The sequence below is a fragment of the Oryza glaberrima genome, chromosome 5 (assembly GCF_000147395.1).
Source record: "Oryza glaberrima chromosome 5, OglaRS2, whole genome shotgun sequence".
Lineage (NCBI taxonomy): Eukaryota > Viridiplantae > Streptophyta > Magnoliopsida > Poales > Poaceae > Oryza > Oryza glaberrima.
Genome location: NC_068330.1, coordinates 14,209,001 through 14,275,671, shown reverse-complemented (window position 1 = coordinate 14,275,671; position 66,671 = coordinate 14,209,001). Strand labels below are relative to the sequence as shown.

At 40.2% G+C, this 66,671-nt stretch overlaps 2 protein-coding genes and 1 pseudogene across 2 annotated transcripts; 1 reads left to right on the top strand and 2 right to left on the bottom strand.

Annotated features, from left to right (window-relative positions):
• The first annotated feature begins 12,513 nt into the window (after window positions 1-12,513).
• LOC127773774 (xylan O-acetyltransferase 5) lies at window positions 12,514-17,306 on the top strand. Its single transcript, XM_052299948.1, has 6 exons — window positions 12,514-12,976; window positions 13,071-13,483; window positions 15,105-15,276; window positions 15,526-15,725; window positions 16,096-16,257; window positions 16,499-17,306. The coding sequence occupies exons 1-6, from the start codon at window positions 12,731-12,733 to the stop codon at window positions 16,890-16,892; spliced, it is 1,587 nt and encodes a 528-aa protein (XP_052155908.1). The 5' UTR covers window positions 12,514-12,730; the 3' UTR covers window positions 16,893-17,306.
• Window positions 17,307-24,514: 7,208 nt separating this feature from the next.
• On the bottom strand, window positions 24,515-46,656 carry LOC127773159 (anaphase-promoting complex subunit 1). The gene is made up of 37 exons (XM_052299190.1): window positions 46,279-46,656; window positions 44,682-44,745; window positions 44,152-44,236; window positions 43,789-44,060; window positions 43,065-43,170; window positions 42,826-42,983; window positions 41,982-42,169; window positions 41,841-41,910; window positions 40,712-40,882; window positions 38,859-39,334; window positions 37,612-38,071; window positions 37,206-37,538; window positions 36,283-36,366; window positions 35,852-35,944; window positions 35,670-35,729; window positions 35,015-35,113; window positions 34,725-34,865; window positions 34,408-34,488; window positions 33,731-33,802; window positions 32,466-32,537; window positions 31,520-31,613; window positions 31,357-31,439; window positions 30,726-30,782; window positions 30,564-30,641; window positions 30,340-30,461; window positions 30,074-30,234; window positions 29,205-29,281; window positions 29,017-29,130; window positions 28,742-28,843; window positions 28,123-28,263; window positions 27,591-27,764; window positions 26,637-26,700; window positions 26,424-26,563; window positions 26,183-26,331; window positions 25,976-26,054; window positions 25,789-25,887; window positions 24,515-25,291 (listed from the first exon to the last, which is right to left on the bottom strand). Exons 1-37 carry the CDS (start codon window positions 46,515-46,517, stop codon window positions 24,896-24,898), a joined length of 5,454 nt encoding a protein of 1,817 aa, XP_052155150.1. The 5' UTR covers window positions 46,518-46,656; the 3' UTR covers window positions 24,515-24,895.
• Window positions 46,657-56,985: 10,329 nt separating this feature from the next.
• On the bottom strand, window positions 56,986-57,971 carry LOC127773200 (L10-interacting MYB domain-containing protein-like; annotated as a pseudogene).
• Between the last annotated feature and the right edge of the window lie 8,700 nt (window positions 57,972-66,671).

Sequence of the window (66,671 nt, the reverse complement as noted above, 5' to 3'; positions counted from 1 at the left end):
TTTAATCTTGTTTATGTAATTCGTCGAGTTATCATATATCTTATATACTCTTTGATAATATTGTTATTTAACCTTCAATCGGCCAACATCTATCATTGGAAGGTAGCCGATTAGGTTAAATATCAATGTTGACTTAGATTATATAGGATATCCACCACCCTATGAAACATTCAAAGGCTTGATTATCTAGATATTGCTCTTCTTTTCATACTTATAGCTGCATCAGTTAGGTTTGATCTTATAAGTCGTGATTAGAATCTCAATCTCTAGCCTGCTTTTTGGTTGCCGATTAGGGTAGTATCGGGGTTTCAGCCGATCTTACCTGATTTAACTCTTTTATATTTTATATGCTTTATTGACATGTTAAATCTGCCCTTTATGTTAAGATCTTGTCGCATTTAGGTATATTAAGCTTCCTGTTTGATATATTTTGCTTACTTTAATATCTTAATATAGAGTGGTATCGGAGTATTAGACGATACATGCTAGATCTATCTGATCGGCAATGCTATGAATGCTTATAATCTCTTTGTTAATATATATTTCGATCCAAGTGATTTATACTGTCTCGGCATGGTGACCGATCTATCCCAATTACTTGATTTAAGTATATATCGACAGAAGCATTATATACCATTAATATCTACAGCCGATCGAATAGATTTAGTTCTTTCTTACCTGTTTATGACTGCCGATCGATTCAAATATGACATCGGCTCAAAGATAAATGATATGTCATTGGTGACTGGCCGATCTGCTATCGTTTATAGATTTAACCGCTATTTTCCTGTCTTTGTTCCTTGTTGATTGCAGAATCAAATCAACTGGCACGCTCACGAACCTAAAGGCAAGATTTTGGACCTGCACTGAAGTTAAGCAGATCATCCAGGCCTCGTGTTTTTCGCATCAACAATGTGTTTTCAAATATTTTGTGTTAAAGGTTTTTAAACCATGACATGAAAATTTTCAAATTTTAACTTAAAATCAAATCTTGAGTAGAAAGTTTTCAAATCCGAGTAGAAAGTTTTCAAATCTTGAGTTGAAAGTTTTCAAAGTTGAGTTGAAAGTTTTTCAAATTTGAGATGAAAAGTTGAAAGTTTTGAAAATTTGAGTTAAAAAAAATTAAATTTTGAGTTGAAAGTTTTCAAATCTGGGTTTAAAATTTTGAAACTGTGACTTCATATGTAGATTTCTTTTTAATTTGTTAGTTAAAAAATCTCAAAAAAAATAAAATCTTATCTACTACCGTCATTATCCTAAACTGTTATTATCTAATAGATTAGTATAACTACTGAGGCCGAAAAAACGAGCGCCGGCGGCGCATACACGCCAGCTAGCGATGCCCTGAAAAGATTGGGACTGTGCGATTTGTCCTAGGGTAGGGCCCTCTGCTGGAATCCTGGAAAAACATCGATCTTCTTCTAGACTCTACTGGGGGGTTTACGTGAGGGAATCTCTCCAAAAACCTGGAAAAACGCCTAGCTCTAAGCAAGGCCTGAAATTAGTGATTTAGGTGTGTCTGTGCTCTAAAGTTGGTGCAAAGTGGTGCTCTAAGGCCTCTCACAGTGCGGTGAGCTGGACCAGTGCTACACCATGCCAGCTGGGATTTTCGCATGCGTGGCAGATGGATGCGCGGCCTAGCTGAGCTCTTCGCCCCCAAGCAGAGCCGCGCAGAACCTGGTCCAAACGAGGCCCATAACTCCTAGCGAAATCTTCGAATCGCCCTCCAAAATCCTCTCCCGCCGCACCTATTTCCTTTTTCCCGCCACCGAAACACCCTAAGCAAGAACTCCCAAGCAAGAACTCGATCCATCCCAAGAACACAAGAGGAATCACCAAGAAGCAAAAAAAAACAAAGAAATCTCGATCCATCCCAAGAACACGAGGAATCCAGGCCCCAGATCTCATATTAACCAATGAACAACACATCTCACATGCACAAAAACAACAATCAATAACCGGAGTTGGAGCCAATCCATCATCAGATCAAGCCGCGCGCCAACCGCTCCCGCCGGGGACGTCTCCCGCTGCCAGGCCAGCCACCGCCACCGCCCGGGCCGGCAACCGCGGCTGCCGGCGCCAGAGGGAGGAGATCCGGCGCTGGCCACCGGGGACGCCGCCCGCTTCCGTCCTTCTCCCACGCCCACTTCCTCCTCACCGTGCCAGTCGCTCCCGCTGGGGACGTCTTCTGCCGCCGGGCCAGCCACCGCCACCGCCACCGCGCGAGCCGGCAAACGCGGCTGTCGGCGCCAGAGGGAGGAGATCCGGCGCCGGCCACCGGGGACGCCGCCCACTTCCGCCCTTCTCCCGGACCCGCTTCCTCCTCGCCGCACCAGCCACCACCGCCGAGGACGCCTCCCGCCGGCGCGCCAGCCACCGCCGCCGGGGACACCTCCTCGCCGCGGCTTCCTGTCGGCGTCGCGTCGAGGGAGAAGGTGGAGGGGCGGAGTAGTACTCGACTCGAGGATGGAGAGGAGAAGTAGTAATCGATGCCATCGAGGAGAGGAGGTGAGGGCTGGAACGGAAAGCCGAGGAAATAAATTTTCGTGGGGTCCACCGGCTTGGGCGCTAGGGTCATGCCCCACTGTGGGCTTGGTACCCTGACTTGGGTGCCTCCATCCAATTAATCTTGACAACTATGGGTGCTTGCACTGTTGGGTGGGTGTCTTTGGGCCAAGTTTTGAGGCTAGGGGTATAGGCCCCATAGCTTGCACTGTGAATACCCTAATGGTGTGTTTGGATAATGGGAAATGGGGAGTGGGATTGGGATTGGGAAATAAATGAAGAGTCAGGGTTAAATGGAAAAGGAGAATGAATAGTTAGGATTTAAGGGCTCGTTCGGTTCATAGGATTTTCAAAATGTAGGAATAGGAAAAACGTAGGAATACTACAGGAATACATGTGCAAACCTATAGATTGAAAAACACAGGAATTTTTTCTATGTTGTTGAGCAAGCTAACCAAATGAATACAAACATTAGGTTGGAGTGGATTATTTTTTTCCTATGCTTTTCCTTCGAAAATGGAGGAATGATTCCTATGAAACGAATGGTAGTTTAAAATCCATTCCTATTTCTATGCTTTTTTTTGCAATTCCTTTAAAACGAATAAGGCCTAAAAATGAGTGGAAAATTATTTCCCTTTCCCATTTACCAAACATTGACTAAAAGTTGATTCTCTCCAAAATCTGCCGAGAATGAATGCATATCATCCATCCGCGTATATCCCGGCCACTCCAAAGCAGGGAAACAGTCCCGTACATCCGGGCGGAGATCACGTACGTACGTACGTAGCTGCACGCGCGACACGACCAATCCAGACCACGATTCATCCGCCCGCTGCGTAGGACAAGTTAAATGGGGGTAGTGGTGGTGGTGGTGGGCACCACCCGCTCTTACTTCTCGTTAAGTCTGGGCGTTGGATTGGGACCCCCTGTGCCCTGTGCCGCTGTGTGCGAGCGCTAGACGGGTGAACCCATTGAATGAACCGGAGTGAGGCGCGCCTTAAAAGCACCCACAATAGAAAGTAAGATGCTATTTATAAAATATAAAATATGTACATATCAGAAATAAACTAGATTAATAGTAAACCACTTCAATGGTATGTCTACATGGGTATCTATATTTCTCTAATCCATCGTCTCGTTTTTCTCTATAGACTATCTCTATGTTAGTAGATAGCTCTGCTCTCTCTCTTCATTTAATCTCTTCCAAGTAGAAAAATATGCTGATATGGATCTCTTATAGAGAGTTTATACATAACCATTATGGGTGCCCTTACCGTTACCGGCAGTAGGATGAAAACGGTCGGAATAATCAGTAATGCCAAGTTCAAAAACGATGCTCGGTCTATCAGTAATGGATCATATTTATCAATTTAACTACTTACCCCTTTATATTAATATGATGCTTAAAAAAATTGAAAAATCAGGATATGTATATATTTCTGAAAACAAGAGAGGTTAGAAATAGTACCACTTCTACGAAAACAGCGATCGGTCAGGAATTTCTGCGACAATTTTCATCCCTAACGTCAGTGTACAATAATACTAAGGACTCGGTAACTTCATCAGGGTTAAACGAAAATTAAAATTGTAGTAAGTTTGTTTTAGAAAAGTAGTAGGTTTTGTTCAGTTTTCTCACAATTCACCGCGGTTATCATAAGATTATATTACCACGGTTACCGAGCTTACTGCAAGATAGGATATAATGCTAGCACGGGAAAAGTATAAGGTGAAAACCATATATGTAGTGGAAATCTATAAACTACAATTGGATTAAAAAATGGATGCATGCGTGATCAATAGTTAAAATTTTACTCCCGGTAAATGTTTTACTCATAATTGAATCTGTGAGTAAAATTTTTACTCACGGGGAACAAATGTTAGACGTTCATTTTTTTTAATTTTACAATAGTTTCTAGATTTTCAATATATTTTCTCCCCTAACACCATTCCACCATCCGTGGTAATTGGCATTGAAAAACCTTTAGGCATGTGCCCGTTTTCTCTCCGGCGCGGCGCGGGGCGAGCGAGAGAGGCTGAGAGCATAGCGGTGCAGCGTACTTAGAGCAAGGCTAATAATACAGCCGAGAGGCTGAGAGCATAGCGGTGCAGCGTACTTAGAGCAAGGCTAATAATACAGCCGACCTGTTGGCTATAAAGTTTTTTTAGCCTTCTCTCAGCCTACCCATATAATAGTTAGCTCTTTACAGTTAATACAGGGCCACTCTCACGGAGTTTCTTGGTTCTTGTGTCCAAGCCGGCTATAAACTTACAGCCCGCTTCTCCTCTCTCTCCTCTCTTCTCTTCTCCACCTTAACATTTAGCCGGCTTATAGCCTACTATTATACTTGCTATTAGGTAGGTGTCGCATTCATCATTCCGAGAGAGGACTCCGTTTTTAGTGGATTTGGCCGTTCTGGCAGCTGGTTGCACGCGCCACACGGCTGCAGCGTACATAAAAAGGTTTCTGCCCAATTAAAATCCATCGATGTGTGAGGCGCTGGAATCGATCGTATCATGTCCCTACCCCCAGTGCGCCACTGTGCCAGGCAAGGCATGCATACTTGCATAGTAGCTGTACTAGTATAACAGTATAGGACCATGAGATGAGGCCATGGCCACTGGAATCAACAAGAAACCGGCACTACGAAAGTTGAAGGGTTTTCAAAGGAAACAAACAATGCGATCCTGGGGCCATACCGACCCGCGGACCCGGGTGGTGCTGGTGCTGCTGCATCAACTTGTCCCACGTATTGGATCGTCGCCGACAGGTACGCTAGACAAGAGGGACGGCCGAGGTATTACTTCTTCCGTTTTATCCTATATATACTAATATAGTTCGTCCTCATTAAATATAGTTATTGCTATTTCTCTCTTCTCTTATTAAACCACATCATCCCAATTATTTTTAGCCATTGGATAATAGATCTATGGTTTAAATTGTCTATTCTTTATTCTCTCATAACATAATGCAATCTCAATTATTTATATGCTCAAAATCATAAGTATCAATTTGTTTTAGTTTTAATAATCATATTGCATCATATTTGTACGTATTATATAACTTAATTTCCCACAGCAACGCGGCGGGGTGTTTATCTAGTATTATACGATGATGATGTATTATTCATCTTATTGAAATTATTAACAAATAAAATGGGTTATACAACATCGTAAACACGTTCTACTATTCGAACGGATTATGTTAAATAATAGAACGAATGACAATCCTAATATTTGAATAGCTACATATACAAAGATATGCCAATACAGGAAAATGAGCCTCCATATATTGGGATGCCCCTCATACAATGCGAGCAGACAAGCGCAACCACAAAGTTGATCGTCTCAGTCACGCGTAAAAACATATGAACGAGTATCGGCTACCGTCTTTGGTTTTTTATTAAAATTAGTTTTGACTCAAAAGTAAATTTAGTCTTGTGAGGAATGGCACAACAGTCGCCAAAAACGAATTACGAATGGGACTTATAATTTATCCATATTTTCTTTGAGTTTCACAAAAATTATTGTTCTATTATGTATACACACTGGTGGAGAAACCATCTTTGGTCGGTCGACCAAATTCCACAATAGTCCCGATTCCATTAAAAACCGGGACTAAAAACGACTTTTAGTCCCGGTTAAAAAAATTTTGATCAGAACTAAAGATGATCTTTAGTCGAGGCATGTCAGGGGACCGAGAATCTTTAGTCCCGGTTAGTAGTACCAACAGGGAGTAAAGATCATTTAGATATTTAGTCACGGTTGTTATTACCAACTGGGGCTAAAAATATATATTTAGTCCCGATTGGAGTTATAAATTGGGAATAATATTTCTTTCCCACATCTAATCAGTCCAAATATTTAGATAAGATTGGATCCCTCTCTTCCTCTGCTCAGATCCAATCCCCTTCCTCCTCCCCTGGTTGGTGTTATTAAATGGGACTAAAGATAGCGATCCCGGTTGAAAAACTGGGACTACAAAGGGTTCTAAACCGGAAGTAAAGAGCATTTCTCCACCAGTGACATTATGTTAAAAAAAATAAAGCCTACAAAGTTTCTTTTTTGAAATTTGAACTAAAAAATTTTACCAAAAATATATTTCATAATTTAGTACAAACACTCATTAATATTTTTTTAAAAGAATATATTGTCAGCAAAAATTTTTATATGCGTGTTCGTAGCGGCTTAAATGCTAATGGTGAAAATGAAATTATGATCAAAACAAAAATTAACTCTAAACTTAAGTTTTAAATTTAGATCTTAACTACATCTAGTAAGCTAAAAAGCTAAAGAGTAAACGACAGAACTACTATGATTCATGCAGTTAAACCCATTTAGGGTCTTTTTTTTCTGCAACTTTAAACCACAACTTTCTCGTTCTTGGTTAACATGATTTTCAAATTGTTAAATGTTGCATTTGTTTAAAATTCATATAAAAGTTTATTTTAAAAAAATAAATTTATTTTCTAAATTGTGCAATAATTAATATTCAATCAATCATGTGTTAATGATTCATCTCATTTTGTGTACCAATAGAAACGAAGTTAGAACTAAATGAAGAAGAATGTCACTCGTTTGCTCTTCTCTAGTTTAAACTTAACCCGATTCGAGTGTATGAACTTAGACAAAAGTTAATAAACTATAGCTAAAATATTTGGTAGACCGAGTTCCTGGACATCCATCTTCTACGTAGCTCGGCCTCTACGTGCCAAAAAACTAACCTCTAACTTAAAGGATCAATATCAGCCTTACAACCCGCTCTATTATTGTACGGATTGCTAACCGCTGTGCAAACAAGCAAGCAAAGCTTAGCTTTACCCAGGCCCTACCTCCCTCTGACGGTGTGGGCCCACCTGTCACACCACGTACGAACGGCGACCGTGTGTCCGGTCGCCGGCTCGCCGCTGATGGTGTGGACGGCTCAGCGATATGGCGCCGTCCGCCCACCGCGCTATCATCTTTGCCCATTTTTTTTGTGCTGGTGTGCAAGCAACGCTAAAGCTAAGCTTAAGTCCAAACTAAATCATTGTCATTAGCGACTCACAAACGACCACGCGATGATGATGATGACAATAACGATGATTCCAAGAATACGTGATATACGCCCTTATAATTAGTTAGCTTGTCTCGGGACATTAGGCATCTTCTTGCTTGCATTTTTTTTTTTTGCATATATATGCTCCCAAAATGCCACGAGCTAGGTAGTTAGGCAGTTAGTTACTACTGTGTAGTACTTATAGTGTACTATATCATGATTCTTCAAGTATCATCAATATAATTGATCATGTTAGAGGTAGAGCATATACGGCCTCTGTTTTAATTTTGCTGTGTCCGTGTTCATGTAGATGTAGTATTAAACCTAGCTAGGGACACAAAAAGAAAACACTAATTAATCATGCATACTGAGATTCTTCCTTGTGAATCCATGCATTTGAAGCCTCCAACTGTAAGATTAATTTGTCCGTATCCATAGATATTATATCCATATATATGAGGATTGAGTTGTACTGGGTACTCTTACGAAATTATTTCTGTGTTTAAAGGAGTACTCTGGATTGGGGACATTTTCCTATTCTGTGTTAGATGGTAAATGATACTTCCTCTTATATGATGTTGGCTAGGTAAAAATGAACAAACCAACATCAAACAAATAAAACCAGAGGAAGCATATAAACTGAAAGAAGAAGGTTTAATCCAAATGTCGCCTAGACCTGTGGATTTCGTGGTCAAGCTCTTTGGCTATTTGGATTGAAAAAAATTCATAGGATTTTTGGAGGTTTAAGATATTTGGGAAAAATTTCCTATGACATCCTTTCCGACAAAGGAAAAGGATTGCTAAAACGCATATTTGAGAAACCGAAAATGCTCTAGTTAACAAGCGACCAACATGAGGCGATATTATCAGGCGTTGCTGACCACTCATTTCCTCATCCCCCTCTCTCTCCCTTCTTCACTCTTTGCTCTCTCTCTCTCTCTATTGCGCATCAGCATCTGGCACTCGCATCTGGCACCGCCGCCGCCCGTCTTCCTCTCCTCCCTTTGCGTCATTGCCCCATCACCGCATCCGGCGCCGCCGCCCGTCATCCTCTCCTCCCTCCATGTTGCTGCCTCGTCACCTGAAGCTTGGGAGCTTGGGAGCTGTGGACGACGGCGACCGAGCTCCGTGCGGCATTGACAACAGCGGATATGCGGACATGGCTGAGCTCTGTGATGTCGACAAAAGTGGCCGAGCTCCGCGGCGTCGACGACGGTGGCTCTGTGGATGCGGTGGAGCTCGGCGCGACGTCGATGCGGATGTAGTTGCAAAACCGGAGTGGAGGAAGATGTAGATCTAGGTTTTCATCTTGAATTTTGTGACATTTCAGTCCATGTACCATGATGTTTCATCAGTTAGATTAGAAATGTTACGGTGGGTATTCAATGGTGTTTCATTCTATTTCTTGATGTATTTGGATTTGTTTCATGTTTCAATACATTCGAAACCGTTGTTTCACATGTTGTAGTAAAATGTTTCATTGTGTGATTTGATTGTGTTTCACTATATTCAGAACTGAAACATTTTTATGTAAGGTGTTTCAATTTTTGTCTTTGATTCTTTGTGGAGTTGTTAATATTTCAGTAATTGAACTTTGATGTTTCATGTTTTAGAACAAATTGTTTCAGTCCATGATTCAACCATGTTTCATCATTTGAATTTATCTGAAACGTACAAGTGCTAAGCTAGTGGTGAAACATTTTTCTTACACGTATTGAAACATTGCCCAATTTTTACAACAAAAATCGGGCGCCCAATTTGTAGGTGCTTCGTTTAGAAACACATGAAAAATTAAAGACATAGTTGAAATGCCATGTACAAATAAATCCCATGTATAGGAATTCAGAACACGCAAGTTAAAAAGACGACATGTTAATTTGGATGGTTCCCAGGAAAAAAAAAATCACAGGTATTTGATAGTTTTTTAGAGAGAAGATATGCTTATGGTTAGATTGTATCATGAGAGAAATTCCATGAGGATCATTTAGATTGGTAAAGTAGTACTTTACATATATTTATATTTATATTTATAGTAGATTAAAAACGCTAGAAATACTTATAATTTATGACCGAAAGGAATACATCAATACTATGCTTGAGGCTAGGGTAAATGAAAAAGAATCAATAGAGATGTTGAATGCATTATTGAGCCTAAATTAAATGCGCCAATATACTACTTAGGCTTTATTCGAAGATGAAAGATGGCGGAACTTTTTCATGACACCTAAAACAAGAAAAACTATTAGCGTATGACTAATTGAGTATTAACTAATGCAAACTTAAAAAATATTTATTTTATTTTATTTAGAAACTTCTATTGATATAGTATTTTTTAAAAGAACACCATTAATAATTCAGGAAGCACCTAGAAAAATAGACCATATTATTGATATTGTATTTTTCTAGGTGCGATGTCTGTACTGAGTGCGTGCGTATGTTTCATGCAATTAAAAAAACAAACTCTCACAAACATAGCTAGTTGAAAATTCCCTACAAGTTGAACAAAAACACACGAATAACGCGCGGTAGAAAAGATAAGAGACAGTAAGCAACAGTACACTACCATACAAGAAGCTAAAATCCCGGAGCATTGTCATAGAACTTCTTCTCTACTTGTCAGCTTATAATGGCGCATATACTGCCATTGGAGGAGTACGAGTAGTATCATTATTTTCAGACTACGGCCTATTTAGTTCCAAACAAAAACTTTTCACCCGGTCGCATCAAATATTTAGACACATGTATAGAGTATTCAATATAGAAAAAACTAATTATACAGATTACATTTAAATTGCGAAACAAATCATTTAAGTCTAATTACACTATGATTTAATAATATGGTATTACAGTAAATATTCGCTAATGATAGATTAATTAGGTTTAATAAATTTCTCTCGCAGTTTTCAGATGAAATCTATAATTTATTTTATTATTAGTTTATGTTTAATACTTCAAACGTGTATTCATATATTCTATATTCTATGTGACATGTAAAACAATTTTTTTTTCGAACCAAACAGGCCCAGGATTCTATTGCAGTGCAGTAAAGTAACGCGTGGCCGGCCACAGGGAGGGCCGTCCTGCCAGTTTGTGGGGTCTTGAGGTGTTGTGGAGGCACATGAGGAGGTGGCCGATGATAGGTCAAAACCTTTTTACCCCCACATGCCACTGTCTGGGAGGTAATCACCTCACCTCACATTGATCTTGCCAACTTTTACTTTTAACTGGCCGGATTATTATTATTCAACTCCTCTGGGTCACAGGATCACGGCGACCTAGCTAAATAATGTCCTTTTGACACTTGACAGCAACACTGCCTCCCAAATATTCTTAAAAAAATGAGTAACTTGGTGAAGTTACCAGACTATTGTCACAAATTTACTTTTGAAGACAAATGTATACACTGCACATGGCATCTAATATAAATATTTTAAAATATATTGCTCCAAGTAATGTTTAAAGTAGTAATAATTATTTTTTAAAACACAAAACAAATATAAATGCTCATAACGTACACACACTTACTCCTATGAATGCATACATGTACATCCTACATATATGAACACCTTCGAAATACTAGAATCGGTATGTTTTGAGATTGATAAAGTCACCATGGACATCTCGTTTTCGACGAAATGACAAATATGTTGCCTATCACTGAAAGAATAATTAGCCGTGAATACGAGTACATGTATCGAGTTTAGGACTTAGGTGGGCTAGTTCCATAATAAGGAACGAAAGACATGATCATGCCTCATATCATTTTATGTTTTAATGATCGTTATTTCAATTTGATAATATCGCAAAATGGAAATAAAAGGGCTTTTTTTACTGTTGTGACTTGTGACGGTATACGGTTTGTAACCTTAATTAGTACTTATTATGGGTTCTTTTTCTCAAATCTAAACATCAACTTATTCGTTTTCTGTTATCATGCTTTTCAACCTATTAAAATGGTGCATTTTTGACAAAAAGTTTCTATATATAGAAGTTGTTTTAAAAAAATCAAATAATCTATTTTTAATTTTATAATATTAATACTTAATTAATCTAATGAGTTTTCTCGCTTTGTGTGCGCCGAAAATATCTCTACCAACTAAGAGAACGAGTCGGCCTAAGGGTTGATGGTAATGCCATTGTTATAGAAACATATTTAAATTTGAATTAATTGGCTCATCGTCTTTTACTTTTCACTAATAGTTATATATGTCATGAATTTGTAATCTAAATCTATCGTGGTTTGCTTCTTTTTAAAAGAATATTATGATTTGCTTGTTATTGTGCGGTGTTTTCGAGGTTCCATTTCAACCTTTTTTTTATATATTCCGGTAGTTGATGATATTGTATTCAGTTTCTCTTCAAGTTATTACATTTGGCTCATAATATAACAACGTAACCTATGTTTAAAATATAGTAACGTATTACTAATTGATTGGACATCTATGAATTTAGATATGGCACGCCTAGATTGTTATATCATGGACCTATGAAGTACATTCATAAGGAGTCCTCTAGCAAAGACAACCTATTCTCTTAAAAGTCGGAACTTCCTAGACAGCTTTTACATACGTTCAATCTTACAAGTATGTACCCACTTTCAATTCTTATACAAATTTTGATATCTCCAAGGAAAGAAAAGTTTAAATATTCTTCCTACGGCCGTTTTCCCCTTTCCCTGGAAAAAAGGATATGTTTCCGGTTACCTGCGGGAGAAGTAACTGTTACCACATGACACACCCAAAACCCCGGGCAAAAGTAACCCCACACAAACACAAAAGCTGAACCCTCTCGCTTCCCTTCCCTCCCCTATTACATCTCTTTTTTGCTTTTTCCTTTTCTTTTTTTCTCGAGGGGTTAAAACTTTGCCATCCACAATTGAGACTCGGTGGGACCCAGACCCAGGTGGGCCCACCCTCGAGTCCTCTTGTCATCTCCCCCCCCCCCCCCCCCGCCTCTAAGTGCGTGCCCCCCGCCGCGTGTGCCCCCCATCCGCTCCTCCTCTCCTCTCGCTCCGCTTCCCCAAAAAAAAAAAGACGAGAGAGAGAAAAAAAAAGTTCTCCACGAGGAAGTAGTAGTAGCGAGACGAGAGGAGAGGAGGGAGCTTGAGGAGGAAGTAGGCGGCGGCGAGGTCTCGAGCTGCGGCCTGCGGCGCGGGTGGTAGCTTCGCGGCGGCGGCGGAGGAGGGGGAGGATGCGGATCCCGCGGAGGAAGGGCGGGGCGGGGCCGCTGGTGGGGGCGCCGAGCAGGAGGGCGCAGGTGGCGGCGGTGTTCGCGCTCGCGCTGCTGCTCGGTGTCTCCGTGCTCTACGACAGCGCCCACATCGCCGCCTCGCTCCGCCGCCACGGCGTCGGCGGCGGCGGGAGTAGCGGCGGCGGAGGAGGAGGAGGAGGAGACGGCGCCCGCGCCTACACCAACGCCAAGCTCTCCGCCACGACGGTAAGCAAGCAAGCACCACGCCGCGCGCTCTGCGCTGCTCCTCGCTGTTCTCTCTCCATGTACTGACGGTTTCGGGAACAACCACTCCCCGCAGGAGGAGGCGGAGGCGGCCGAGGTGCGCTCCCCACCGGCGCAGGGGGTCGAATCGGCGGTGGAGGCGACGGATCGGGGCGAGGCTCCACCGGAGCAGCCGGTGGCCGCGGACTCCGGAGCGTCGTCAGCCGAGACCCCGCCGTCTCTGCTGGAGCAGGTGACGGAGACGCCGCCGCCGTCGCCGTCGTCGTCGTCGGCGGCGGCGGCGGCGGAGGCGCAGGTGGGAGGGGATCACGGTGGCGAGAGCTGTGACGTGTACAAGGGGAGGTGGGTGTACGACGAGGCGAACGCGCCGCTGTACAAGGAGTCCGCCTGCGAGTTCCTCACCGAGCAGGTCACCTGCATGCGCAACGGCCGCCGCGACGACGACTACCAGAAATGGCGGTGGCAGCCCGACGGCTGCGACCTCCCCAGGTACGCCGCCGCCGTACTACTCCCCCCCCCCCCCCCCCACCATTCCCTTCCCCTGCATATCCGCTCGCTCTACGGATGTATACCGTACACGTATACGTGTACGTGTACGGTGTACGTACGTATCTACGCTCGCCAAGTACGTACAATTGGGGTTGGCGGGCGTGCGCTTTCGTTTCGTGAACTGGAAAGCGCGGGTGTACGCGTGCTGCGTGTGGGCGGCTGGCTGCTGCGGAGATCATGTGTGGTCTGTGGCGTGGTGAGGTGTTCGACCGCAGATGCGATTGCGAGCGATGAGATCATGTCGTCTCTTCTCTCTCTCTCTCTCTCTCTCTCTCTCTCTCTCTTTTTTGGGCTGCTTTGTCTGTTCTACCGAATTTTTTGTTGACGTGGGTGGTAAGCTCGAAGGTCTCCGGCTGCTGCTGCTGGTGCCGCAATTTGCGTATGTGGGTGTACACGACAATGGCAATGGTCGTTGATACTACAGTACTACTTGCTCTCTCGCCTGATGTCATTCCATGTGTGCCGTCAGCCCGTCACTGGTTTTGGGCACGATTAGGCTATAAAATAGTGGACCGGGAACTAGTTTAAGTGGGGGAAAGCAGCATGGTGATGTTGATTCTGTTAACAGCTAACTACTCCGGGGAGGGGTTTCTGACATGTTTGTACTGTTGCTCGATATTATTCTAGGATGCCATTGCCAATTTGCTATAGTTCTTAGGGGATCATTGCATCGTAGCAACTTGTGTATTTTACATTTACACCAGCTGGTTAGTACTTGCAAATTAAGAAGGATGGTTTTTTGTTTTACTTTAACATTAGGAGTTGCGGAGATTTTTTTTTTTCTAATTCTTGCAAGGGTTTTGTCCTAATTGTTGTTTGTAGTCCAAAGTTCCATTAAGGCAAGTGGTTGTGCAGCATCACACTGCATTATGACCACAAAGTAGATCTGGTGTGCTTGATTCATTGAAACCTGTACTCATGAGCTATGTTTCTTTGCAACCAAGATTGGTATATATTGTACTTTAATTGGTTAGGTGCTATAATTAACGAGAAAAGAGACTGCACCTATTGATCAGTGTAGTCTTCAAATGTATTAATCAATTCAATGGTTGATAGAGAAGTTCTGTTTGTTACAGAAAGTTGTTAGGAGGGGAACCTGAGTGGTTTGAAACCTGAGTAGTTGCTGGATGACAGCGTTTGAACTAACTTTAACATATCTATATTGGGATATATTAGAGTTTATGCATGTCTATCATACAATTCTAACAGGTAAAGTCTTTATGAGACCCTGGACCGTATTTTCAAGTTGCAAACAAGTTTTATGAGCTGATAAATCATGAAATCTTGATATAGTTTTTTCTGGTTAGGAAACTCAAGTGTATGAATGTTGAACTGTTCTTGGTTGGATAGGAAAAGGCTAAACCAAATTCCATGGGATGAGCAGGGATTTTGATTCAATTTTTTGGGCCTAATCTCTCTTGATCAAAATGAGCCCTAAGTATTGGTCTAAGAAAAACATCCAACCAAATCCATATTCTATAATCTATACTATGCAGTTTTTGTTACATGTTTTTTTTTTTTAAAAAAAAACTGATTTTGTGGCTTGACAAAAAATTCCCAGATTTGACGCTAAGTTGCTCCTGGAGAAACTGAGGAACAAACGACTGATGTTTGTGGGGGATTCGCTGAATCGGAACCAATGGGAGTCCATGGTGTGCCTTGTCCAATCTGAGGCTCCCTGGGAGAAGAAATCACTTGTCAAGAATGACTCTCTAAATGTCTTCCACCTTGAGGTAATTAGCTACTGCACTGTTCCCTAACATGACAAATAATGGAATAGTTTAATGGTTTACAAAACAGAGTCACAGACAATTACTAACAGTATGGCTATAACTGGTTTTTATAAAATATCACTATAATTAATAAAAATTCTAATAGATTCCAAAGCTATATGTCTTTGTACATTTCTATTTTTGCCGACCAAAGAATAATGGCTAATGTCTTACATTTCTAACTTGGAACATTTACATGGAATATTTCAGGAGTACAATGCTACTATCGAGTTCTATTGGTCACCTTTTCTAGTTGAGTCAAACTCAGATGATCCAAACATGCATAGCATCGTTGACCGCATAATCAAGCCAACATCAATTGCAAAACATGCAGCGAATTGGGAAGGGGTGGACTACTTGATTTTCAACACTTATATTTGGTGGATGAATACACCAGAGATGAAAATTTTGTGAGTAACTTCTAAAACCTAATTTTTTATCCTTGTGGACATTGAGACATGCTGGAAAAAATCTTTGGGATTGCCTGGAATATTATTATGTCCTACTCCCTCCATTTTTTAATAGATGACGATGTTGACTTTTTCTCACATGTTTGACCATTCGTCTTATTCAAAAATTTTATGCAAATGTATAAGATATTAATCACACTTAAAGTACTATGAGTGATAAAACAACTCATAACAAAATAAATTATAATTACGTAAATTTTTTGAATAAGACGAATGGTCAAACATGTGAGAAAAAATCAACGGCGTCATCTATGAAAAAACGGAGGTAGTATATTGCTAGACTAAGCTTGTAAATGCACCTTGATTGCAGACATGGTGGGTCCTTTTCAAAGAAACCAGTGAAATACGATGAAATGGAACGTGTAGCTGCATACCGGAAGGTCCTCAAGACATGGTCTAGATGGGTAGAAAAGCATGTAGATCCGAAAAGAAGTACAGTCTTCTTCATGAGTGTCTCACCGGTGCATATGCAGTAAGTCCTCCCTCCTCTGTGTGTGTGGGTCGTGTGTCCGTGTGTCAATTGATTTCTCAGAGGGATCCACAAAAAACACACAGTTAAATCCTTTACATAGCTAGGAAATTAAAATGGTGCTGTTAGCTTGAAAGTTCAGATAGTGGTAATGTTATTCTGTTGTCATATCTTGTGCGATTCTTCTAGTGAAAATGGCTGGGTGTGCTCATGGATTGTATGATAACTATTATCTTTTATACAGGAGCGAGGGCTGGGGAAAACCAGATGCCATAAAATGCTTCTCTGAGACGCAGCCAGCTATCAATTACACAAAGAAATTGGAGGTGGGCACGGACTGGGATCTGTTCTCGACAGCTCATCACGTAACGAAGGCTATGAAGAGGGTGCCAGTGCACTTCATCAACATAACGGCGTTGTCAGAGATCCGCAAGGACGCGCACACATCGGTGAACACCCTGCGGCAGGGGAAGCTCCTGACGAAGGAGCAGAAGGCGAACCCCCGCAAGTTCGCGGACTGCATCCACTGGTGCCTACCTGGGTTGCCAGACACATGGAACGAGTTCATTTACGGTCACATCGTCTCGAGCCCTCAAAGGAGGCCGGTTGAGCCGATTGAGAATCAACCTCAGAGATAACAGTGAGGAATTTGTCTATTTGGAATCCATTAGATCGTTTAGCGAGGAAGTGGCGGCCGAGGCCATAAATTATTTTCTAGTTTTAGGAATCTATGCTGTTGATTCACCTAGGGTTTAAACAGAATGGTGGCCATGGGGTAGAGAAATGTAGCTGTAAGCAACCAAGATAGCCCTAGACGAGAGCTCTGATGCTGTCTGAGAGTTTGAATGCGGTTGTTTCTGAGGAGAATGCTTTCTCTGCTTCCCGTCCAAAAAAGGTGAGTGTATTTCCATGGATGCATGTATATAATCTTACTAAATTCTTTTGGGGAATTGTTTTCGGTTTGTCCCGTGGACAATTTTCTTGAACTGTCGCAAACGTTCCAGTAAAGCTGCAACAGTCAATATACAAATTGGCTGTTGCCTTGTGATTCATTTCCTTTTCATTGTGTCCTTCCAAGTCTATCATTTTCCTAATTTCCTTTTTGGCAAAACAGTTATCTCACAAGATCATTATAAGGTTCTCTGCCAAACCACCAAACCCAATGTAATTTTTTTTATTGCATTCTCCAATGTAATGCGTTGGCGGTTGGTCCACCCAACTCAATTTGTTAGACCTTGTTAGATCATACCTTCACGGTTATGGACACATGCTTAAATTCAACTCAATTTCTTATACCAACCAATACATGAGAAATCCATGGCTGCCTATACAAAAGGATCAAATAGAAGTAATGATTTCATAATTGCAATTGGCTCACTTGATGATCAGTTCATACTTGAAGATGAGCACAAGGTGACTGCCAACCCTTTTGATCAGACCGTGTCATGGAGTTGTCGATTGTTTGAGAGAATAGGTCAACTGTGTAGACATGCCTTGAATGTTGCCAGAAAAAACCGTGTCATGGAGTTGTCGATTGTTTGAGAGAATAGGTCAACTGTGTAGACATGCCTTGAATGTTGCCAGAAAAAATATGTATTGAAGTGTTGGACTCGATAAGCAAAATGTGGAACTATTCAAGATATCCATGGGAAACAGATAGTGGAAAACATCCATGGGAAACAGATAGTGGAAAACCTCAAGCTGCATGCTACTCTTAGGTATATCTGTACCAGGAATTTCTTCCTTTGGCTTCCAGAGCTGCAGACTTTGAAGAATGTTACTCCCCTCCGTTTCAGGTTACAAGACGTTTTGACTTTGGTCAAAGTAAAACTACTCTAAGTTTGACTAAGTTTATAGACAAATATAGTAATATTTATAATATCAAATTAGTTTTATTAAATCAATAATTGAATATATTTTCATAATAAATTTGTCTTGAGTTGAAAATGTTATTGTTTTTTCCTACAAACTTAGTCAAACTTAAAGCAGTTTGACTTTAAACAAAGTCAAGACGTCTTATAACTTTAAACGGATGTAGTACTTGCTTGTGGAAGAAGCACTTCATGCCGTTAGTAAAAAAGTTGAGGACAAAATAAAACAAATTTACAATGATGGCATAGTTGCAAAGTCAGCATCCCAGTTATCTCAGAACTTGGCACATATGTCTCTGGTCTGAAGAAAAAGGAGAGCCAGAAAAAAAAAGAGAGCCGGAAACGTGTAACATAACGGAAAACAAATTGGATTGATAAACTGCAAAAACACAAAAAAAAAATAGAAAGGTAAATATATTTGTACCCTACTATGTAACAAGTTAAAATGGGACTATATATTGAGCCCCTTCTCAAATCTATTATGCAGCATAAAGAAAAGGCAAAGGAGAAAAACTTGCAAACTGATGTGGAAGAACATCAAGAATATGAAGCAATTAGCAGCTATGCCCAACTTCTACTAGTACGCTGACCAGTTTCTTCAAAGATAAATATATGTGCTAACAAATTATTCTAATTTGGATATTATCTTTTTTTCCTAGGGTTCTATTGATGTTGAAGATGTCATCTTATCTTAAAAGTTCATTCGAAGAGGTCAACAGAACTTAGAAGGCATCATGCTGATTTTGGAAGCAAATGATGATCTACTTTTGGACCGTGAAAGCTTTTCTAATTGGGTTAATCTAGCAATAGCTTAGCTAGTTGATTTTCAAAGCTTTTGTCTCAGTGGATGCATGACACCCAATTCCAGAGAAAATAGTTAAACTCTAGCTCATTTTGTCAATTCTATGTGCAAGATATTATGAAGTTCAATATAATGAAATGAAGTATGTGTCTATTTTGTTTTTTTAACTATATTTGGATTTTCTTGAAGTTCAAGAAAATTCAGATCAAAAGGAGTGAAATTGCAGGCAAAATCTGAACTGAAGCTGTTCTGTGCTTGATCAAATTGCTAAAATGATGCATGACACAGGCACACAGTAAAATCTGGACCATCCCTTGTGTGCTGGATGGTTGGATGATTGGGTACTGCCAAAGTTGTAGTCACTATTGTGACTGCACCTGATCGGAATCCGGAGGGGGACGAGTAGAAAGAGTTGATTAGGAAATTAAAAGGAGAAATCATGTGGATTTTTTAATGTGTATAATTTGTGCCATTATATATAGAAGTCACTATTTACTATTCCTTGTAAGAGTAAATTGCACCCACGATACAACAACTTAGCGGATGGGTGCGATATAGTGCAAGAACTTGAGAATTGACCGTTCGAGTGCAACAACTTGACAAGTGGGTGCGTTCTAGTACAAGAACTTGACAATTTTACATCCAATTACCTTTAAGAATTTTTGTTTTCTTCACCTTCCCAAATCTCAATTGAAATATAATAATTTCTACATCCAGTTTAATTGACTTTCATTTATTAGTTATTAGAATAAAAATATAAATATGCTTATATATAAATCCACGCTAGTATATTGTCAAAATAAGTACTTAAAAATTGAATATGTATAAAAAAAGTGCTCCAAATAATTAAGTTGTCGGATAACTTCTTAACTTATTGTATTAAAATCGTACGTATCTTGCAAGTTGTTGCATGTATGCAATCACTTATAAATTTTTTATACTAAATTGCACTTACATGTCAAGTTGTTGTACTAGAACACTCATTTTTCAAGTTCTTGCACCAAATTATACCCACCTACTATACCCACCTACCAAGTTAATGCACCGTGGGTGCAATTTACTCTTCTTATAGATACAACACATAACCTAACCTACACAATGTTCCCCTATTTAAATCTGAAATAAAATGCGATCACAAGTCACTCTCGACCAACGTAAGAACAAGGAATTTTTTCCCACATGTTCGATTACCTTTATTATTAGACAACTATTCAAAATTCAAAATTTTGAATTTTAAAAATTACCAGCGATTACTGATAAAACAGGTATTTAAAACACATTTATTTTTCATAAACCTAACTTACAAAAATCCCTACTACTTAAAAAATTGAAAACGTTTCCGTCGTCCGTAATAACGGAAAAAAGGGCGAACAAACATAAAAACAATTCAATTTGAAGCTTAATGCGAGTACGAATCGAATTTGGCCCAAAATCCTAGAGAAAACACTACTACAAGAACACAAAAACATATTTCATCAACAACAACGACAACACAAGAACATCACAAGCACAAAAATACCGACGCCGGAAGGGGAGGGTGCCACCGTCGCCGCCGAACCGCCGCTGGCTCCCCTCCCGCCGGATCCGACGGAGGGGAGGGCACCATCCCTGCCCGCCATCATGGGTGGGGGAGGTGGAGCGGCGTCGCCGCCGGTGGGGGAGGGGGAGGTGGAACGACGCCTTCGCCGGTGGGGGAGGGGAGTGGCGCCGCTGGCTCCGTCATTTTGAGAGAGAGAGGCGCCGCTGCTGCCTTCCCTCTCGCTGGATCCGGCAGAGGGAGGGCACCGCCCTGCCCGCTGCCTCCCCTCCTACCGAAAGGGAGGGCGTTGCCGCTTGCCGCCGCCCGCCACCGTGGGAGGGAGAGGGGGAGCGGCGCCGCCGCGGCAGAGAGGGAGAGGCGCCGCCGTTTAGAGATAGATAGATAGATAGAGAGGCAGAGGAAATTATTTTAGGGTTAGGGTTTGGGATGCCGAACTTTTATACAGACCCGGATCAATCTAGACCCTCAATCAGATCGGATGACTACGCCTTCTCCCACATCGGGCCACGGTTCCCAGGCCGCCTCATGGGCCGCGTGTATGCTGTTGGCGGCTGTTAAGTGCAAAAGTTGTGCCGCCAACACCTGCGTAAAACTCAGATAATAAAATATCCAATATAGTGATAGGTGTTAATTCTAACATATTCCATGAGTGTTGGTGCATATTTGATGCAAGTTATAAACCACGGAAGTTGGGAGGAAATTTAGACTAAAAGTGAAGAAGAAATCTATCCATATAAGAGTTGGGTTTTAGACTTCACCAAAACCCCAGAGAATTAGCCCAAAATTAGAAGAAATGGATAAGGCAGGGCAAGGAGGAGGCCCAGACCAAACCTGGCGGCCAGATGGGCCAGCCCAGGTTCGGGGTTCGGCCGAACCCTGGTTTCCTCCGTTGGATCTAGGGTTTGGCAGGGATGCTCCAGATGCTCTCCTGATGACGGTTGCGGGGCAATTTAGATATTTCGCATCATTTCAACTGTCATACTTGCCCTATAAATAGACTTCACTTTCTTCACTTTCTCACACACTTCCAAGCTTGAGCTGAATTATAAGAGGCTCTATTGTACTATTTGTATACTAGAATTAGGAAGAGGTAGAGTAGAAGAAGTCGGAGGAATTCCGGAGTTGTTGGTAATCCTCTCCTATTTCTTTTATTCTATTAATTACTCTGTTTTCAATAGAAATATCTTTCTGAGTAATTTAGATTTACTTGTGAGAACTACTTCTTGGTTAGTTCCTAATCAGCATACATGATTATTGTTCCCTATAATCAGCTAAAATATAGTGATTGCTTTAGTGAGTTATAAACACTAGAGTAGATATTAATTGTTTAAACGTGGTATTTAGGTAATTAATATCTAGTAATTGCTGCGTATCCCACAGTACGTTTGAGGTGGGTGTAAAGGTGATGACAGCTCTCAAGAACACTTAAGTCCTCCTTGTCTGGGTACGTAGTAGAGTGACATCTAGGAAGAGCTGCCAGTGTTATTGCATTAGGATTAAAATTAAGCTTCCCACTAGGAAATTCTCTCTATCCTTCGCCTACCGTAGCTTAGTGACCTTGGGTGAACCTGATATGGAAGTAATACCCGTTCCCTATGGAAATCGATACCTGAGAATATTTTCGGGTGAAGTGCTACATCGGTATTTTCCGTGTGCTTGCGAATTTTCTCTGTAAGGTTAAGAAATACCAACATACGCTCCGCATGAAATAAGTTCAGTTTAGGTCCCTTAATACTGAGTTCTTTCCTTCTAAGACTACTAAACGGTGTATTTTTCGCAAAAATTATCTATATGTAAGTTCCTTTAAAAACATATTAATCTATTTTTTAAATTATTTTTTACTAGTACTTAATTAGTTATATATTAATAAACTACTATGTTTTCCATGACAATACTCCCTAAGAAAACGAAAATGTCCAATCTCTATCTCTACTACTTAAAAAATTTGAAAATGTTTTTGTCGTCCATCTAAAATGAAAAAAAAAGAGAGAAAAAAGTCCGACTGTATGTAAAAAGGGCAGAAATAAGTCTGATTTCTATTCGATTTCATCGTTTATACGTTCAATATCTCTAACCTCTTCCGGTGAAATTTTCTTCCGTCCTCACCTATTTTTGTCCGGACATCCCAAGTCTAACACACAACAAATCATCCAGAATCCGCATCAAATAACACTTCACCTTCGCTTACCCAAAAGAGAACGAACGGTAAATTTTAATTCGCAGGCTGAAGAATAAATGCTGAAATTATGTTTGTATTGTCAAAATTAGCAATTAAGCTTTGAAAATTTCAATGAAATTCCAAAGAGTGTAGTTAATTATGAAGAATTTAAAAAGAATAAATCCAACAGGTAGCACCTATTTTACTTGTAAATTAATTTAATTATACACTTTCCAACTTAAAAAAATATCCAAATTTTGAAGGAAATTTGTGTTGGCAACTTTTTGTGACAAGTTAACAAGCACAATCGCAGCACCTAAAGCTTTGCGGTGATTCTAGAGTCGCCAACCATCCTAATCTAGAAAGCACTAGATCAAGTTGGGTTTTGATAAACTAAACCAGCTAGCGGAGCCGATCTAGATAGAACGATGGATAACTACCCGTCTAGTGGGCAAAATGGATGGTTTTCAGGATAAACCTACAAGAGGTGTCCCACTCTCACAGCGGCGGCGGACGATTTACAGCGCAAATAGACAAAGATGGACAAACTAAGAGAAAACTAAAAGCAATATGAAAAACGATTCGATTGATTGATTGTTGATTTATTTTTTACAATGAACCGGCCTTGTTCCTTATATAGGGGTTGGTCTTGCCCTCTACAGGCTCTCCTTCACGTCCAACTCTCGGGATAGAAACCAAAGGAAATCCGAAACATGCCTTCCAGAGCAAAGAAACTTCGAAACCCGACGAAATAGACTCGGGCTCGGACTTTGCCGGTCAAACTGGCCACATGCCGGCGGTCTGACCGGAGTTCAGGCCGCGGTCTGACCGGCCTATACACGGCAGTCAGACCGGCCTCCCAGAGGAAACACCGGTAGATCGTCCAAACTTTGGCAATTTCCCTATTTTAATCCTAGGTGCCAAATTTGGGTGTAAACAATTTGTATTTCAATTAATTACATAATGTAAATCTTTTTACTTTTCCTTAATTTTCTGGTCTTAACACTTCCCGTTGCAACGCACGGGTACTTTTGCTAGTAGAATAATAATCACAATGCAATCATCTATAGGGACAAGCATAAAAAGGGACAGGTTATATAGTAGTATTTCACAAATGTAACGATAAATACATTTCAAATTTGAATGTTTCTTGTTTCCTTTTGAAATGTACAGATAAAGAGCCTCGTCGCTTCCAAAAAAGAATCAGCCGTTGTCAATATTTAAATTTTAAAACTTAATTTTGAAGTCAATTTTTGAGTATTTTCAAAGTAGTTTCATTTTTAAATTGCGAAGGACACAAGTTTTATATACAAATTATGTTTTGGTCATTAATAAACCGTTTGGCTGTGCGAATTTGCTATATATTTGTCGATAAATTTTCCTCCAAAAATTTGTCATATGTAATTACAGTACAATCGTAGTGTAATTACACTGTAACTTGCATGTAATTACACTGTAACTATAATCTAACTTGTATATAACTTTTAAGAATCTCTCAGTAACATGCTATTTCAGTAAAATAGTGGTCGTGGGAACAAATCCTTTCACATGTGTACTGTGATTTTTTTCTTTCTCACCAAAACAAATCTTGTAATAGATCTAACGATTCAAAATTATGTGAAACTTACAAGTTACACTGTAGTTACATGCAAGTTACCGTGCAATTACACTACGATTGTACTATAATTACATCTGTCAAATTTTTAGTAAAAAATTTGTCAACAAATATATAGGTGGTCCCCTAAATTTAAATTATTTCAGCCAGCATGTGGTGACCAGCTTAGGAGCCGGGATTTTGACCAATATTCAAAAACTTATACCAACAAGAAAAGTCTCATTAAATAGGTTATAATTATAAAAAACGAAATGATATAATAGAATCACTAGCCTGAGAAACAAAATGTGCTCTATTATAGCTCAATTCGTAACCACCAGTTTATTGAAACCGGTCGGCATACACTGGGAACCCATGTTGCATTGAGCCCAAATGTAGCAGTTATCAAAGGCTCAAACTAGGCTCACTCATTCGGTCATTCCTATTCTAAAGCCAAAATGGACACTTACATCTAAATGCAACAGGATCATAGGGTACAATATCAGATGGCAATATGAGCATTGCAAGGTAGGATCACATGATTGAGGCCTCCACACAAAGCCTTGGCATTCCAGCACTTAGGTATGATCCTTACTAGTAGATAAGAACAATGAGCCCTGATACTATTCAGTCCAGTCACAATCGGCTCACTCGTTGCTAAACGTTTCTTGCATTTTCAGTGCAAGGTCAAGCCCTCGTGACCATGAGTCATGTGAAGCTTCTCAATCTCCATGAGCCCCACGAGATGTGTGGTTGGCAGCAGGAGCCGAAGAAGCGGGAGCATGGACAAGCTGGTCCGAGTTCTGGGCTTCACCTTTTCAATTGCGGATGACACAATATGGGGAGGTGGGATGCTGTACCACTGGAGATACCAAGAAAGGAGCACTGCTTCGTTTTGTGCATCAGGCCATTTGCCTTTGTTCAGGTAATTGATGAAGCTGTCATGCAGGTTCGGCAATTCTGCGAAGATGTACTCTATGCGCTTCATAAGTGATTCCAAAAATGTGGACTGAATAATGCCTCCAGTTGTAATTCTACCATCAATCAGTGCTTCATTATAGGCTGATGCAACCTGCACGTTCAAAGAAAGATCATAATATCATTACCAAATGTTGTTCATTTTCTAATCTATAAGAAGGAAATAAAGGTACAACACATCAGAGCAGAAGATGTATGTGAAGCTGCTATGGTATATGGCCAAGAAGTGTATCATAGCACAGCAAAAAATATTAGTTTCAAATCTCAGCACAACAGCCAGTTCCTAGCAAATCTGGGATACAGAACAATTTAATTTTTTTTTTGTCAAAACGAGGTAAAGTATGTGAAAATTGATCTAATAGATAAAGATATCTTCAACAAAGAAGCTGGCAAAACAGAATCCTAAAAAAGACAAAGTACAATAAGAAGAAGAGAAACAGCATAATAAAGAGAAAAAATAGAAACTAGTCAATTTCTTGAGGTGGGACTAGGAATTTTGCTGGAACCATCTTTCCAGAAGCTCTGTGAGTAACCCAAACTAGTAACAAAGAGAACATCGCAGATTTGGAGAACTTAAAAGCAAGTACTAACCTTCAAGCTGGAAAGGAAAAGAGAATCAGAGAAAGGAAAATGTCCAATCTTTAGATGCTCCCACATTGTCTCAATTATTGTGTAAAAACTTATATACACCTGGAAAAGAGATAATGATGACTAAATACATGATAATTCATGGGCACCGGAGATTTAACAAGATGTGAACAAAAATTCAGTAAGAAACCTGCAATAGTGCTGGCCTATCCTTGCTCATACATTCATAAAGTATTTGAGAGCAGAACTCTTCAAAACTGCCATTGCGCCTGCATTTGGACATTGATAACTAAACATTAGAAAGCAAGCCAGACACTGATGCACCAAATAGGTTGTAGTGATTACTGCATATATAAAGTAACAATCAAACAAAGAAAACATCAAAAATATCACTTGCCTGTCCTTCCATGACTGACAACACAGTTTTGCAAAAGCTATCAAGCTTGGATTAGCAGAAAATGTGCTTACTAACTGATCGACTCTAAGTGAACTACGAGTAGCACTGTTTGCCTGATTACTGCAGCTCGTGGATGGTGTATCACAAACCTAAAGATTGATACAAAACAGTCAAACTACATGCCAATAGAGAAATATTAGACACATAGTCTTTTGTCAGAAGAGCAAGAAAACAATATAACCTCATGCATTGCTCGAGAAAGCAAAGATTGGCATCCAATTGGATCATCTGAGTAGGAACAAGATCCAACTTTCCGTTTTATATAGAGTACTCCACCATTGAATGGGTCAGTCCTGTCTCCAGATTTCCACCATGGCTTATCTATTCAAGAGAGAAAATATAAGAATACATATATTTTCTGAAGAAACATGAAATATTTAGAAGAGTTGCATACCTTCAGGTGTAAGTGTAATCACCTGAGACCAATATCTGGGTCCACAAACTCGAATGTTCTTCAGCTGCAACAGAAATAGCCTTTTCAGATTGTGCAATTCATTGGAGAGAAACCCAGTCTGGGTGTAAACCTGCATGAACTTTCCATACAATTCCCAAAATTCCAAAAACATTTATAGATGAAGAGAAGAGATACTGTATGATCTTGATTTCCATGACCAAAGCTGATTGTGTTTGAACTAAGTGAGAGAAATATCTACTACCTCCGTCCCAAAATAACATCACTTTTTACCCATCCTCACATACCAATACAGAACCAAAAAGACTAGAATGCCCTCCACTTTATCAAATCCCCATGCAATTGCTCCCCACTTTATCCAGTCCTAATGCTTTTGTCCTCTACTTTTACAAACTCCAACGCAATGATCGCTTGAAAGATGAAGTTATTTTGAAACAAATAAGATTGTGAAAAATGAAGTTGTTTTGGGGCAGATGGAGTATCTAAAAGGAATGATGTTGAACAGTGTAAACCATAACTTTTGGATTTTCTTGTGTATCCCAAACAATATCATATTTGATATCAAGTCTGCACAGTCATTAATGTCATTTCTCTAACAGAGCGACACCAATAATTTCAGACTTTTTTGCATCCTGAGGGCATCCACACAAGTGCACACATAATAGGTTTTTCACTTGATGTTTGCCCTTTAAAAGATAGCATTACTATTTTTTGGTTTTCCATTAACTTCTATTCATAAGTTTATAAGTTAATGGTAAACCGAAAATAGTAATGCTATCTTGTTCACAGTTGGAAAATAATTTGTAGATAGATCAGTAAATTTGCTGTAATTTAGTGTCATCTGACATGTTAAAGATGTGTTTACTTGTCTGAAAGCTTTATATCGTTTTCAGCATAATTTTTTGCAACAAACAAATGTTGTTAGAGTCCACATACCACTGAGCGCTCTGGCAGAAGACAAGGTGTCACTTCACAGTAATTAGTCTCGTCATAATACTCCGTTTCAGCAACTGTCACTTCAAGAGGACAATACACCGGAAGTCCTGTGTCAACATCTACTGTCTGAATCCATCGAGGTTCTGTAGCTATTACATACAGATGCCTGAATGCCTACTTACAGTACCATACAAAGAACATTAGTTGTTTACAACAAGGGAAGCTACCAATATACTCCCTCCATTTCAGATTATAAATCGTTTTGAATTTGGTCAAAGTCAAACAACTCCAAGTTTGACTAAGTTTGTAGACAAATATAATAATATTTACAACACCAAATTAGTTTTATTAAATCAATAATTGAATATATTTTCATAATATATTTGTCTTGTGTTGAAAATGTTACTACTTTTTTCTACAAACTTGGTCAAACTTGGAGCAGTTTGACTTTAACCAAAGTCAAAACGACATATAGAACTCAGAATGGAGGGAATAGTGAAAAATGTAGAACTCAGAATTATAGGAAAACCACCTGGAGATGACAGCGATTATCATTTGGTCCAGTAGGCAAACGTGGGTAAAGGGTGATGAGTAATGCGGCAACTGCACTATTTGAAGTTGAGAATGTGTGTGTACCACCTCCAAGGAATAAGAATCCTATAGCCAAGCTTACCTGCATTGTAGACAAGACAGGTAAATGCACAGATAGACCTACACATCGTAAATGACCTGCCGGAGCTATCTGTCCAGATTGCTCAGTGTTCTCACAAAATAAGCTATCAGAATGTTAACAGACTGCGATTGGCAGATTTATATTTGAACTTCATGCAGTGATGAATTAACCATATGGTAACTAAGATCTGAGTACAGTTTGCAAACTTGGGCATATAAACCAGACGAGCTCTCACTAAACTATCCAGGATTCGTATATGAACATCAGGTCAAATATAAACATAAAAAGATGCTATTTACAGAATGAACAGGTTGAAATAGTCCCAGGTTAGTTACAGGAATCTGGAGGGTCTTTTGGCAGGAATAATTCAAAAAAAGTTGCCCCATTAGACTTCTAAAAAGAGCAATGAAATAATCAGTCCTCATCTGGTTTTGAATTTAAAGAGAACACAGTTGTTCATGAGAGTAATAATACTCACAGCCATCTGCAGTCCATAATTTACTTGTCCTTCTGCAGAACTTCTTCCCCTCAGATAACGCAGTAAGCGGAAAGTTTGTAAATGTCCAGATCCTGCCATTACCTAACAAAAAAGAAACACAAATTACAAAAACAAAGTCGAGAAAATTGATTTTATTATAATGATCACCCATATTTAAAATATGTAAAGCTAAAAGACTTCATGAAAAGCTTGAAATACAACAAGAATGTTGTACCTGTTATACATAAAACAGAGAAATATGCATTATAACTAACCAGTGATAGAGAGAGAACAATAAGATGCAAGCAGAGCTCAAGAGTTCCACGATCAACATGCTGCAACAATCCCTTTGGCAATATGCTTGCAGTCTGAATAGATATGTGTTTGATCTGCATAAGAAATATTAACAATATTATCAGAATCCAATATAGGAACAACATTGGATAGGCATGTATGTCGGTACCTCATTGAGAAAATGGACGGCATAAGCGTAGAGTAGTTCTTGGGCATCACTATTTCTACTGCCAGCATATTTGAGACCTGAAATTATTGATAACTGCTGTAAATGGCAGAAAAATTTGCTAGGTTCATAAGAATATTTAATGCCGTTTCTACTGGTTAACCAACACCAATAGTCTTGTGCATTTGGAAATTTAAGTAAGTTCTATCAATGAAATGCAGTGCCACCAGAAGTACGAAGGCAGTAACCAGGATGGTGTTTAATGAACCCATAATCAATAATCAATAGATAGATCGGCAAAGGAGATGGCATACTGCAGCAACAGGCCATGCCTTTAATGACAGATAGAGAAGCTTTGCTGCAAATTCAGGAAGGGAGAGAGTTGAGCTATATAATAGGCTATAGCTTCTGTGTTTCCTTCCCTAGGAGTTAACGTAAGCCAATAGATATCTCTTCTCAACTGAAAGAAGTACTCGATGTTGATCCACCCGTCCAAAACAGTGAAGAGGGACAGCTTTAAAGTCAACTTTTAAGCAAAAGAAAAGCTCAACAATTCCAGAGGGGAAAATGAAGGTTAAGAGGGTTAGCCTATCTGTAGGTATGGTTAGACTAATTAGACAAGCACTGGTCAATGGATAAGTGAAAAAGGGCAACATGTATTTCAGAGAAAAGGTGTCCCTAGTTCAATCCTGCTCTCAGATTTACTCAGAACCATCAGATAATCATTCACCCACTTATACAAGCAGACGTGGGACAAAAACACATATAAATGCTATTTCCAGACTCCCAGATCACATATAGCAAGCAGTATAGTAATACTGGCAGGGATAGGGTGAAGAAAGGGATTTACAGAACAAATGTTGATTTCTCACCAAGTGCAATGCATGCTCCAGTGACAATATTAACATAAGCTTGAAACAGAGCTTCGCTATCCAATTCATCACTGTCCATAGCCTCTTGACTCGTATTGGAAACACCAAAGTTGACAAATGAAGGAACTTGAGACTCAACCCAATCTTTGGTAGGTTGTATTCTACGAAATAAAAACAATACTTAGCTTTATGCCAGTTTACTGGAAGTCCGTTGATGATTTATCACAAAGCCACACTAAGATTTCAGATTGAAATTGCAAGATTACCTGTTCCACAATATTAAATTCCGTGCTACAATGCGAAGCATTACAAAATCAGGTCTCACATACTGCAGATCAAAGTGACTATTGGGAACACTGAGTCTAGCTGCAATTTCTTCTGACTCTGCCTGTAAAATGGGCATTAGTTAGGCAAAACCCTAAGAATCTTTCTAAAATGTAGACTGTTTCTAGAGGATTTAAAAAGGATACAAAGGACTAAGTGATGTTACTTTCAGAAATATCAAGGCTAGAGCAATTATTGCTCCAGGTGCAGTAACATCAACATTTATTTGTGCTCCTTCCATCATCTGTACAAACAAGATAGTAACAGAAATGAAATATATGGTTCACATGTAATTTATGGATGTGCCATGACTGCAAAGAGTGAGTACCTGTCCGGTGTTGCCACTTTGCTCATCAGCAGCTATTGCTGCATTTAAGTGTTTTTCCTGATAATATTAACAATAATTTATAAAACCATTAGCAAAACTGAATTGCTTCACAAGATGAGAATGCCATAATATAAAGCAAAAGGTATCAAACAGAGGTAGAAGTTAATGGGGGTACAAAGTCCTTGTCTCCTGGACCATGTAGTATGCACCAGTACCATAGTGGGAGGAGATACACTGTGTGTAGGAGAGGGGGGAGATACACTGGATGGCGTGAATTGGCACAGCAAGCCATAGACGCCATCCAGGCTTAAAGAGAAGCCTTCATCTTAGTTTGTATTAGGGCTGGCTCTGTTAAAGTAGTTCTACTCCTGGGCTCCTGGCTTATGGTTGAAAACTTGCAATCAAGAAAAAAAAAACACAATCTATCTATCTTCTCACCACTCTGCCAAAGGTGACAAGATGCACAGAACCCTTGTCATCCCATTGAGCATAGTTGTTATCTCCATTCTTTCCGTACTATCAAAACTCACAAGTCATGACATGCTTTGAACAAATACACATTAAGAACCAACCATCTTAGGGCAGCACTCAGCATTAGATAAATAAGGATAAAGGGCTAATAAGATCTTACATGGTAGACTTCTTTACTGCCAATGTATTCAAAAAGCCGGTCCAGGAAAGTGTCCATGAATCCGAAAGCATTGCTTCCACGACCTTCAACAAAAGCTTCGGTTATTTTTGTGCTGAAGTGCCAGCTTAAGATATGCAACATGAATCTGTCAAACGAAATTCACCTAATGCAACAAGTCCTAATGCAGAGCCTGCAGCAACAGCATAGCCTTCTCTTTCTAGCACATTATCACCACCACTTCTTCGGCCAATCTCACCCTGAATGTAATGAGCACAAGATAAGTAAAAAGAAACAACATTAGGAAAAGGAAAAAAAATATGACCTAGTCCAAATTGGTTCATATATTATCATGTGCACAATGCCACATCAATATAGCCCAAGAAGCTGGTAGACTTTGCTTCGGATTCAGTTTAGTTCAATTATTTCCTTATCTTTAGTTTGGTTCAATTATATCCTTCTTTGTACCCTTAGTGTCTTTTAGATTGGTTTGTTACATCCATGATTCTATTTAAGTGGACAGCAGATTTATTAAGTAAAGCAAAAGGATGAATAACACTGTCTCATAGTCCCTACAGTTCTGCAGATCATTTTCTTAACCAGCTACTCTAGATCTATTTCCTTGCCAGTTTGTGCCCTCGTTCACCTAAAGCTGTTCCACAATCCACTCGGATAGGTCAGTGTCAGATCTCCCTCTGAGCCACAAACAAACCAAAAAAATTGTAGATATGAAACCGCTGTGAGGGCAAAATATCCAACTCCAACAGGAGATTAAAAAAAAGGAACATATTTAGTATTTCTGCTCTGGCGAACTGATAGAATATTGAACGCCAAAGGAAAAGATTAAGTGTAGATATGTTTATAGTATACTATGGCTTTACCCCATAGTCTAGGATTGGCCAATGGGGCACTCATGACTGTCTTGTGTGTGTATATATAACTCTTGCAGACAAAATGTGATGAACAATTGATATTTGTGGGTAGCTAATGTCCTTTCCCTTACCCTCTCAACATTAGTGTCATGGACAACTGAAATGAAGTGATCCTTTGCTAAAAGAAAACTAACAGAAAGTGAAAGGAATCCCAATCATATAGCACGGCCAAGAAAGTACCAGAAGAATTTTCATGGTTAATGCATGTGCTGACCCTTCATAGAGAAGTCCAATTCCCATCACTGCTGCTGACTGGAAGAATAGAAAATATGAAAATTTTAAGAGCAGATGGATAATATTTCCGGCAAGAAGGCATAAATTGCAGGGAATGTAGCTTACCCGATTGATAAAAAATTACAACAAAAAAATATTAGGTAAAAGCTTATAATCATGAATGATCAATCACTCAATAGCAGGTGACAGGGATAAGAAATTGCTATTACAGACTACATGACAACAAGATGGCAAAGAACAAATTATAAAAGGCAGAAACCCACAATAGAAGATTATCTTGATTCATTCTAACTCAGGTGTACTCCCTCCGTACTCGTAAAGGAAGTCGTTTAGGACAGCAACACGGTCTCCAAAACACAACTTTAACTTCTTTTTTCTATAAAAAATATTTATTGAAAAGTGATATATGTATACTTTTATGAAAGTATTTTTCAAGACAAATCTATTCATATAACTTTTATATTTTCAAACTCAACAACTTGAGAGTTAATCATGATTTATATTCCCAAGGTTTGACTTAAACATTGTCCTAAACGACTTCCTTTATGAGTATGGAGGGAGTACAGTTCAAAGGTTAACACTAGTCATACCCACATTAAATACAACCTATTCTAATATTGAACCAAAACTAAAGCCAACAAATCAAATGCTAAGCATCACTTTATATTTTCCAGATTTTGGCCCATAAAGCCTTTGCTTGTCAAATGCAGAAAAATCCCTAGTTGAGCATCGTAAGTCGAAATTTCAAAATTGCATTTGCTAAAGCTAGTAACGATATAAACCTACTAGGAACCACATTATCTCTGTTCTTAGAACAGCACTAGGTAAAGAGCATGCATTATAAACAAACTGCACAATGAGATTTTAGTACTTGGTTAAAAATATTTTTCATCTCATCTGTCAATAACCAAACAAATTCTCAAATTTTTTACCCCTTCGGCGAAACCCACAAAGGACCAAAACCTACTGAAACAAAAATCATATCTTACTAGAAATGTTCATATAAGAGTTAAATTAAGACTGTGCTCCACCCAAACATAATATTTACAAATAATTGCCTGGTCTAGGATCCATTTCACTATCAAATATTTACAACATGCAACAGTATACAACATGTGAATGTAAGACCTGTTAACTCAAGGATCACATGCTGAGAATCCATAAAAATAAATGAAAAACACAGTAAGTCATTAGCTAATCGCAAATGCTACCTGCAGAAGAGTAGGTAATTCCAACTCTGGCGTAGAAGATGGATGCCGGGAAGGGACATGAAAATAGAGCATCTGAAAAATTGCAATCAAGCCAAAAGCAGTAAAAATCAATTTGGCAGTCAACAAAGCAGCACATCCCCATTCAAAGTGACCAAACAGAAACAATACCACAATAAACCTGATTTTTTCGACAACGTAAGGAAACACTGAATGACTAAAGTAATTGTGCCTTCAGAAGGAAAATAAAAAAAAAACAGCAGGACAAGCAGGTGGTTTTAACCTCATCACTTCTAATAGCAAGTTCTGAGAGAATTAGGAGTTATTTATTTGGTTTTTTTCTGTTAAAAAAATGTATTTGGTTCTGTTGAAAAGGGGTTTTTGAAGATTATCTGCTATATATGTCCAATGAGCATTGGATGTAGATAAGGAGGGAAAACCATTGCTGGCAGAGGTCATATATACAATTCACTATGCATTCCTATAATAGATGGAATCCACTACTTTGAAAAGAAAAAAAAGAACAATACATAAATCTGAAAGGAAGACTTGTCTAATAAAGAATCAGTCAGGAAGTCACCATACATCTTATTAGATGGACAAAGCTTACCAATTTGACAGCAATATACTTTTGAGACGTAATAATTGTACAGGTACAATGCAAAAGGAGGATTGCGTACCTTTGAAATTGCCGGGTGCATTGTCCCCCTATTAGATGCAGCCAAACCAAGTAGCAAACCAAGTCTAGTTATATCATGCTCCTGCGGTAAAGTAATAAAAAGGTTATACCATACCAATAAACAAATAATGACATCACAACCCCATTTTCTCCTACCATTTTGAGTACGGAAGTAATCAAAAGGAGGACAAAGTGCTGAGTGGTGACTGAGGTGCAAAGTGGTACAGAACGATTTAGATATAACAATGAATACTTGAACACAAAATTAGTGAAACCAGTTATTTTCTTTAGTAATGGAACCAAAGGACAAAAGGCCACCTGGGAGAGATATCGGTAAGCGTCGGTCATAGTTAAAACTCGTAGATGTTCATGCAAACCAAATGCAAGAAGCAGACCAGCATGAGTAAAATTTGGTTCAGAAGGTCTATTATATTGTATCCAGGTTCTTAACATTTTCTCCTGCAAATAGAACATGACTGTTACACATTCACAAGTAGAAGGAAATACAGAGTAAAAGGTGGCAAAGCATTTGCCAAGAGTTGTGAACTTTGCAGCTTTTGCTACTGCTGGGTAATATGGTTTATCTGTTTTGTGATAGTCCAGTTTACCTGAAAAGGAGCAAGCCTGAGCCCAGCAGCGACACCATTGTGAAACTCAGCCCAAGATTTGAATTCTGAGACGCTTCTAGTACTTAGGTCAAGATTAACCTATATAAAATAGTGTAATAGGGTAAAGACAGTTACAACGAAGGATCTACGATGAAAAGATGTTGTAAAAATTCAGGGGCAGCGCAGCGTTCATGTTATGAGGTGAGATAGATCGAAGGTGGTAGCAGTGGCAACATGATATTTATCGCCCTTCCCTGCTGTACATGGGAAGAAATGCAGTTGGATGTGGGGGTTGGTGAATAGGCTTAGCTTCTGTTGCTTTGTTAATAAACTGGTTAAATAGAGTACAGCTGACATGAGTAGCCAATCAAAAGGACTAAAAAGAGCGTCCAACCAACCCTGAAATATCACAGGTAGCTTCATATCATGAACTAATATGGGTTGCTATCTCTAAGACTGGCATATGTAGCAGTACCAGATATGTTGTTTTTCTGTCATGAATAGGGGAGGCCCCGTTCCACGCATGACATAGGCAGTGATATTGCAATTATATCACAGTATTAATGCTACATGGCGACGTGAACAGTTGATTTCTTCAGAATGCAAGTCTACCAGAAAACAGATAAAATTTGAGTTACATAAGAGGTAACATTACTGTTGCATTCTGTTGTGCAGGCAACCGACCAGCCAAAACAAGCTTTGGGAAAACCAGAGCCTGCAGCAAAAGAAAATGGCCCCATAACAAGATGACATAGAGAACATCAACTGGCCAAGGTAGTAAAATACTGGATAAGATGCAACCATAACCATCCGGTTATAATGACTGTGAAGTCATACCTCTGTTAACAGTGTGTAAGTTGTAGCTAAAGTAAAAGCCCCACGCCCAAAAGGTAAAGCTGTTGTTCTTTGTGCAAAGTTCCATAGTTGTTGCTGAAAATACAAGAAATAAGTTGGGACAAGGTTACTCATAACTGTTGAGATCACGATAAGAACTGAATTAGTACCCTGACAAAAAATGGTTTTTACCAGTATTTTGAATATATAAATACTTAAGAAAACTGAAATGACATATCATAAAGAAATGAAAGATCCACAGAGCGGAAATGCACAGCATATGGAGGAAGGTCACAGTGACAATGGGAGCATGGTCTTGTAATTCGAATTTAAGCAGAAACAATAATATAATGTGATAATAAATGTAGTTGTTAGGTGAAACGATAATTTACTATATGTAGTCAGTAATTGCAATCAAATAGCATGAAGAGAACCTGTTGTAGATCCTGATCAGACACACTAGGATTAGTGGGTGTCTGTATTGCCACAGGTCTTGCTGAGCATAAGAGGCGTCTAACCTAGTTAAAACAATATGATAGAATAAGAAGCAATATATAAAGAATATTAGAATAAACGCTATCAAGCCAAGTTGACGGACAATGACAACATAAGGTTGAAAAAGACCGGTATATCTTATGCAAGCTAAGTGATTGTCCTGTTGTGGATGTGTCAAGGATAGATATGTATTTAACTCCTTGACAAAAACGACAGGTCATTTACAGTCACGGAATTACAGTGGTCAATAGCTATGTTCATGAAACTATTTGCACTTGCAACTACAACTTTATATATCAAAACTTATTTTTTTTCTACAACTATCGTGGGACATCAGAAAACTACCACAATAGCACACGATTTTTGTCAGAAACTGTATCTCATAGGCACTGCCGTTAGCAACAGGACAATCTGATACAACAAGCTTGCATGTCATACACAAATACAATGCTCATGCTGTTACAGTGTACCATACACCATGCCATGCGCAAGCTGGCCCTGTGTGTATGACAGATGGACCTGACCTGTCAGATGTCCCATGCTAAACGAACTGTTCTTTTATGATAAAATCATGTGCTACTGTTGTAGTTATCCCAAATGCTTGGTAAAGTTGCTGCAAATTTATAGTTTGGACAAAACAGTTGAAGTTTTCTGCAATTTATCTTAAGTTTCAATTTCAGTATAGTTGTAATATCTCCATGTGGGCTCAGCAACTTATATAGAACTTAAAGGAGTGAAAGATATGCAGCTGTAGGGACAATCACTTGAAGTAAGAATTGGACTTCAGTAGATAATACTACAATTTAAATACAACAACTCAAAAGACAACTGTAGACCAAAACAACAAAATACCAAGACAAACCTCATTCAGACGTAAATCACGACCATATCGCAGTTGTGTTGTTGAGGTGAAGATGTGTTCCATTCCATCTTCTACAGATCTGTAAACAGAATCAGTATCCTCGGAATTCAAAATTTCTGATGGAGGGACATCCAATGCAGTCGTCAGTACAGTTACAGGTTGCAAATGTAGCATATATGGGACTGATATTGATGTCAGATTATCATTGTTCCAAAACCCATTTTCTCTCCTTCCTGACCCCATCCTTGCCATAGCTAGATCATCCCTCCCAACAAGAACATAAGCAGGTGCAGGCCAGTCATCTGGAGGAGACTCACGGCATTTGTCCAGTGCCTGTAATATAAAATGATATCTTAAGAAAAATTCAGTACCAGCTTATAACAAACAGCAATGATAGTGGACAGACATGGCGAAGCACAAGAGATACTCCAATTGGTAATAAATCCAATTGTTGGCGCCCAAACTTCTCAGCAACCATAGTGAGAACAGTAAGTTCCTCGGTGTTTCTGGCTGAACCACTGGCTACTTCACAGTAGACACCAGAAGAGAGATTTTTTCCAATCCTTTCTGCTCCTAATAACAAACTATAAAATGACACCACTTTTCTGCCCCAGCTCACAGCAGAACTTTTTTCCTTGCACATTAGAGCAGGAATATCATCTGAAGTCTTCAAATCACAGCCATGACGGAGACAGTTTTCAAGCCAACGAAATAAGCATGGTGGAGCTCTTAAGGCAGTAGCAGATGATAGGGAATGGAATTCAACCAAGTTGTCGGGAAAGTCTCGGCAATAGTAATCTACATAACTGTTTTCACCAAGGGACGAAGCAACTCTACATAACAAGGAAGCAAGACTAGCTAGATCCCTGAAAAGGTAAACCACAAAGCCAAGATAGTTTAAAATGGATCAAGACAGTTTGCCATATACATGGTAACAACAATGTGCTGATATATATAATCGAAAGACATCTCAACCCATTCAAGATCACATCAATCTTATGTTGTAGATCTAGAAAAGCAGCAGTAACTTGCTGATATATGCAATTTTTTATGCATAGGATCAGAAAATATAATCACGAACACCAAACTTATTGATGGTTGAAATGCCTTCTTGCTGACACTGAAACATAGATTCTACCACTGAATATGCTAAAAGAAAAATATAGTCCCATTAGTCAATATCCCATTAACTAGTTGCTCCACCCCTAGAGAAAAAGCAAGTGCTCGTACTACTGCCGTATTGCGGAACTCTAAGCTCTTCATTACCAGTTGGTAGAGGAACCAACCTTTCAAGAACTTAGATGTCCACTGATTAGCAGCATGTATGTTGTAAATATCTGTGGCTCTATCACATAACACCCACACCTCTGGAGGCAAGGCTCCCCTGAGTTCTCTTCACCATCAAGAGAAGAAAACTAATTGTTTTGCCAAATTACACAATTATTGGGATCCAAAAATTATATTCTATGTAAATTTGGACCACAAGCTTACAAGAATGCAATACATGGTATGAAATATAAACAAAAACGTGTACCAAACATTTAAGGTCACAGGAGTTGTATAGTAATAATAAACAAACATCAACATGATCACACTTAGATAATCAATATCAACGAACAAAACATTTAGACAAAAAGAATAGGAAGCGCTTACTGTTTCCTCAAAATATTCAGCTTCAGGTTCTCATATAGGGCATGCAATGTGTCCAAAGTTTCACTTATAAACCGAATATAAAATGAAACATCTGCACTATTTCCGTCTTGGGGGAAAGAGTGGAAACTCATGCTGCTTGTATTATATGACATAGGCAAAGAGGTTCGGGATTGTTTGCCGTACTTGGCGTGGTGCTTGCTGTTGATCAGAAAGTCCCAAGCTGTGCAAGGCGATTCGGATGATTTAGTTGGTGAAATCTGTCCATATTTTGCACAAATCTTTTCTACTTCATAACTAAATGATTCCCATTCTGAATCCACATGAGAGCTCGAACAAAGGTAAGCAGCATCACTATCACCCCAGAGAAGAGAAACAAAATGACTGTAAAAGCAGCTCTGCAAGCCCTCTGCCATTGCGGTTATGCAGTCACTAACCAGAGAAGAGGAAGGGCTCTTGCGTAATGAACATCGGAGCATCTGGAGAGAGCAAAATATGTAAAAATGTTCCATAAGATCAACTGAAAGGTAAAACCGTAAAAGTCAAGGCATTATCCAGTTGGAGATAAAATGAACTTTAACATCAAAGCCACATAAGAGATAAGAACGTGGAAAGGAGAATAGTTTGTAAGAACAATCATTTTGTATAGATTAGCCCCCTTCTGCATTAGTGACAGGTAGCCCCACTGATACTTCTTGAACAGTTCAAGTAGGCAAGTTATTATGGGCATTGACATTGTAGCACCAACAGTAAATAAACAATAATGAAATTGGAACATCAAAATGTGACTCTCGTCGATTAGAAGAAAGGCTCATGTCAGTGAAGGTGAAACCAGACGCAGCATATGCTAGGAAGTCAGAACGATAAGAATTTTAGTAATAGCATTGGTCCATGTCTAACCTTGTGATAACTCGATCTTAGTCTAGATGGGGTTTGCCACAAAGGGTGTGGCCAATAAAATGATGGCCACAAGTTAGGGAAGGTTGGGCAAGAAATTGAGTCTGACATATGAAGCCATTTTGGCTAAAATAAGTGGCAAGCCAGAGCTGCATAGGGGGCAGTCTTGCAGGATTTCAAACCCACTCAATCATAATTGTAGTTATATTTATAAATATATTTTTGAACTGGTGGATGAAAAATGAACTAATATGCAGGTTTTATGTGGGATAGTGCACTAGCCAATTGCATCCTTACAACTGTGGTAAGCTAGCAATAAATCAAACAAATGCCCAAGAAACTGTGCCGCTGCTAGCATGCCCAACATTATATGGCCCCTTTAGAAGTCTTTAGGGTTAAAACATAATTAATAAAAATTAACAACCGAATTTAAGAGATAACTGTGTCACTTGCGCAAACGAAAGAAACTGCAAGGGAGGTTTAGAGGTATATCCACTATGGTCACTTCAGTAACTTGATGCAGATTATAAACTAAAATGGCATCAACCATTGCCTTCCTCCGCATAAATGTTGTGTTAACAAAGAAAAGAATATGAAGACAGTTGAAGTCAACAACCTTTACTGAATGGCAAACAACATAGCCATCATGGATAAAATCATAAAATATATAAGTATAACACCAAATCCATAGCATCAGTTTTTCTACATTGCATAAAGAAGCACATCAGTATGAACTTCTGAGTTCTAACACGTCACACCTAAAGACTTGACAAATAAGCCAGCAAATTGCTACCAACAGAAAGACTATCCCCAATTTTTTAATGAACCCAAACATATAGAAATAACCAAAAATCAACACAACAAAAAAAAAACTTAGAAAAACACAACCAAAATACAGCCAGGAATTCACACCATTCTAAGTAACCACAAGTATGCTAAAGCAATATATGTCAACCTACCAGACCATTGCTGCATGTCACATTTATACGACCTTCAACAGCATCCGTTATGCTTGTGATCTCCATATCAGAGTAAAACTCTGTAACCCCAGAATTTAGCTCATAATTTGAAAATATACCCTTCCCCAATTCAGTAGGAAGAGTATATCTGCAGAGGCACTGCTTTCCAGACTGCACTTGACAAATAAAAGAAGAGCAAGAATTACAGTTTGAACCAGGACTCAGGGTGCTTCTTGCAGCTTGCACCATGTTTAAGAAAAGTCTATGGTTTGCACCATGTTTAGAATATTGTTGCACTTTGGCCGCCTTTTGCCCCCTTCTGTTTGCTGACAAGGACAAACAAACATCCACCTTGCTAACCTTATCTAGAGAAGCATACCTGAGCATATTGCACCGGGTAAATTGCAATCACGGTTCAGACACTAAATAAACCATGATTTATTATCTGTTGCCTATGTGGTGTGAAATATGGATGTGTGAAGTAGTGTCATTCATCTGTATTTTTCTATAATCCGCAGTGATGCTATGATACATCCGGAGGTCACGCTGTTTATTCAACAAATGGCACTGGATATTTAGTTAACTTATTTTGCCGTGAAACTTACCCATTGTGATGGATTCATGCTTTAATTCTTTGTTTGTCCATGAAACTTACTAATTCTGTGTCCTGACATGATTGCAAATTACATGGCACATGATGCACACAGCTTTTCTAGATCAGGTCTAAGGTAAGGTGGCTGCTTGTTGCGCCATGTCAGCAAAAGAAGCCCAGATGGAAGGGGGCAAGCTAAAAACATGCTACTAAGTGAAGCATTATACCAAAATACATGGTGCAAATTTAACACTTTGCTTAAACCTGGTGCGAACTGCAACAAACACCCTAATATTAAACTGAAACTAGAATTTAATCATATACAACAGAAAAGCGCAGCTGCTATTATGACTACTAAAGCAATGGAGAACCAGATTTGTCACATGAATGAACTAAAGGTCATGTACACAAAAAGAAAGGCAGCTGCTAGGGCATTATTTAGGATCAAAATGTAAAGGAGCAGAAGGAACATGACTTCATAAGCATATGAGCATGATGAAAGAACGTATGCCTGCAGCATGACCACAGTGAACATACATAAAGAAGTAGATCATTGTCAGGAGTTAGAATGAGGATGTCCGTAAAGGGAAGGACTCCAGCCCATGCTCTGCAAGATACAAATAGCAGCATTAAAAATAGTTCCTTGAGGATTCAGAACCATGTGCTAAGGCAAACCACCTTGGACGAGTTACGACAACTGGTGCAGCAGCTAATGCAGGAATGTTCCAGCTCATGTGAGGTTTAATATCTCCAAAGGATTCTCCATTATTCTCGTCAACTTGAAATCTCACAGCAAGCAATATTTTTTGCTCATGAAGTAAAAAACAAATTATTGGTGTACCATCGATGTCAGTTGCCAAGAAAACCTGGTGGGAAATTGGAGTCATTTCCAAAACATATCAAAGAAAATGATGGTGGTAAAATAATTGCAAAGTATGAACAAGTAAAGGGAAACAATCCCATACAAAAAAGGGAAACAACAGAGACAGATATAAATTATGTTTAAACGGAGTTTGATTATCTTATTACGCAAATTTCATAGGGGTACACTAGCGTCAGGCTCATGGAAGGCCTCTAAGTCATCATGAACACTCCCTACAAAAAAAAAAAAAGTAAAGCTTCACTAATGCCCATTTGGTAAAGTCCTTCAACTGGCACGGAGCACATTTGACAATTGCAGAAGAGAGGGGGAAAGGATCACCATTGTCCTATTGTACCTAGAATTCATCTATTCAAAGCTACAAACAGAGACCCTGCAACAAAGAAATGAGAAGTATATATCGGTTGTGGCCATAATCTATCCATGCCCCATTTTTCTTATTATGTTACATTACATAATGAATATCATTTCAAAACAACCTCTTCTTTTGTGTTGATCTTAACAGCACAAAAAACGTGTTACTTTGTCTAATGAATCAATCAGAAAACAAGCAATACAACATTGAAAGATATGGCCATAGATGGAAAATGGAAAATATGACAGAAAAAAGAGCTCTTTTCATGAAGTTGGAATGGAGCAAACCTTACTAGCAGCAGATTGGGAGCATTTCCCCTGCCATATCTTACGGAATGCAAACTTATGCATAGAAATATCACATGGAATTGGGGGCACTGCATTGTCATTGATTTCTTCCTGGTAAGTTGTACCATCAATTTGCCAAACAGAGTGCTGAAATTTTCCTGCCACATGAAAAATCAATTTTCATTTCAAGCCACAAAATAATGGGAAATGTAAAGATCAAAAAATTGAAAAAATAGTACCTTTGTGATATGATGCCATTAGAGGTACTATATCACTTGTCCATATAGTTTTTTCATCAAAATCTTTCATCATATCCAACCTGCCCCGTTCTTCAAAATATGTTGCCTAAAAATATTTGGTCATGATGCAACCAACAAAATGGATAAAGAAATCAATCAGACTTCTTATATATTCATAAAATGTCCAGTGAACAATGCATGGAATACAGATAGAGATAGCATATTTCCACTGATATTCCCTACAACTACAAAATCATGACCACAAGATAATAGTTGCAAATACAAGTGCACTTTCAAAATCAATATAGCAGCATATTTTTCTCACAGAAGTAAAAATCACAAAAGCAGTAAAATAAGCAAAATGTGTGCACCTTTCTGTTTTGGCACTCAGTAATAGTAAAAGGAAAACATGCCACCATGGAGAAATCAATGCATTTGTAATCTACCAAATTTGAAGGAAGAGAAGGCAAATTCATCTCAAAAACTTGCATCATGATCAAAAACATACACTTCCTCTGTTTCACATTACAAAATGTTTTGGGTTTTGAATAAATTCATGCATGGATCGATGTATGTGCTTCATTCATATATGTGTCTGAATTCCTATGGATGTTACTGAATCTAGATGAGAAATGGAGAGGCCAAAACGTCTTATAGTGTGAAACAGAGGGAGTAGTACATATATATATCTGAGGCCCTTCAAGTGGATGCAGCACAAATATACCTGAGGCTCTTCAAGTGGATGTTTCAAGATGAGGTGAGACGAAAAAATAGCCCCATCAGCTTTACTGACAGTCTCCAAAGTATTGACTTGGGATGAAACATTGTAATTCAATCCAAATTCCTTGTTAGGACGAATTAAATCCCTCGATTTTAGCAGTGAAGTTGAGGATAATACCATATGGCCTCCATCAGTAGATTTCTGAAGTAGAAGGCCAGAAGGAAGAGGCCATATTGATGAAACAGCATATGGTAGTGGAATACTGGCAACCTCGCCTGCAATTTAAATCATGTGCATGAGAAAATTAAGGGATAATATTTCAGCGATCATTTGGCACTACACTATATAGTAAGAGGGTAAACTCACCATTTACATTGTATATAGATAAAGTATCGACCTGCAGAACACATAGAAGTGCGTCACGAGTTTTGTCCATCCTACACCAGCAGGCCTACAGTTCAGTTCAACATCAGCAAATGAGCACCCATTGTAGATTTTTAGTAATCAGAAGCATGCTGATAAATGAAAAGAAAATGCACTGTAAGCTAAAAAAGGATCGTATTGCTTCATGTCAACATGCTCATTTTGTTCTCCGGAAAGATCAACAACCTAGTACTGTACAACTAAAATGTGTACAGAGTAGATAGTTGAAGCATTGAAGGAGCAATTTTCAGCTCTAGTAAAAACATTGAAAACAATTTAGAGGTGCAGGAGAATAAAGAAACATGTCTGTACAGAAACAAAAAAGATCAGATTAAGTACTCAGAGGAGGAAACACATCGAGCACAGAGAAATCAGCAGTCACAGTTCTAATTTTATGAGCAATTATATGAAAAAGAAAAAGATAAGGGAAGATAGTTACTTGTTAAACAAGCAAAACAAAATAGTCAAAATACCATTATGACTGTATTTGGTGAGAGGTATCTTTTGTGGACACGTGAGCCGGCACTCCATATTATCCTGCAAGATAGGGAAAACATGAACATATCATACTGATGATACAAGAAATCAACATTTACCAAATGAAAGAATCAATTGAACTACAAAATTCAAGTAGTTAAGCACAAAATATAGTACCATCAACAAGATATATAACTTCATATCCAACTTATATATTAAAAAAAAAAACTCGACTCTATGGGGAGGCATCCCCAGAGCATTTCCACTGTAAGTCGAGAAACATGCTGGATGCTGGAGGCCCAGGACACAGTCGCGTTTAATTCTGAAAGCCTTTTACTCAGCGAGGTCAACCTTTGTTTTGCACAACCCAGGATTCAAGCCCTGGGCGGGTAGCACCACAACTCGGTGCCTAACCACCGCACAACTAGTGTGTTCCCGCTTCACCCAACTTATATTGGTGTGTTTTCATCTAAATCACTGCAAACATGCAGGTCAAACTTTGGCATGAAAGAAATGAAATAAATTATCATCAAAAAGAAATTTCCCACTTCACCCAACCTATATTATGTGTTTTCATCTAATTCACTGGAAACATGAAAATCAAACTTTGGCATAAAAAAATGAAATAAATTATCATAAAAAAGAAATAAATGAACTCAACTTCCATCCCTTTAAATTTAAAACAGATTGATCAATCAATTAAACACACAAGTTCATGCCACATTTTTCAGATATCAATAGAAACAAAAATCCACCTAACCAATTTCTTTCTGCTAGCATCTAGTCTGCCATAGATGCCTTTGAGGCTTTGACCATGCTTAGCTAAAGAGATTAAATGTATTGATATGGAAATATGCATGATGACGAATCTAATAATATCACTAAATTTGGTGACTCTAAATGTCTATGTGAATATTAAAGTGAAAGTTTTAAATATGTGCATGCCTCCTAGGGTGGCTACGGAGGAGCATTCCAGAGTACGACATTGACCTGGAAATGCATTGTGCTTATCTGCACGCTGAAGGTAAAATGCCCTATTGCGCTCACATCTTTGCTCTTTGACCACTAGAACAAATAGCAGCATATAAAATATAGAAGCCAATACGCAGAAATGCATTGGGGACACATAAGCATACTACAAGTTCTAGTAAATTAAAAATGAAGTTGCATTACTTAGGCCCTGTTTGGCTAATGGGATAGGGAAATCATTTCCCATCCACTAAAAGACATCTTTAAATCTTAACCATTCATTCTCCCTCTTCCATTTAATTCTAACCCTTCATTCATTTCCCAATCCCAATTCCACTCCACATTTTCCATTATCCAAACACACCCTTAGTGTGAGCCTGCAAAACCATATGCCTCTCCCGGACGTAGAGATACAAATGACTTAGAGGTGGAAATCGAACAATGAAATTCGAAGATTCTTAATGCATAGTTGTTGCTACATTTCGCTGCGATCACAGAGCAATAAGGTCAATTCTGCCCATTTCCCCCATTTCGACGGGATGACAAAGCTTAATCATGCCCCCAACTCCCAATCCCCACCAACAATATACAGTCACTGTAGAGCGGAGGCGATGTCGTGCGCACCGATTCCCACGGATGAAGAGCTCGTGGTCGCCGTCGGCGCCGGAGGAGGAGGAGGCGGCCTCCTTCCCGGGCTCCGGGGCCGGGGAGGCGGCGAGGGCCGGGTCGAAGAGGAAGTAGTCGTAGTCCTGCGGCGGCCGCTCCCCGGGGCCCCCCTCGCCGTCGGCCTCCTCGGCCGCGAGCCCGTGCGGGCGGAACTCCCGCAGCACCGTGAGCCGCCGCGACCCGATCGCCGGAGCCATCTCGCTCTCCACCGCCGCAACCGCCGCCGCCGCCGCCACCGGCGGCGACGAGGTGGAGGGGAAGGAGAAGTGGGGGAAAAGCGCGGGGCGTTGTCCCGCTCGTCGAGGCTTCCAAAATTTTTTTTTTTGCCGCGGTGGCGGGGGCGAAAGGGGAAACCCTAACGAGAGGGGACAAGGAGGAAAAGAAAAAATAAATGAAATAAATAAAATGCATTTCAGTTGGGCCTGGGCCGTTTGTCGATGGGCCGGACCAGTGATAGGGGGAATAAGTTCACTTGGGGTCCCTTGAGATATAATGCGTGATAGCGCACTAGCGTTGCTCGAGGCAGAGACGCGCGGTATTGCGACGTCGGCACTTGGAAAGGTTCTTGCGGCGGCGCGTCTGGAACAACAGAATGGGCTGTCTATAGTTCAACACTAAAATTAAAAGTTTAAAAAAGTTGAAACTATGTGACGGAAAAGTTGAAAGTTTGTATGTGTAGAAAAGTTCAATGTGACATAAAAGTTGAAATCTAAACAGAGCCATGCTTTGCATAGAGATACCAGCGGGGCGGCTGCGTGCAGTTGAGCCGACATATTGTCTTCCTTCCCTGACCACGCTGGACGGCTGTTTGTGGTTGTTTCTGTTGCAACGCATATTTTCTGTGTGATTAAATTAGCACATGATAATTCACTAGTATAGGTCCAGCCATCCTTGACGAGTCATATGTGTCGAGCTAATGCAACCCTTTTCGGATGACTCATCTCTAATGGTTTAAAAAAGTATCCCGTTTAAGATATGACTATCGGGGATGGTCCGTCACCGATATGTCATCTTTGTGGGATCGTAGTTCTAACACGTCACGGATGACCTATAACGGGTCACAAACCATGCCCCATCACCGATTTAAAGTCATCTTTGTCAGATCGTAGACTCGTAGTTCTAACACATCACATATGACTTATAACAGGTCACAACCATTCCCCGTCATGGATAACATGTCATCCGTGACGGGTGTAATGAGATAACCCATCAAAAATGAGAGCACTCGTCCGTGACAGGTCTTAATTAACACCCTTCACGGATAGCATTATCCATGAAGAGTGACAATCACGAACCATCACGTATGAGGAAAAATTCAAATGTTTGAAATTTTCAAACAACCTTAAATAGAGACATACAAGACATACCTTATGACCTTAAAACTAATAATATTTAAATTTGAGATAGTTTACATGTCTGAATATGCCTTATAAGTGGTGATAGCTATTTTGAAATACGTAATTTTGAATTTTTCAAATGATCTCAGATGGAGACATAGTCTATATCAAAGTCAAAGGGTTTGATGAGATGTACAACTTTCTAATTGACAATATTTTCATTTAAAGTTGTTTTCATCTCCGAATAAGTGTTACAGGTGATGTGATATATTTCAAAAATATTTTTTGAATTTTTCAAACGACCTTGAATGGAGATATACCCTACACTAAAGTTCTAGAGCTCGATGAGATCTGCAACTTTGTACTTGAAAGCATTATTATTTAAAGTCATCTAGAGTTTCAAATTTGTGTTTCATATTTGGACAATAGTTAAAAGAATAACATCTAATTACCAATCAACATGTGGTCTGTAGGTGAGATGGTAAGATTGGTTTGCATGTGTTGAGAAGTCTTATGTTCAAATCTCATATATGACATGTATGCATATAGCATTTAGAGTATGCTAGTAATATTTAAAATATATTTTTTAGGGTTTTTATACATTTAAAATTCAAAAATTGTAATTCTCGTACTTATGAACCGTCACTTATGAGAGTCATCCGTGACCGTCTTTTATCGATAAAGATGATTGTCATCCGTGACGGCGGCCGACCCAACACAGATGACTTTTCACATAAGTAACTTTTGGTTCGTGTGTACCCCTCGCCGACACAGATGAGGCTTCCCACCCATTACAGATGAGCTATCCCGTGCTAGTGATTAACAGTGAAGGCAAACTCCTTGGATCCATGGATTACAGACACAAGAGGTTAAAAACCAAATAACAGACATGTGATTAGTTAGCAAATACTGACTGCACTTAGGCAGTTAGCATTGCCTCTATCACTACGAGATATGCCTTCCTGAACCGATGCCGGTCCGGTCCGGTCTTGATAACTATGCCTGTAATGCATCCTTCATCAAGGTACTGCTACTACCCCTCCACAGCCACTTTCGTCTCTACCTCTTGATAATGTTGTTTCCAACTTTAGATCTTTAGGAGTTACTTTGGGTAACTCTAATTTTCCTATTTCTTTCTCGCTTAATGCCTTGAAACATATTGAGGTAGATAGATCTAAAGTAGGAACCAAATCTAATGAAAATAACCAGACCAATACTTTTGTGTCGGAGATGGATCCTTTTATGTCAAGTGATGACGAGGGCGACGATATTGACGGTGCCCTACCCGATCACTTAGTAAAGGATATTTCGGAGATTGATATGGAGGATGTGGACCAAAGTAACAAAATTTGTGACTTATTGGTTTCCACTAGAAAATCTAAATCGTCTTCAAAAAGAAAAGAGCGAAAGACTCGTCCAAAAAATCCAAAAAAACACCAAAATGGTTTCGTCATGATAGGTATCTTTTGGAATTGCAGAGGTCTTTCAGATTTGACTAAATTTCGGTATGTGGCAGATATACTTAGAGAAAAAAAAGCTCGACTTTGTTGCGTTGCTTGATACAAGAAAGGACGAAATGTCAAAGACAAATTCAGATCGCCTCACTGGAGGTGTTGATTTTGTCTAGCATTGCCTTCCACCAAAAGGAAGATAAGGAGGGTATACTTCTTGGTATTAATGTGGCTATCTTGGATCTATCTTTAATTGTCGAAGGGGGTTTTTTTATTAAATTTCATATCAACAATAGGAGGATAATTTTAAATGTATTTTGATGGCAGTGTATGGTCCGGCCCAAGATGGATTTAAATCTAGTTTCTTGGCGGAATCAGTTTGTACATGCCAACAAAATCATCTACCCACTCTAATAGGGGGATTTCAACATTATGAGAAGTAGTGCCAAGAAAACAATGATCGATACAAATGCTCGTTGGCCTTTTCTCTTCAATGTTGTGATTGATATCTTTGACTTAACAAAAATCGCTATAACGGGCAGGCAATTCACTTGGGCAAACTCACTTCCTATACCGACATACGAGAAGCTAGAAAGGATCCTCACTTCCATAGAAATGGGAATCCATATACCCTCTGGTTTCGGTCCATGCTCTAGATATAGAGGGGTGTCAGATCACATGCCTATGTTCCTTGACACAGAGGAAGCGGCTTTCGCTGGAAACCTTAAGCAGTTCAAGATGGAACTCAGCTGATTTTTGTGGGACGATTTTCATGAACGTGTTGTCGAAGTTTGGAATAGACCAGTCAAGGGTCGTAATGTAATTCAAAGATAGAATAACAAGATGAGCGCTTTACGTCGATTTCTTAGAGGTTGGTCTGCTCATACCAATGGCATTTTTAAACAGAAAAAAGCTCATTTTCAACAAACCACTGACTCTCTGGACATCACTGCAGAGGCTAGACTCCTTTGGGATCTAGACTTCTTCTTGATCAATCGAGGGATCATCTCACAAGCCTACTTCGTGAAGAGGAGATTAAATGGTACCAACGCGCAAAAGTCTCGGATGTACTCTTTTGAGACAATAATACAAAATATTTTAACCCAAATTGCCAATGGCAAACATAGGAAGAAGAGGATCTTCTTTCTACACCAGGATGAAGGAAAAATTGAGGGGGCTGATGCGTTGAAAACATACATTACGAATTTCTACAAGAGACTCTTTGGACTACCAAAGGAAAATCCGTTTTCGCTTGATGAGACCATAACTGAAGATATGGCTCAGGCTACACAAGCAGAAAATAACTTCCTTACTGCCCTTTTCTCAGAGGAAGAATTAAAGGAAGCGATCTTTGCAATGGAGCATAACAAAGCTCCTGGGTCAGATGGTTTCCCTGTTGAATTTTACCAAAAATTTTGGGAAGTCATCAAGCATGATTTGCTTAATTTATTTAATGAATTCTATTCTGGCGGTCTTCCAAGTTTTGGTTTAAATTTTGGGGTGATTACTCTAATTCTAAAAGTTGAAGAAGCAAATCGAATCTAACAATATAAACCAATATGCTTGTTGAATGCCAATTATAAATTATTCACTAAGGTCGCCATAAACCGAATTAGTTCGGTGGGTGACCATGTAGTGAATCCAACTCAAATTGCCTTCATGCGTGGGTGAAATATCCTAGATGGAGTCATCATCATACATGAAACAGTTCATGAGCTACACAAGAAAAAGTTGAATGGGGTGATATTCAAAATTGGCTTTGAAAAGGCCTATGACAAGGTCAAATGGCCCTTTTTGTTACAAACTCTACGGATGAAAGGTTTCTTGCCCAAGTGGATTTCTTGGATCGAATATTTCATTTCCGGGGGAAGCGTGGTAGTCAAAGTCAATAATGACGTGGGGCCTTTTTTCAGACTAAAAAAGGCCTACGGCAAGGAGACCCTCTCTCTCCAATCTTATTCAACTTTATTGCTGACATGTTAGCCACCTTGAAAAATAGGGCCAAAACACAAGGGCAGTAGAAGGTCTCATACCACATTGATTGATGGGGGACTGTCCATACTACAATATGCCGATGACACAATGCTTTTTATGAATCATGACCTACATAAAGCTCAAAATATGAAGTCGGTGTTGCTGACCTTTGAACACCTATCAGGTTTGAAGATCAACTTTTATAAAAGCGAACTATATTGTTTTGGCTAAGCGCTTGATTACAGATATCAATATAATCAACTCTTTGGTTGCTAGGTTGGCAATTTCCCTTTCTAATATCTTGGCATCCCGATCCATTACAGGAAGTTAAGAAATGCAGAATGGAAAGAAGTGGTTGAAAGATTTGAAAACAAATTGAGTAGCTGGAAAGGAAAACTTGTCTCGTTGGGAGGGTGACTTGCGCTGATTAACTCAGTTCTTAGCAGTCTCCCAATGTATATGATGTCTTTTCTTGCAATACCTAGCGGGGTACGTAAGAAACTTGAGTACCTTCGATCTATGTTCTATTGGAAAGGGGATGGACATAAGAAGAAATACCAGCTTGCTAAATGGGACATCATCTGTCCACCCAAAGATCAAAGGGGGCTTGGAACACGCGACCTAGAGGTAAAGAATGTAGCGTTGCTTAGCAAAAGGCTATACAAATTACTCACCACATATGGAATGTGGCAACAGATGCTACGTAATAAATATTTGGGATCGCAACCTTTATCTCAGGCTTTTTGAATGCGGGAGACTCATATTTTTGGGCCAACCTTATGAAAGCTAAACTAGATTTTCTTAGGTTCGAGTCCTTTCGTATTAGGGATGGCTCTTAAATAAGGTTTTGGGAGGATAAAGGGTTGGGTAATACCTCGTTGAGAGATCAATATCCTTGTCTCTATAACATAGCTAAGCATAAACAGTCGACTATGTCACAAATCTTTCAAAACAATCCTCCGAGCTTTTCATGAAGACGAGATTTAATCAGAGCAAAATTAGCCACTTGTCACAATTTATGGCCTCGCATAGCTGATTTGGTGTTGACACAGGATCAAGATGAATTTCGATGGGATCTCACCCCCAATGGAGTCTTTTAAGTCAATTCTCATTGCTTAGCTCTTGTCCATACAGGCATCACGAATATAAATAGACGTATTTGGAAGGTTAAAGTACCGCTCAAAGTAAAGATTTTCCTTTGGTACTTACGTCAGGGCGTAATTCTAACCAAGAATAATCTAGCTAAGCGAAAGTGGAAAGGTCATACGAAATGTTGCTTTTGTCACAAGGACGAAACCATACAACATTTGTTCTTCCAATGTCATGTTATTCGTTTGGTTTGGTCCGTTATTCATATGGCTTATAACTTAAAACCTCCTCAAAATGTTAATCATATGTTTGGGCGTTGGCTTACATGTGTTCCTAAGGACATGAGAAATCTACTTTTGATGGGTGCAACAACTCTTTGTTGGTCCATTTGGCTAACCAGAGACGAGGTAATTTTTGACAACAAGATGGTGTCTTCTCCTTTGCAGGTTATTGCTTTAGTCACCTGGTAGCTACGCACCTGGCCTATCCTCCACAATAGGGTCTTCAGGATACTATTATGGTGGTATCGTGTCGTTTGGAACAGGTGGCACGGGAGTTTTTTTTTTTTTGCCTTGGAACATGGGTGGCGTCGCGGCGATCTAGTCTACGGCTTGATAGTCACTAATTTCTTTGTTTTGTGTTGAGGGTCTAGTTAGATTATGTTTTGTGGCTGTGTGCATTTCATATAGAGGCCGTGACTGAGCTCAGTTAGAAGGTATCATCTTGGTGTATTTGAGTGAGTTTTAATAAAGCTTCCATTATCGGAAAAAAAGAACCGGACAAATTCACTTCAGTCATTTGCCAATTTAAATTAAGTAAAATCACCTAGTGGAAAGGTTATATCCATAACTTGAAAAGTTGAGAACTTGAGCCCAGCAGTACTCATTTTGAATTATAGTTTTAGCTTAACTTCAGGACAAAATCTTTAAGCATTGTAGCAATTGGACAAAATATAGTTAATTCATGTTCATGTAAAACTATCCAACTTTTTTTAGGGGAAAATATCTATCTGGATGTTCATTCATGTACTCCTTGTAAACTCTTTTTGGGAGAAAAATATCTTATGATTCATGGACTTTTACTCTGAACCAGCATGCTTATCTTTGTAAGCCAATGTAAACAAGTAATCTGACTACTGCTCTGACTTTGCTGAGGCAGCTGGCATCAGGGACACTGTATTGGCAATCAACGATGACAACTTGATAACACTAAAATCAACAAGGAAACAAGTGCTAGTACAATATCAAATTTCAAAAAAAGCACTCTCAGATTTTCAATTTTAAAGCAAAAGATTCAAATTGCAAAACAAGTGTTAATACAATTTCAGATTTTAGAACAAGGATACAAATTTGTACCGTGTTCAACAACAAAAGAAAACGGAGAGCAATGGCGGTGACTGCTCGGCGGTGGCAGCGCCGGCGAGCAATGGAGGCCGGCGGAGACACGAGCTGGTGCCGAAGCTGCGGTTGTCTCTAGGCCACCACTTTGTGGTCTCGGATGAGGAGCTCGTTGACTTCTACCTCCGCGGCGAGATCGAGCAACGTAGGCCGCCCATGGACTTCATCAACGAGGTTAACATTATTAGTTTAGATCCAGTCAAATTGATCGGTAACTAATCTTTTTTAATTATTTCACTTTATTAACAGTGTAAAACAATTGATCAACCATTGCATACATATATGATAATTAATTAACCGTGGTGATATGATTGCATGCACTGCACATGCATGAATAATTACTTGTAGAGAAATATAAGGGTTACGGAGAGAATATATGGTACTTCTTCACAGTGAGGAAGCCGTCGAAGATGAAGAAGCAGGACGAGCCAAACAAATGAATGATGCAATATCTAACTGAAACCATGACGATCACATGCTAATTAATTAGAACGCTAAACATATTTTCCTAATTAAAATTGTTACATTGTTAATTCTAAAAAATGGTAAAACACACTATGGTACACACATGTGCAAACGTGTGATTAAAAGTCAAAACAAATGGTACTCGTTTTTCAACAGTACAACTCAAATATGCATTTCAGAGATAGTAGAATCTAAGCAGATAGTTTTTCAAGAAATCTTTTACTATGAGAGAATAAATTTCAGATCACGAAAGGAAGACCTAATAGCATAGGCAAAATGATCTTTAGCATGTCTGAATACGAGAAATTGAAATTAAGGATGTCAATCATGTTGTAAAAGTTAAGTTTCAATAGATAAATGGATCTAATAAGAGAAGAGCTTATTGTTTCTGAATTTCCGTGTGATATGCATAATTCTGTTGTAAACTAGTGCACATATGAAACACCAAGAATTGCTTTAGAGGGGTGAATATGAAATTCAAGATTTGCCATTGAAAGTACTCATCAAAAGTGTTTCTCAAAATTGATTTCTCAAAATTGTTATTAGAAAACTGGACCTAGGAAAGAGGTGCAAGAAAAACCAAAACTAGGGGAGAGGTGAGAGGGAGAAAGAAAAAACCGTTATCGAAAAATCCAAATCGCAAAAACAAAAGCGGAATTTAACTTGTGGAATTTAAATAGAGAGGCAAAAATGAAACGAAATTCATCAACTCATTTTATTCATAGGTGTTGCAAAACAACCGCTCAATGAGGAGTAAACACGCACCGTAACATAAATTTAAATTCAAACACAAAAGCCACTCGGGCAAACACACTCCAAACCCACACCTAAACTCTATCATAGAGCATCTCCAAAGATTACAAAAACGACACCCCCACCCTTGCATCCACCTCTCTATTTATAGTTGAAACCCCCCTAAGACATTGTCACAAATGCCCTTAGGGTTAATCCCTAGCCTAAACTCCATCTCAGCCACTCGCTTTTCCTTCTCCTCAAAGGAATAGCTCCGGATGATTGCCACATCATCGATCCATTTTTTTTCTCGCTGAAACGGATGTATCAATCCATGTCCTGACCGTCTTGCCGAATCAGAAGCTTCCACGCGTCCTGCCCGAGCCGCTCCCACACTCGTGATTGAGGGCCCGTTTGGTAAGGCTCCAAACTCCAACTCCAGTGGGAGCTGGAGCCAGCTGAAAAGTGTTTGGCTAGCTTTGTCAGCTCCAGAACTCCTAAAAGAGAGGATAGGAGGGAGGTTGACAATAATACCCTTGTGGTTTTTGTTGTTTTCGTGGTATATAAGTGATAATTGTATATTTTTTCTTTAGAATTTCTTCAAAATTACAAGGTTAAATAATAATTGACAAAATAGTTGACATAATTAGCAAATAATACAAATGTTTAGTACATTAATAATAATAAATCTCTTGGGAATGGTAGGCACATAATCTGGATTCCTATCAAACCTATGAAAATGCCTATCTGGTGCATCATGGTCACGAATGAAATGATGCAATGCCATTGTTGCCGCCACAACCATCTTTTGCTTTGGTAGCGGAAAGCTAGGCATATTTAGGAGAACTCGCCACTTCATCTTCCATACACCAAAGCATCACTCAATAATAGTGCGCAAACTCGAGTGTAAGAAGTTGAATTTTTCTTCTCACCAGTTGGTGTTGAACCTCTCCAAAATTCAGGGACATGATATCTTTGTCCCTTGTATGGTGCCAAGTACCCTGGACGATTGGGATATCCAACATCGACAAGATAATATTTCCCTACGATTAAAAAAATTAGAAATATACAAACATTAGAAATATTCCAATTTAGAATCTCTTCATAGAAAAATAGACAAGACATAATATGTGGCAATTACCTTGGGGAGGATGTGGGAAGATAGCTATATCGGTTTCCAGTGCATTAAATAACACAGTGGTGTCATGCATCGATCCAGGTTGTCCAATAGACGCATAGGTAAATCTCATGTCATGATCATAATTAGCCATAACATTTTGAGTGGTCAATTTAGACCTACCAATATACCTAACCTTATCTTCATCTAGAACTACTGCAAGGATATGAGTACCGTCAACAGCTCCAATACAATCTTTGAAATGTGGCCACATGCGATGATCCCTCCTAATTCTATCATGGGTAGTAGGGAAGTTTGGATCTTTTGGGCGCACGATATCACGCCCCAATTCTACCAAGCAATACTTCTTCAAACTTCCTAGAAATTGTCTCACTAGAATGCTTGAAACGGCTTTGTGCTCTTTGGTTTGATGAGCCATCACCAAGTATGTATAGAAAAATTGCAAGTGCCTCCATTGTATGCATATGTATAGTAGATTCAAGCTTGTACTTACTAACCAAAAGACCATGTAATACAATGAAGGTGTTCCCATTCATACGAAGCATCTTATAGCATTCACCTCATGTGGCTAACGTTTCTTGCACCCATCCCATCCCACTGAGGCGTGATGTCCTTGGCGGAGCCTTTTCCAAGTAGAGTGTGTTATAACTCTCTACAGCTTTTCTAGTCGAAGAAAGATTGGATGCTACAGTTTTGAACAAATGCATGGTAAACTCATCATAATCATATTCCTCATCCGATGAACCATCTTCACTATCACTTGACATCTACACATAAAGTTATGCAACATAAATTACAACTTATGCAACATGATATTCATGAAAACTTGCTGAAATTGCATAACAAAGGTATGAAATTGCATAACATAGGTCTAAAATTGCATAACATAAGTCTGAACATACGCAACAATTACATGAAATAGGTCTGAAAATAATTGTTCACAATTGGAAACACCCCATACAATAAGGTGATACAAACCAACAATAGTTCATAACTGAAATCAAACCATAGATAGTTTTCTGAAATGAAAAAAAAATACAATTAAAACAAAGGGATACATTCCATGGCAACACCACATGCAACTAGTTTCCGTACTTCACTTCGTACTTCTTCTTAAGCCATGAAAAACGTCCTACAGGAGTGCGCAATGAATTGACAAACATCACTCTTTGATCCTTTTATTTATAAAAATCTCAGTTGCAATGAGGTGCTCATTTGTCCCTTCAACTAGCCCACAATCCTTCTCCAAGGCCATAACATCCTTTATGGAACAACCCAGAAGATCCTCGCTCGACCTAGCAAATGATTAAATGGATGATAATGTCTGTGCTGAGAGTTCATTACTCTTGGACATCTCCTGTACCATCTTTTGGGATCCACTCTTGCTCTTTTCCCCTTATCCATCTTTGATCCACCACCATCCCTCTTTATCTTGGCAGTTGATTCATCCTTATCAGTTTCCTCATCAATTTCATTATCATCGGCAATATGAATTGCATGAGTGGTGTTTGTCGGAATGGTGCCTTGTCCTAAAGACCAATGGTCAGCACCAGTATTGCGAATGTCTTCAAACATCTTCTCAAGTAGCTCCTCATTTTGCTAGCTAGCCTTCATGAACTTTGCACACCCGGGTTTGTCCTGCATAACATGGCATTATAAAATTGAGTTAGAACATAAAACCTAGTACAACAATTCTTAATTTTACACATTATTATAAAATACTTACCGATTTCAATTTCCTCCAACGTTCTGCAGTCGCCATCACTGTTTGCCTTGTGTTGTCCCATCCTAGTCCTGTTTGAGTTCTCAATTTCTTCCAACAGCTGTATTCGACCTTCAGTTTATCCCATTTATTCTTAATTTGAAGCCTAGTGTACCTCAAACCTGCTCTTGTGGCAAATTGTTCAATGACTTCATCGTACCTAGGATTTGATAAATGGCAATTTGGTCGATTACCATTTACTACTTGATCAACAAAAAGCTCACATACAATTCTAGTGTTGTGGTCATTCCAATCAGCACAATCCATTGCCATCTTAACACCTTTTGAAGACTCATTTTGAGCCATCTCTGCCATCCACCCAATCACGCCTTTCTTTTTTCAATACTAATGTAAAAAAATATTTATATTTACTGAACAAAGGCTAGCAGTACTCATGTATGTGCATAAAAAAATTCACTTTGTCACAATATGAAATATAAATGCAAAATCACCCAAAGTGTTCCCTTTTTTTCCAACAGAAGTAACATGCATTGGACAGATATATGCAAATCATTGCTTGCATTTCCTTGCAAGCATTCATACCATTCTGAATGCATAAACCAATGGCAGCAATTCATATAATGAACAATCATCTCCATTCTTCATATCCAAAAATAGGATCATCAACCCCTAGATGAATGAACCCTTTATGAATGAAACAATCGGCTTATGTTGCGATGTTAATCCTTATCATATACAAAGAAGAATCACCCTTAACATACATGCAAAATCAGCCTATTTTGTTCTTAGTCCAGAACTAAAATCAAAAATAAATAGAGGAAAATAGAGGAGATGTACCGGATTTGTACCTTAGGGCAAGCCACCGACCGGGAGTCCTACCGCCGCCGCCGCGTGTCCTGAGCTGCCGCCCTACCATCGTCGGCCGTTCCGCCGCCGCCTACGTGTCCCCGAGGCGCCACCGCCGTCCGCGCGCGCCGTGCGTCACCGGCCACGCGTCGCCAGGCAGGAAGCGCGCCGCCAACCCTAGTCGCCGCGCATTGCTAGCAAACAGGGAGAGTATGGGATGAGGGCCTGAGGGGTGAGGTGGGTTAGGTAGGGTAGTTCACTGGCATTTTGTTGTAAATATGTTAAAAATAAAGGATAGTGGATCTTTTGGGGTGGAGTAGAGTTGTGGAGTAGTAAAACCCAACTCCACCCACTTCAATTTTTAGGAGTAACTCTACTAACTCCACTCTGAAAATCTAAGGATCTATACTGTTTGGCACAGCTCTGGCTCTAGGTAAGTTGGAGTTGGGAGTTAGAGCTGTGCTAAACGGCTTCTGAGGGCAAGTACTATAATGCCCCATATGTTGCCTCTAAAAGTGCCACATTGGATTGAGTGATAAGGTGGAGGAGAGAAATAAGGAGAGAGATGATGAGCCACCCCTAAATCAAGAGGTAACCTCTATACAAATTTCAAGAAAAGTGTGAAAGCATTAGAGGTATTGGTATGTGTACTAAAGGTGATACATTATATGGGTTGCCTCTAAGTTTATGAGTGAATAAAATAAATAGGCAAAATTTGCCCTAGGACATCCGAAAATTGTGTAATTGGCTGGGAAACACTGTAAAATCACGTCGCTGCTGATGGACACCATAAAATTTGTGTAATTTGCTATAGGACACCCGAGGTAATATTTTATCATTTCTTATCAAAAAGAGGAGAGAGAAATTTCAAAAAGACAAAATTGCCCTTACCCTATCTAATCCCCATTGTTGGCAGCCGCTTCCCAACGTCGCTCGCCAACCGTCACCGTCAAAGCCGCTGCCGCCGGCTCGCTGATCGTCATTGAAACTATCACCGCCGCACGCTTCCCAGCACTGCTCGCCGCTGCCTCCGTCACCGCAGCTGTCGGGCTCGTCGACCATCATCGAAGCCGCCACCGCCGCCCGCTGCTGCATCCGCTGTCACCTCCGCCGCCACCTCCACAACCAGCGACGATGCCGTCTCCACCACCGGTGCCGCCGCCTCCACAACCAACCCAATGGCATGCTCGATCCGCCCTTAGACCCACTCATCCCTGCTATGACATTGTTGTTGGGCGTCGCCGTCGGGCTGAGTGCTGGGTGTGTTCAGGTGCTGAAGATCCCGCATGAGAAGAGCGCCCGCAGCGACGGCTTGAGCCTTGCCGCGCCGGCGCCGGCGCCATCCGGTCCAGCCTCCTGAAGTCGGCCTGGAGCAGCCATGCTCCTGGTGTGGTCGCGCCGCCGAGCCCGGCCGCCCTTGCCTGCGCGCCGATGCCGCCCAACTGCGCCGGCACAACCTGCCCTCTAGCTCAGGCACCACCTCCCGCATGACCGCGCAGCGCCGCCCCAGCCGAGGCGCTACACCGGCCCACGCCATCACCAGCGCTCTCCCTCTCCCTCAGGCTCACTTGAAGAAATAGCTGAGAGAGAAAGAGAGAAAGAATGAGAGAGATAAGAATAAGGAAGAATAAAGAAAAATAATTCGAAGGGTAGAACCGTACTTACACAGCCGTTTCTCTCTCATATTCCTCCAAAAATAATAAAATAATGCAGCGGATGTCCAGGAGCTAATAACCAGGTTTTTATAATGTCCTACAGCAAATACGCGTTTTTACGGTGTCCCATAGCTAATTGCACATTTTTTGAATTTTCTGTAGAAAATTTTGCCAAATAAATAAATTTAGAGGTGATAGTCACGTCCACCGTAGCACTTGCCTGACACTGTCTCCGCGCCGTGGGTCCCGCATCATACGGCGCGAACCCGGCGTCGCCACGTCGCCAGGGGCGCCCGTGCTCCGGCCGGCCCGCTTGACAGCGAGTGAAGCCGCCGCTCCACGCGCGCGCCTCTCCTCCGTATCGAAGCCGCGTCGCCACGCGTCTGTCTCCCAGTCGATGCGCACCACGTCGCCTGTGGGTCCCGCACCGTACGGATCCTGCGTGTCTCCGTTGCTTTCCCACGCACGCGGAGACGGAGCCGGGCCGCCGTCACTTGGACCATGACGGCCTGCTCCATCTTGGACTGGGCCAATCCGGTACAGCCATGTGGCATCCTGGCCTAGCCCATGATCATAGATGGATGGATTGGCTTGGCCTCTGCCAACCGATCACAGCCAAGGTTATCAAGGATACTAGGTAGCATCGTTTTGCTCAAAGTAATATCGTATCGTAGGATTGTATCAGAGTATCGGGATACTACGAGATTTTCTTTTTTAAGTTTAATTAATATTTATATTTATTATAAATAGCCATTCTATATAAAAAAATGTAGTAATGATATATGTCATGCAAACAGAGATATTTATCAAGAGAAACCACGTTGGTTTTGATATATTTAACTGATTTTCATATAAATTTGAGCATATTTAGTAACATTATTTTCAAACCATGTTATTTTAAATAATATTTTGTAGTATCATAAGGATCGTAGAATCGGGATACCACCTAAGATTTCGTAGGATCGTGTAGTAATGAATAGTAGGATCGAGATACTATGAAAATTAGGATACTAGATGGGATCGGTACCGTTTCGACTTAGTAGGATCGTAGTATCGTAAGATACTAGGATATGAATCGGGATACTCACAGCACACATGCATGTCTCCTCGTGCATGCATGCACTACTCAAGCTAATGTACACACATGTACTTAGAGCATACATGTCTTGGGCAGGGCCGGCCCTGACTTTCTGTGGCCCGGTACAGAAAAAAAAAAATAAAGACCCCCATTCATCATAAAAATACAAGATAATATTTAAAATCTCATTATTATTAACGAATTTCACACTAATAAGTTTAAAATACAATCAAACAGTCACGATATGCTCGATCACCGATTGGTCTTCTGTCTTTCCTCTAAGCCTCTCAAACCTGATATCATAATATACATATTTTAAAGGCCTCTAATTTTTAGAGACCAATTATGATCACACCGCCCGCATTGCCTCATGGTCGGCCCTAGTCTTGGCTGCACCAATGAGCCATGCATGTGTTCGTTGACCTTGACACACATACATGCAGCACATTATACGCTTAGTTGCCAATTTTCTTTGCGAATACATGGCGTACACATCGACCATACGACATGTATTATACGCTGCACACGAAAATACGTCTTAGTTCCAATTTCTTTGCGAATTTCAACGCTTGCACTTGATTTTGCGAAGCCCGTTGCGATAACCTCCCGACACGGTGTTCATCCACCGTGCGTCACCTTGATCTCAACCTTGTCACACGACTTCCTTATCGTTCTGGATCTCAACTCCTCACTGAGTTTAGTTCTGATCTGCCGTCGACCCATGTTGACAATCAGGAATCATGACGTCAGTCCCACATTGTCACAGCTTCTTGACCGTGCAAGACCTCTGCTCCTTCCTGAGCATAGTCCCGATCCTCGCCATTGATCAAAGTTGACTTCGATTACCTACACACATGAAACCAAACATCCGATTCTGAGTATAGATATCGCAACCTGACCCGCATTAGTCGCATGTACTCACGTTGACAATCGCCAGCATTCCAAACCAAATTTCTCGCTCAAAACCAACTCATGGTTACACATTTCATTGCCAATTTTCCATCACAAATAAACCAAAAACACACTTGGTTTCACAACATAGTAACATAATTTGAACCCATAGGGCCCAAATGGATGAACAACCACAGGAACTCACTTATTATTATTTTTTTCGAGGGAACAGTCAGGAGCTTCATTAATAGGAGGATATAAAAACACAAGGCCACAGGAACTCACTTAGGCAATACAGCAAACACCTCCCGTGCACGAAAACTGAAGCAGATTTCTTTCTCCAGAAATCCGGCATGTGGGCGGAGGTGGAGCTCGAGCGATGAGGGAGCGGGCGACGGGTACGCAAGGGCGGAGATGAAGCTCGAGGCCCCCACCACCAGGGAAGGAAGAGAGCTCGGCGGCGTCGCATGCGGGAGCCCGGCGCTCGATGGAGATGAGGAACGCATCCCCCTGGCATCAGCGCTTCCCTAGATGCGTGGTGCTTGGGCAGTGAGGAGCAGAGTGCTTCTTCTTGATGGAGAGTTGGCCGGCGGCGAGAGCATGAGCTCGGGTTTCCGGTTGGGCAGAGAGAAGCGTTCCAAGAAACAGAGGAGAGGACGATCGCCGTGGAATCTTTGCTCGCCGCAAATTAATCCACCTCCGCCGCCAATCCCCACACCGCCGCATCGAAGACGACCGCAATCACACGCAGCACAAATCACAACACACGAGAAGAAACAGAGCACGCATATATAAAAGTTTATTGTTTTATTTCAAAATCAGTGAATAAATACATCATTAGTGTTATGAATCATCGATCTATTTCTACAATGAATAGTAATTAGCTACACTAATCGTACAAGTACAACTACAATAATCACAAATTGGGAGAAGTCTTGAACTTTGATCAGAGACTACGGCTCGGCTCGCATGCCGGCTGCTTCTTGTTTCTTGGTGCGCTTCACTTGTTCTTGCGGGGGCGCTCGTGCACCACCCCGGGCCGATCGTCATCCACCTTCTCCCAGATGGCGGCCGGCATCCCTCCTCTCTCCAACCACATGCCGGCGCAGTTTCCCTCTCGGTATATTTCGACAATACTAAAAGGGTGGCTATTAAGCTGGAAAAGTGGATGGTTTTATTGATAAAAAATTTTATACAGGTTCATGCCATCTTAATCAAGAAGTAATACCCTACTCATGTCCGGGGATTAATCCGCCGAGTGTATTATTGATCGTATGATCTGGGTGAAAATCGTGCCCCTAGAGGCACCCGACCCCTCCTTGTATAGGGAAGGAGTCCGTATTACAAAATACAGTCCATATCCCAACGGAATATGTAATTACAGATAAAATACAATCGTAACCGACTAGGATCTCAGATATTTCCTTGACATACAAGTTTGGAATTTACCCGAGTCCTCTTAAAGATATTCTATCTATACATGGCACCCCATACACAGTCGGACTATACATGTCGTGTAGGTATGGGGTATCCATAATCTCCACAGTAGCCCCCGAGACCTTTACAGTCGACAAAATAGCCTTTTCTCGTAGCACAAAATGATAATCCGAGTGCTTCAATTTCTTCTGCATTAATCTCCCGAGTACCAAAATCAAAGATTGTGAAGGGCTAAAAATAAATAATCGGGTGCATCGAATAGATGCACCTAATTAGGTGTAACCCCCGACTATGTGAGTAGCTAAAGGCTAAACATATAGTCGAAGTGCAAATAATATCCAACCGAGTGGTTTTACAACCGAATTACCCAAAGTACCACACAGCTAAGCATATGCGACGTTTAATAAAACATCCAGCCGACTGCTTTAGCTTTCATATACCAAAAATGAAGATATAAAGAGGCCCGAGTAAAAAATACTCTAAAGGTCCAAAAACCAACACATATGGCAAGAATATGAGTAAAAACTCTCAAAAGATATATCAAATATGGTATAAATATGATATCATGATAATTGATGAGTCTAAATAGCCAAGGCTATGACTCACGCCATAATCAAAATAAGCATATATCATGCCGAGAGAATGACTGTTCAAAAACCAATCATCTCAACAAAACCCAAACAGCCTTCGTAGCCTAAAAAGGCTTACAAAAGTAGTATAACACCTTTCTATCGGGTACCTTTTTATTTGCATCGCAGTAATTCCAAGGAATTATCTAATTGCGTCAAAAAGGATTTTAACAGCATTGGGCCATACAGTTGTGAGCAAAAATTGCCGAAGCAAAAATGCCCAAGTCCCTAAGGATCACAACTAGCCACGTTGGTAATAAAATTGGCCTGAAGTACTGTACAGGCCCAGGCCCATTAGCACTCCCGATACCCTAATAACAGCAGAAAACCAACCGCCGCTTCGTCTTCCCCGCCGAGACTTTCGCCATTTTTCCCCATTCTCCACTACAGTACAAAACCACTCCAACGGAACTAGGGTTCTCCAATTCTCTCAAATCCATCTTCCAAAACTCCATAGAAATCATTCGCGCATCCACCGCATCAATCCCCCATCCATTCCCAGCCATTCACCGAACCAAATCATATTATCCAGATCGCATCCATGGCGGAAGAGAGAGAGAGAGCTTTGAGAGTCAGTGGGCGCCCTCCGATGTAACAGAGGAGAACCTGAAGGAGATGGTGGCACACGGTGTTCTTCCGGCAAAGGAGATCATTGGGTGGCGTCCAGCATGCGGCGAAGCATTCCCAACCCCTGACACACACAAGGTCGTGGTATTTTCTCATTTCTTCTATGGCGGGTTCTCTCTTCCAACCTCAAGATTCTTCCGGGGAATTTTGGATTTCTATGGGATTAGCTTGCATCACCTAAACCCGAACTCCATAGTCCATATTGCCAACTTCATACATGCCTGCGAAGCTTTTTTGGGCATCAGGCCTCATTTCGCCCTATTCCGCCATATCTTCTTCCTCAAACCCCAACCGAACAAGAGCAAGCCATGCATAGTTGGGGAAGCTGGATTTCAACTGAGAGGAACACTGAGCCAAAAATATTTCTCCATGCCCTTCAAAACCTCAAACAAAGGCTGGCATGCAAATTTGTTCTATGTACAAAACCCCGAGCCTGCACTCCCCGAATACTCTTGTCTTCCTCCGGTTTATTAGGACACTTGGAACTCACTTCCAATGGGAGAGGAAGCCGCTCAGGCACTTGCCCTGATGGACCGTATGCTGAAGCTAAAGAAGCAAGGTCTGCAGGGAGAACAGATCACCCGACATTTTATCAAGAGCCGGCTAGCTCCAATTAAAGAGAGATCCCGTACAGCCTTTGAATTTAACGGCAAGCATGACCCGAACCGTGAAGATCCAGACTCTCTTGACTTTAAAGTCATGAAGGAGAGAATGTACAAAGTCTTCTCAAACGCTACCGCAGTCAGTTATTCGCACTTGCTACTAGTGGTGCCATACAACGCCTTCAATCCTCCTCCACCGGTATGTATTCAAACATTTCAGCCTTTCTCAGAAACACACTTTTGCCTTCTGTTAAGCTAATTGAAAGTTCGAAATATCATGCTCAGGAATTCGCCTTGATGAAGTCGGATCTTCCGATCGCTCAACGCCGATCACCCTGCCGGCAGACTGGTCAGGCGAGTGGGGGACCAAAAATTCGGTCTGATACTCAACCAAACACCTCGAGGTCAACTAGCCAGCCAGACTCTCGCAAGAGGAAATTGGTTCTGAGTGATGATGAGGGCGATGATGCCGAAAAAACTGGCGACAAAGAAGCGACCGGAAAACAACCAAGGCAAACTAATCCGAAGAAGAAAACATCCAGTCGTCCCATGTCAGAAATCAGAAAATCTTCCAGGTACAAATCATTTGGCCATCTTCCTTGTATTGCTGCTTACCCACTATTGAAATAGTATTGATAGCATAACTCAAATTTGTAGGAAGCCATCTGACATATATCCTTCTGGAAAAGACTCCGAGCCGACTGACATGGAGACAGGCCCGTCAAAAGAAACTGGGCCGACTGTAGAAGATCACCCGAGTGACAATCAACCGGCCACTGACAATGTAGAACCTAGCAACAAGCCCCCGACTGGGAACCAGTCGGCTGAAGCTGGAACTGGCGCTAATCAGGAGCCCCCGACTGGAAACCAGTCGGGTACAGAGCCAGATAAAGATATCCCAGAAGTAGAAGCTCAAGCTAACAGCCCTCCCAAGACAGACACCGGTGCTGATCCTGGAATTAGTTCTCCTCTTAGGGTACAAAGACCTGCTCGTCCCCGACCGGAAATCATAACAGGTAAGCAAACCCTTCAAATCTGCTTTGATCCAACAGGCTTTCTTCAATTGTTTCACCATTATTCATGAATGCCTAACGCCCGATGATCGGCGACGAAGAAGAGATCCTCCGGATACAGTCAGCTGAAGATTCTCGCCCACCCATTTTAGTCAAGTGGTGGGATGACGACATGCAACCACAGGGAATTGTGATAAATAAGCAAAAGGAAGACGAGGAAATATGCCTATTGAAAAAGGCACTCGGCCAAGCTACTCGTCTTGTAAA

Coding starts and splice junctions, on each gene's coding strand:
- LOC127773159 (XM_052299190.1), bottom strand. CDS start 46,517: ATGGCTCCGGCGATCGGGTCGCGGCGGCTCACGGTGCTGCGGGAGTTC. Junction 41,911..41,981: donor GTTGTCGTAACTCGTCCAAG/GTGGTTTGCCTT, acceptor TGTATCTTGCAG/AGCATGGGCTGGAGTCCTTC. Junction 31,614..32,465: donor TAACCATGAAAATTCTTCTG/GTACTTTCTTGG, acceptor CATTACATTCAG/GGTGAGATTGGCCGAAGAAG.
- LOC127773774 (XM_052299948.1), top strand. CDS start 12,731: ATGCGGATCCCGCGGAGGAAGGGCGGGGCGGGGCCGCTGGTGGGGGCG. Junction 15,277..15,525: donor TAAATGTCTTCCACCTTGAG/GTAATTAGCTAC, acceptor GGAATATTTCAG/GAGTACAATGCTACTATCGA. Junction 15,726..16,095: donor ACACCAGAGATGAAAATTTT/GTGAGTAACTTC, acceptor CCTTGATTGCAG/ACATGGTGGGTCCTTTTCAA.